The 71800-nt window shown below is 43.1% G+C and overlaps 2 protein-coding genes and 2 long non-coding RNA genes across 11 annotated transcripts in view; 3 read left to right on the top strand and 1 right to left on the bottom strand.

Annotated features, from left to right (window-relative positions):
- SLC46A3 (solute carrier family 46 member 3) overlaps positions 1-5091 on the top strand; it is an 18442-nt gene extending 13351 nt beyond the window's left edge. For 2 of the 3 annotated variants that reach the window (XM_055426322.2, XM_088842701.1), the window contains exons 5-6: positions 1717-1873; positions 3848-5091. In XM_055426322.2, coding sequence (XP_055282297.1) covers positions 1717-1873; positions 3848-3932 — 242 coding nt within the window. In that variant the 3' untranslated portion in view covers positions 3933-5091. The other variant, XM_088842702.1, reaches the window with a different exon arrangement.
- A 10105-nt stretch (positions 5092-15196) lies between these two features.
- On the bottom strand, positions 15197-26079 carry POMP (proteasome maturation protein). The gene is made up of 6 exons (XM_055426323.2): positions 25954-26079; positions 22747-22844; positions 20993-21053; positions 19917-20018; positions 18206-18299; positions 15197-15367 (listed from the first exon to the last, which is right to left on the bottom strand). Exons 1-6 carry the CDS (start codon positions 25954-25956, stop codon positions 15300-15302), a joined length of 426 nt encoding a protein of 141 aa, XP_055282298.1. The 5' UTR covers positions 25957-26079; the 3' UTR covers positions 15197-15299.
- Positions 26063-56163, top strand: LOC129556362 (uncharacterized). 5 transcript variants are annotated; one of them, XR_008685982.2, is made up of 5 exons: positions 26063-26139; positions 32711-32820; positions 38528-38676; positions 39681-39884; positions 40913-56163. It is a non-coding gene; the product is annotated as an uncharacterized LOC129556362 (long non-coding RNA). The 5 variants fall into 5 exon arrangements; XR_008685981.2 differs by having other exon boundaries at positions 26093-26270; XR_008685980.2 differs by having other exon boundaries at positions 26103-26302.
- A 2223-nt stretch (positions 56164-58386) lies between these two features.
- Positions 58387-68029, top strand: LOC129556363 (uncharacterized). Of its 2 annotated transcripts, XR_008685984.2 has the most exons (4): positions 58387-59862; positions 63964-64025; positions 65023-65144; positions 65530-68029. It is a non-coding gene; the product is annotated as an uncharacterized LOC129556363 (long non-coding RNA). The 2 variants fall into 2 exon arrangements; XR_008685983.2 differs by having other exon boundaries at positions 58387-64025.
- The last annotated feature ends 3771 nt before the right edge of the window (positions 68030-71800 follow it).

Below are 71800 nucleotides of genomic sequence, written 5' to 3'. Positions count from 1 at the left end.
GGGCTGCAAAGAGTGGGACACTACTGCAGCAACTTCACACACACGCGCACGCACACGCACACGCACATGCACACACACACACACACACACACACACACACACACACCAGAATGTGTATAATACAGTGAAGATTTAAACAAACAAAAATCAATACACAGTCTGAAAAAGCAAGACCATGGGGAAAACAAGAGGCTAGATACATAAACTATAATCCAGCTGTGAAAGGTGATCCTCAAGCTTGCTTTTTCCTTCTTTATCAGTCCAGTTAAGCACAATCATTTACATAATTAGCGCTGTCACCTTCATGCATTGGAGAGGGAAATGGCAACCCACTCCAGTGTTCTTGCCTGGAGAATCCCAGGGGCGGGGGAGCCTGGTGGGCTGACGTCTGTGGGGTCGCACAGAGTCGGACATGACTGAAGTGACTTAGCAGCAGCAGCAGCAGCATAAGGAAAATGCATTACAGTTTATCATGGAAAAGTAAACTCAGCAAAGTAGGGAACAAACACAGCAGCTTAAAGAAGAAAGAAAGATCTGCAGAAACTGCAGAAACTTATACCACTGAAGCCAGGGGCTGAGAACAGCCATGGTGTTCTCAGTGATGTGAAATTTGACCAAGAGAAAGAAAAGTGCGTCAAGATGCTCAACTGTCTTTTGGAGGTTTAACTCTTCAGTCAACATGGTCTTGGATTCCAGACAGGACTCAAAACTTGTGGAATAAGGACCATTTCGCTGACTGTGAGCTTGAGCTGACCCCAAAGCCATTTTCAGGCTTCTTGAGCAATGCTCCGAGGCCTGCCCTTTCCCATACCCGGGGTGTGGGAAGCAGAGAAGGACAGCAGAGTCCCCTCCAAGGGGAGACAGTTGTAAGCATGTTAAGACAGAAAAGTATGTTGTAGAGAATCACTAAATAACAACCTGTGACATAACCTTCACTAGAGCACAGGGCAGTGATGTAGTTACTGGACGAGTCAAACAGGAAACTGATGTAACTGATATTTTGTTACTCTAGAGGAAGGGATCAAATTCAAATTGCAGAACGTATGATAAGATTCCCAAGGGCTTCCCAGGTGGCGCTAGTGGTAAAGAACCCGCTTGCCAATGCAGGAGACGTAAGATCCCTGGGTTGGGAAGATCCCCTGGAGGAGGGCATGGCAACCCACTCCAGTATTCTTGTGTGGAGAATCCCATGGACAGAGGAGGCTGGAGGGCTAAGGTCCATAGGGTCACAAAGAGTCGGACACGACTGAAGCGACTTAGCACGCAGGCACATGTGATTAGATTATGTCTCTCTGCCTTGCCTGTCACTCTTGCCAGATCTGACCTGACCTGGATGTTGCCCACAGGGAGCCACCCGGCCCCACAGCTGTGTCACAGATTAGCCCAGAGACCAAGAGTGGCAGGGGGAGCCTGGAACCTCCGGGGCAGGTGGTTCTGTGTCTGAGGCTGTGGTCGGGGCAGACACACAGCTGATTCCACACACCTAAGCGGCCGGTGCTTTTTAGCTTTGCCCCGTGGATCCTGGAAGTACTGATTCCAGCTCCTCTCTCATCAGGTCCAAGGAGAACTCTTGACCTCAATTTCTTCACCCACAAAATGGGTGACTGCCTCCTTCATCAGGTAGCGCCCCCATGTTTGCAATTTTCTGTGTTATTTTTGCTTGTTATTTTGTAACAGCCTTTTCTCTCTTTCCCTCCACACCCCGACCCCAAACAGGCACCATGTTTGCTTGTCTTGCTTTCTTAGAAACACTTGGCGGAATCACTGCAGTTTCTACTTTCAACGGAATTTATTCAGCCACTGTTGCTTGGTATAAAGGCTTCGTCTTTCTGCTCTCCACTGTTTTATTACTAATTCCAGCCATCAGTCTATGGTAGGTCTTTATTTTTTTTATCCTTTTATCAAAGGCTAGATGGATTGGACAAATTTCCTGACTTCACCAATAACATAGATCTGTTGAAGTTTTGCCTCAGAATGTATTTTTCTGAAGAACTTTTAGACACGATGACATCTGTCAATGATTTTGGAGACTTAGGAAGAAAGAGATAGTGGCATGGCCTTCTAGGACTAGGAGGAAAAAAGACTGGATTAGATGGAGAAGCTACCCCTTGTCTTTAAATGAACAACTGAGGAAATTAGTGTCTAAGAATATATATCAATATGTATATTCAATATACATATATATACTAAATATATATATTCACATATATATTGTAAGAATATATATATTCCCATATACATATATTCAAACTATGATTTCCTATAGTATATTATCCCCTGAAGGTCAAAGATTGCTCTGAGAAGATATACTTTAATACAGATGCTTGGTAAATGATAAGAGTAGATAGAATGCACCGGATATTACGAATTCTCTTTCCTTTCCCGAGACTGGCTTATTTAATGATTTCCTTTTTAAATGTAAATATCCAAATAAATGCAAAGTACAGAATTCTATTTATGAACAGTACATAGAATAAAATGACCAGAGGCACAGACTCGTGAGAAATAATCTCTGCCTTTCAATGAACAAAAAGTGTAAGCCATCTAGGTGAGTGGTTGTGAAAACGCACGAGCAAGTATACTTAACACATTCTGTGAGGCCCAAGCCTTGGGCCAAGAGCCCTTTAACTGGTCTTTGCTGGGCCTGCCCGTCTCACGCGGCTGAGAACAGGAAAGGGGGGTGTAAGGTGGGGCACAGGGCCTGGGATCTTTGCCCCCCTGAGCGCCGTGGGCTGTGGCCATAAGGGAGGGAGAACAGAGCCTGTCCGCACTCCTTCAAGGGTGGGCAGGCACCTTGTTCCGAGTAGGACCTCGGCACGGCTCTCTCAGTGGAACGCTGACACTCAGATCTGTAGAGGCTGGACGACAGTATTATTTCCCAATCCTCTGTAACTGTGATGAAAAGCTATTCTTACCAGATACCTTTTTAGAAGGAGGCTATTCACCTGTTGAATTGGCAATACTAAAACTCCATGCTGAGCCAGTGAGTACTTGATGAGACCAGCAACCTTGTTTTTTGCTGGGAGGAGTGTTATCCCGCATTATCATTTTTGGAAAGCAATTCATGAACATGTATCAAAAGTTTCCCAAAAAAAGTTCATGGCATTTGAACCAGTGATTCCATTTAGAATCTTACCCTAAGGAAATGATCAGCAATGTCAAAAATGTAATTTATATATAAAAAGTTCATTATGGCAAGATATTTTAATGACCAGAATGGCTGACGATAGAAATTGGTTAAATAAATGATGGTGCATCCATATGGTGAAAAATGACTTTTATAAGAACTGTATTACATGGGAAGCAGAATAATGGCTCATTTAAATTTTATTCTTCATTATATTTAGAAATATTCTGTTGTGGATACATATTACTTTTATCATTGGAAAAATTAGTGCAGAGAGATAAAAGGTTGTTATCCTTTTAATAATGCTTCTAATGTAAATGCAGATGGTCTTCTGAGTTTTATTTTTTAAATCTGTTCAATATTTTTAAAATTAAAATTACCTGCTATTTTAATTATGTCCAGATGTCTTCTGTCCAAGTTTCAGTTATAGGCATTAAACGTGAACTTCACTAATAGTTTATAATATTTTGTGGGGACTACACAGAGTAGACAGTGGGAGATGGACATCTTAGGAATCTGGAAGAGGTAGAACTCATGTAGTTTTTTTTTATTAATATTTCAGAAATCTATGCATAAAATTCTGCTAGATTCAAAATAAGCAGTACCCTCCTTCTTTGCATAATTTATTAAAAAATCATGTAACAAGAGAAAAGATAGAACACAGGTTATTTATGTAGTGCCTTAATCACAGGTTTTTAAATGTCTCATTTGCTTTGGCAGTGTTGTCAAGTACGTCAGCAGGAATTCGGGAAGCTATGTCCTTCTAATACAAGAAGAATCCAGCGAAGACACTTCGGACAGATGATTAATTGTGATTAAAAAAACAATCCGAATACACATATCATACGCTCTGACTTCTGAAGGATCTAAACTAGCTCCACGATCAGGACTTCATGAATAATCAATGCTGCCGGTCCTTTCTTCTGAACTCTCAGAGAAAGAGTCCCTGCTCTAGCTTCTTACAGTACCAAGCACTCTGAGCACTTTATGAAGATCAAGTGACATATTTCCAGTAGACAGAAGAAGAAACCTCAAAACACCTTCCTCTTTGGGATTTACAAAACAAATAGAAACTTACCGGTCTGAGAAATTTGGTACGATCAAAAGCAATAATCTCCCTGATGTACTCTGGTCTGTCACATTGAGACCAAGAAGAATCCTGTTTGCTTCAGTTTCTTCATCTGCACAATGGATTTCTGACCTCTCTCAAAGATTTTGAAGGCATAACTGTTGAAAATTATGATGAGTCAGTCACTGATCGGAAAACTATAGACATTTCAAGCCTTTATAATTCTCCTCTACTTGGGTAATGCTTTGTTTCATCAAGGTGTTAGTGGTGTTAAGGTGTTAGTGGTAGTCAGAGGTTTCAGTAGCCGCAAAATCCTCAAGAGAGAAGCACTTTACTGAATATGTTTACATTTTTCCTAATTTGTTTAATCAATTATCATATTTCCATAACACTGGAAAAAAAGAATACAAATAGTTCCTAAAGAAATGTAAACACAAGTAGACAGCCAATCATGATGCAAATTAATTAGTGCTCCAATATTAGAGCCAATATTAATTCCTTATTTCTGTGAAAAGTAATCCATTTCCTACTGCCTTACACTCGTATCCGGGACCTCCGTGGTGAAAACACCACATGCTTTCCTGCCTCCTGTCTGCACTCAGTGTTCCACTGGGCCTTCCTCCCTCCCTCCCATTGAAACTATCAAGTTTCAGCCAAGGCAAAGCTTCTGCTTCCTCCACGTGGCTTCCAAACTTTTCTTATCGCCCCACCGCCTCCGCTGCTGCCCCCTAGTCCCCGCAGGGCTCCCCCAGCTCTCTGTGTGCACTGCCCTCCAAGTGTCTTCCCTCTTCTTGTAAAATTTGTCCCCCTACTTGCAAAATGAGTCTCTTGAGGACAGGGACAGTTTGATTTCTCATTATATCCTCAATAAAAGTTGAATTCAGTGATCGCAGAATTTTGTTTTCACTTGTAAAAAATCATTTCAAGCTATATATTTAAGGTGGTATGAGATTAACCAATGATATGGCGTAGTCATGAAGCCAGCCTTGCAAAGAAATTGAAAAATGCACTAACCCATATGCATTTTAAATTGGTTTATGGCACTTTCATGGGTCCTTCAATATCTCCCATTTTCCAAGTTTCCGTCTGTAATAACACATATGTCCTGAAGTACACCTAGATGATTTAACTCCTCTGTAATCTCTTCAAAGCAGATAGAGGCTTGTTTACAGCACTGCTTACAGTTTTTCCCCGTAGGATAATCAATGATTGCTTGACCAGCAGATAACACTCATATTTTTTAAATACTAGAAATTCTTATTTCCAAGACTATTCCTTTTAGGTTTAGCTAACATCTTCTGGGCTATTCTCAGATTGATTGATTGATTTTTGTTTTACTTCCTGTTCAGTGCTCTTCCCAAACCAAAATAAAAGCAACAGTACTTTACAAAGTGCTTTCCATATCAACTTATTTCACCCTCTTAATAACCCTGCAAAGTAAATTATACCTCAGTAATATTCAATAATGTTCATGGTGGCTCAGACAGTAAAGAATCCGTCTGCAATGCAGGAGACCCGGGTTCAATACCTGGGTCGGGAAGATCCCCTAGAGAAGGAAATGGCAACCCACTGCAGCATTCTTGCCTGGAGAATCCCATGGACAGAGGAGCCTGGTGGCTACAGTCCATGGGGGGGTCGCAAAGAGTTGGACGTGTCAGACATGACTTAGTGCACACAGGTATGTGTGCGCACACACACACATGCACACTACCTATAAGAAATGATGTTCTTTAGGTTCAGTAGGCTGGTTTGGAGACTTGAATGTGGTGTTTACTTGCTTTAAACTTTCCACTGCAGGCAGGAGCAGCCACCCCACCATCCTAACTAGTTCATATTCTGGTTGCCTAGAACCTTGCTGTAAATTGCACAACATGAATTCACGTGACCAGATGGGGTAGCTATTTCACAACTGCCTGCCAGAGACAGCTGAATTTCCTACTTGGACTCTCTGCCTAATCCCACTCAGTCAGATAATTCATCCCCAATCCCACAGTTCTCTGGAGACGTGTTTCCTATAAGACCAACTGTCTAACGCCGATTACTGAATCATCCAGAGATCCCAACTGCAGGCAACAACTTGTCAACTTGCACTGTTTATTTAAGCACACAGGGATCTACTGAAATGATAGCAGGAGCTCACAGCTCCAATAAAAAGCCTAAACGAGGCTCAGAAAACAACCAAGAACCAGGGGGGCTCCCGAGATAAAGTGACAGCAACACAGCTCCCATCATGCTGCACGAAGGGCGAAGGGCACGGCCCCCACCAGTGGCGAGTGGCCTCACTGTCCCCTCCTGGCCGCTCTGGAGGCCGAGTGCAGGACTGAGGTTTGATCAGGTGACCCGGATCACATGCCTGTCTCCAGGAGGCACCAGGAGCAGAAAGGTGGACCCTTCTAGCATTCCAGAGAGACAACAGGCACCACCTCCCCCAGACAACACAACACAGAGAATTCAGAGTCTCTCAGGAAGTGGCAGTGGATGCCAGACACACAGAATAAGACAGACGAGTCCTACACAGTGTGTGGGAAAATTGAGAGAAATGGCATTTGGGTGCTGACCCTGCCTACGTTTCCTTTGAAGCCAGACCCTGGAGGTGTTCAGTTTTCATGTTATTGAGGGAAGAGAGAGGCTTCGAAAGCCAGTCTTAGTTCCTAAAATGGTAATGTGTTCTGTGTTCAAACCAGCAAACCAAAGCAAATCAAACACTGACTAAACAATATGCACCTTCATCATGATCCCGGCAACAACAAAAATGAATTGGTTTCTGGACAGGGTATTACAAAAACAAAAACTTGTTATTTTGAAAATGGACAAAAATAAAATTAAGAAGAAAGCACATTTTCCCTGTCTTTCCTCTATCAACTCTGTCCTTGGGTAACCAAACGGAAGGTCACAGTAAGTTCCCTTCAAAGGAAGTATCCTGATTGAAAAAAAATGAAGGAATGACAGATTTAGAATTGCCATTTTGCAGGTCCTCACAAATAAGTGGATCTATGCATTCTATCAGTGGCCCCAAACATCACAGAATGAGAGCCTGTTGGGTACGAACGTCAGTGTCTGGCTGTGCCAGGTCTCAGCTGTGGCATGTGGGCTCTCAGTTGCAGCATGCAAGCTTTAGTTCCCTGACCAGGGTTCAAACCCAGGCCCCTTGCTATGGGAGGGTGCAGTCTTCAACAATGGACCACTAGGGAAGTCCAGGCATTAATGTCTTTTTATGGAAGAACATACCACTGATAAGGGGATCTTCCCCAAAATGAGGAACCAGAGTCTGATCAAGTTCACGGACTCAACCAGCAATTCACAGGAAATACAGGCTTGAGAAGGATGTGTAATCTACACCGCAAAGATGTAAACAGTAAAATCTAGACTGTGGGAAACGTGAGAACAACCTGGTTTCTTCAAGAAACAGCAAGAAAAAGAAAAACGGGGAATGGATCCATAAATCATGAAACAGTCGACACAAGAGCCAATCACATGTGTGTAACTTACTTGGATCTGATTCAAACAGAACAGCTTAAAAAAATCATGACAACTTTTTGGACCTTCGAAAATCTGAATACTGACTGATATTTAACTGTAAGGAATTATTGTTAACGTAAGTATGATAATGATAGTATTGTGGTTATGTTTAGCTTTATAGACTGAAATATTTACACCTATAAATTATATCTGGAATTTCTTTCAAAATAATCTTGAGGGGAAAGTGGGTAAAAAATACAGATGAAATAAAATTGGCCGAGGATAAATTCTGGAAGTTAGATGAGGGAAACATGAGATTATGTTGTATTTTTCTATCTACTTTCAGGTGTCTGAAATTTTCCATAATAAAAAATGTAAAAAGAAGAATAATGCAAAGCTTCTAGGGTCTTATTAGTTTCCTGTGTCTTCTATTAAATTTTCATAATACCTCAGTTCAGTTCAGTCGCTCAATCGTGTCCAACTCTTTGCAACCCCATGGACTGCAGCATGCCAGGCTTCCCTGTCCATCACTAACTCCAAGAGCTTGCTCAAATTCATGTCCAGTGAATAGGTGATGCCATCCAACCATCTCATCCTCTGTCGTCCCCTTCTCTTCCCACCTTCAATCTTGCCTAGCATCAGGGTCTTTTTCAAGGAGTCAGTTCTTTGCGTCAGGTGGCCAAAGTACTGGAGCTTCAGCTTCAGCATCAGTACTTCCAATGAATATTCAGGACTGATTTCCTTTAGGATGGACTGGTTTGATCTTGCAGTCCAAGGGACTCTCAAGAGTCTTCTCCAACACCACAGTTCAAAAGCATCAATTCTTCAGCACTCAGCTTTCTTTATAGTCCAACTCTCACATCCATACATGACCACTGGAAAAACCATAGCTTTGACTAGATTGATCTTTGTCAGCAAAACAATGTCTCTGCTTTTTAATATAATGCCTACTTTAAAAAAAACTTTGTTTCTTTGGCTGCCATCAGGTCTCACTTAGTTGTGGCTCTCGGGATCTTCATTGGCTCCTGTAGGATTTCTGGTTGTGGCGCACAAGCTTAGTTAACCAGCAGCATGTGGGACCTTAGTTCCCCGGCCAGGGATCAAACCTGCATCCCCTGCATTGCAAGGCAGATTCTTAACCACTGGACCATCTGGGAAGTCCCTGTAGTGACTCTTTTAAGCCACAGTGCCAAGGGGAGGAAGGCTCTGGCTCCGCTTCTTGTTCTGATCTTGTGACTTTCTCGTGTGATAGGGATTGGGCGAGATGCCGGTGGGATTAAGGGCAGCAGTGTTTCCCTGTGGCTAACAGGGATCCTTTGGTAATAACTTCTATAATAACTATGATTATGATCACTAACGTGTCTCAAGTATATTCAATATTTTGTGAAATAACATTAATTAGTAAAGCTAAAAATTAAATAGAGCACTTTAACACCAATGTAATTTTCTGTTCAAATGGAAAGTCTATGTATTCATTAAAATGATTTGATTTAGGGCGGTAAGAAAAGGAATGACAGAAATGGATTATAAAACTTTAAGTAAGAATCCATGAGTCCATAAGGATACCTTAAAGAGGAGAAGAAATTGGGATGGGGGTGGGGTGGGAAACATGGCTTTGCAAAATTTGTCAACCAATAAATGCAGAAGGAATAATAAGACATCACAATTTTTCAGTTCTTTCCTATCCCCAGTGACCATGTTATAAATGACTGAGACAAAGATTTTTCATGGATACTAAAACCACTGGGTGAAAGATTCTTGAGGGACAGGACATACATGGGGCCTCAAACTATTATTTCACCTATTATTATTATTAATTACAAAAGGAAAACTATACTATTACAATGGAGAGCTCTGGCAGCCACCACTTGTCAACGAATCAATCACAGTTAGTTACACCAATAAGTGGGACAACCTGACCTCATATGGCTCCTTGCATGACACTTAAGTACATACATCACCTTTGCAGACTTCTTGCCAAAAACATTTATCCTGAATCTATCCATGAGGAAATAAAGGCAGTAAGCTGACAACTGGTGAATTTCATGAAGGTTATGCTGGGTGTGCTATTTTTTTTCCTTTTGGCCACAACATGAGGCTTGTGCGTTCTTAGTTCCTCCACCAGGAATTCAGTCTGGGACTGCAGCAGAGAAAACCCCGAGTCCTAATCACTTGACCACTAGGGAATTCCCCTCTATTCATTCTATTTCTCTTTAAGTTTCAAAATTAAAAGTTGGAGAAAAAAATATGGTTTCTGTTTTGCAAGGTTTATATACAACACAGAAAAGAAACAGAAAAACAGCGGTCGAAGTCTTGACTTAAAATCAACCTATCTTTCCAAAAGTAAATAAGCCTAGCCAAAGTGAAAACAATTCCTTCTGGTCCCTCACTGATCTGAAGCCATACCCTCTATATGACTTCTCTTTCATCACAGAGATGAACAATATAGCTTTTTCCTGTCTCCACCAGTTCAAGAAACCAAAAAGAAGCAAAAAGACAAAGTACAGAAGACGAAGCACATCTACTGGCTCCAGAAATAAATTTAAGATCTGGGAGCAAACGAACATTTCAAAATTTGATTTTTCAATATGAAAAAAAAAAAACCTTCTGAAATTCTGTTAACAAACCTAACAGTAAGTGCTAATATTTTAATGATATTTAAGGGCATATACTACAACAAACTAAAAGTACGGGTTTTTCTGAAATTGAAATATTGTTGACTATTACATTATGTTATTTTCAGGTGTATTACATGATTTATTTTCATACGTTATGAAATGATTATCATGGTGTCTTAGTCCCAGTCAGTCCATCTGTAAAAGTTATTACAGTGTTATTGACATATTCCTTATGCTGTACATTACATCCCTGTGGTTTATTTATAACTAGAGGCTTCTACCTCTTAATCCCCTTCACCTCTCTTGCCCAACCCTCCAAACTCCTCCCCTTTGGTGACCACCTGTTTGCTCTCTGTACCTATGAGCCTGTTTCTGCTTTGTTGTGTTTGTCCCTTTGTTTTTTATATTCCACAATAACTGAAACCTTATGTCTTTCTCTGACTTCACTTACCATAATACCTTCTGGGTCAACCTACATTGTCACAAATGGCAAGATTTCCTTCCTTATGTGGCTGAGTAGCATCCCATTGTATATATATATATATATATATATATATATATATACCACATTATCTTTGTGCATTCCTCTGTTGATGGACATTTCAATTGTTTCCACGTCTGGCTACTCTAAATAATGCTGCAATGAGCATAGGAGTTCATATATATTTTCAAATTTGCTTGTTTTTTTCAGAAAAATACCCAGAAGTAGGTTGCTGGATTGTATTTGCTGTTGTTGTTTAGTTGCTAAGTCATGTCTGACTCTTTGAGACCCCATGTTCACCTGTCCACCAGGCTCCTCTGTCCATGGGATTCTCCAGGCAAGAATACTGGAGTGGGTTGCCATTTCCTTCTCCAGGGGATATCCTGACCCAAGGGTCGAATACACATCTCCTGCATTGGCAGGCAGATTCTTTACTGCTGAGCCACCTGGGAAGCCCACTGGATTGTATAGTAGAATGATAACCTTGTCAGGTAGAATATTCTTGGTTATAAGTTTTTTCCTTTCTTCACTTTGAGTATCGTCTCCTTTCTGGCTTGCAAAATTTTTGCTACAAAGTCAGCTGACAGTCTTATGGAAGTTTCCTTGCATGTAATTAGTTGCTTTTCTCTTGCTTTTTTTTTTTTTGCCACTTCAGTTATAACGTGTCTTGCTATGAACCTCTTGTGGTTCATCTTGTTTATTACAACTGACTCTGTGCTTCTTAGACCTGGATGTCTGTTTCTTTCCCAGGTAAGTAAAGTTTTTATCTTTTTTTCCTTCAAATAAGTTCTCTTTTCTCCTGCTACAACTGTAATGCAAATGTTGGCATGTTTGATATTGCCTCAAAGGTCTCGTTAAACTGTCATCAATTTTAAAAAACTGTTCAGTTTTGGTTATTTCCACTGCTCTGCCTTCCAGATCTCTGATCTATTCCTTTGTATCATCTAATCTACTGTTGATTCCTTCTAGAGTATTTTTTGTTACTGTTTTCTTCAGCACTATTTGGTTCTTCTTTATATTTTCTGATGCTTCTCTGAAAATCTCACTTATCAGTTCTCTCTTATCAGTTCTTTTCCCCAGTCTGTATCTTTAAGGTCTTTACCTTGAACTCTTTATCAGGGAGATTGCCTATGTCCACTTCATTTAGTTCTTTTTCTACAGTTATATCTCATTCCTTCACTTGGAACACATGCCTCTGTCTCATTTTGCCCAATTTTGTGTTTATTTCTGTTGGATAAGTCAGCTCCTTTCCTAATCTTAGAGGTGACCCTATGCTGCCGACGTCCTGTGGGCCCAGCATGCTCCCTTCTGGCCACAGAGCTCTGTGCTCCAGGGTGTCCCTATGTGGGCTGCATGCGCCCTTCTCTTGTGGCAAGACTGACTACTGTAGGTGCGCTGGCAGGTGGGGCTGGCCCCTGGCCCACTTGGTTTTGAGGCTGTGCCTTATGCAATGAGTTGTACCCGCTGAAAGGCAGGGTAGGCCTGCCACGTGGTTGGATGTTTGACCCAGGCAGGCGCAGGGTTGCTGCTGGCCCACTGGTAGGTGGGACCAGGCCCCTGACACTAACAGGCTGTGAGAATTCCAAATGGTGCCTTCCAATGCTGCGGTTATCATGACAGAGCAAGTTCTCCAAAGTGCCAGCATCTCCATGCCCAGGGGGAGTCCCAGCTGCCTTCTGCCTCCCTGGATCCAAGATCAGCAAGCAGGCCTGACCCAGAGTCCTTTCAAATTGACATCTACACTGGGTTGTATATACCCTTTAAGAGAAAAGTCTGTTTCCTATAGCTCTCTCTGGCTCTTCTGAACAACCCCACTGGTTTTCAATGCCAGATGTTCTGGGGGCTTGTTTTCCTGGTGTAGGTGCCCAATGCTGTCAAGTCAAATGGGTGCAAACTCCTCACTCCTTGGGAAGGATCTCTATAATTGTGATGTTCCTCCCGTTTCCTCACCAACCTCTGGGTGTGGGTCCTGACTGTACTGTATCTCTGTCCCTCCTACCTGACGCATGCCTCGTGTTTTTACTTGTGGGAAATCTTTTCTGTTCTTCAGGTTGTTTACATAGGTACTTGCTCTGTAAACGGTTGTAATTCTGGCATGTCCATGGGTACATTCAGGGTCTCTGTACTCTGCCATCTTGGTCACCTCCCAAACCAAAGTACAGGTTCTTAATTAAGGATTTATGGTACATGAAGGAACCTGAATTTCATTTTGAAATCATGAGCTAAATAAGTTCAATCAAGTATCACAGTTTTGGTTTTGCTTTATTGGAACAAGTCAAAGCTTTGTTAAACTTGAAGTGAAGTTGCTCAGTCGTGTCCGACTCCTTGCGATTGTTAAAACTTAGATTCACCCAATTGCAGATTCCAGTGTTAGATTATACACTATATTGTCTGTTTCTAAAGTAATCTACTTGTTATTCCAAGGAATAACAAAATGCATGAAAGCACTGGTTATATTTACGTCTACTCGTGAAAGAGGGATTATACCCAGTTCAAAAAGAAACACTGATAAAAGAGCCTGTCATACGTATTTTGTACAAGGATAGGTGTGAAGAGGTGTGTTCACTGGAAGAACCACACTGCAATGTGCCAAACAGTGCTCAACTGTTTGCCAACCCACCGAACACTTTGGGACAGTAAAACCCACAAGTTCCTTTATTCACATATATTTAAAAAAATATAACACAGAACTACATTCTAGTCTCATTAAGTATATCTTTTATTGTGAATTTTATCATTTCAGTGTTAATAAAATTAATTTCAATCAGGCAGCAACCTGTGAAGTAACTCTATTATTAGACTCCTCAAATACTAAACTGATTCCTTAAGAAAAAGCACAGCATCTGAAAAAAAAAAAAAAGCCTAACTGAAGAGCCTGACACCTAAGCAGTTAACTCAGAGGAACCTGCAGTTTACTCTTATGAAGGAACCCAAATTATTCCAACTCCAGGTAAAAACTATGGACTGCAGAGACTAAGAAATAGTAGCAAATATTTCAGCACTGGGGTACACCGGAAGAATTAACTAGTGCTGAGAAATGTCACTAATATAAAGGCAAAAAAAGCAAAAAAGGAAAGCAAGAATATAAATCAGAGAGCTTTTCAAAAGTAAACAGACTTCCTGGGATCCACCCCAGACTTGTCCTACTGGGATTGAGATTCAGACTGATAGAACATTTTCCCCTAAAATTTCCAGATGATTTTACACATACCCAGGGATGAGGATCATTGGCATAAACACAAAGGTTAAAGAGGAAGGGGTGGGAGGCAGGGGGGAGGAAGCAAAAGACCTTCAGAAAACAGGCACTAATCATGTCCATTTCTGTGTTTAAAGCATCAGCTTTACCATTTAGACTGTGTTCATTAATTTCATAGTACCCTCTACTGGTCAGAAAAGGTATCTAAGATTCTACAACTAAGGTACAGAAATCTCCAACTTTGTTAACAATTAGCTGAAAGAGAACACATTTAGAAACAAGTGAACCTTAATTATTTCTATATTTTCTCATAATTTAAGTGTAAAGTGGGGTGGCAAAGACTGTGCTGGCAAACAGTTTTACACTTGATCTCGACAGTCAGGAGCAGTTTTTACTCTATAATATTCAGTAGTATCCCTGGCCTCCAAGCACCAGATGCCAGCTGGAAACCCTTCCCCCAAGTGATAACAACCCAAACTTTCCATAGATGTTGTTCAAAGACCCGCCCCCACCTCCCAGAGCAGAGGGGAACACTGCCTTCAGTCATAATCAGTGACTCACACAATAAAAATGTTCCTGAGAAACAGATAATCTTTAATTTCTATAAACTAGGTTCATAAAAAATACCTTATTAAGAACAAACCACCATAGGGAAGATTTATTTTTAAACAAACTATTATGGAATTTGTTCATGGATAGCATGTGTATGTACATGTATGTTCTATGTTTTTAAATTTAAAGATCTTGTGATACATAAATCTATGCAGTACTATAGTTTAAAACTGACATCTCCTGGTTGTTTAAGTTTTCAGTTTAAAGATAAGACCAAAATAAAAAACCTGAAAGAATCCAAGAATATAGCTATAATTCTAAAATAGCATCAACAAAGCAAGTGCTATTCTTATGAGTATTAATGGAGTATATTGAAACAAGGTAAAATCTGTCTTGTTCTGTCCTTACTTTGAAATGTTGCCACTGAAATCAATTATAGATGTTTATTCTGGAAGATGCTACTATAAAGGTTGCAGACTCAAAACTACTCAAAATTAAATAATTACTAGAAAATAGGCTGATGTGGAACCTGTGCATAGTTTTATAATATTAATTAGTAACATTTTTTTAAAGACCTAGAAAGCTGTTGCTTTCACATAAATAAGTTTTAAAACCAACTCCCTAAGTGCTTCCAATTATCACATAAAGCAATGACCCAAATAATTTCAAATGATCACAGATATTTAGGCAACAATTCTCATGTGTTAGTACCTTTAATGTTGTGTACATCAAATTATAGGAAAAAGACAACTATAAACAAGACGCAGCCCCTCTACGCCCGTGAACAGCACACGGCATTACAGTAAGCCAAGTTTATGTTCAACCATCAAATGTGGTTCTCCCATGAGTTCACTTTGTGATGGGTCTGAAAAGAAACAAAAACAAACATGTTAAAGGTTCTGAAAAAAAGATAAATTCTCTGATTCTACTCACATGAAAATTTAAATTAGACAAAACAAAGTGACAGAAAATATACCACTGGCTGCCTGGGGCCAAGGGTGGAGAAGCTGACTGCAAAACACCAAGGAAACTTTTGGGGGATGATGAAAACGTTTTATATCTTGATTGAGGAGACAGTTCCACAGCTGCATACGTTTACTAAAATTCACAGACTGGACACTGTAAAATGGATACATTCCACTGTATGTCAACTATACCTCAATTCAGTTCATTTTAAAAGAAAATATAGATTGAAAAAGTTCTCATGTTTCAAAGTTCTTAAATTTTCCAGTGGCCTCCAAGTTGAGTCTAGGAACAATCGCTAAGAGATTAAGCAATCCTTAATGTAATTTACAGTTTCATCTATCATTCTGTGCTCTGTTGCAAATACATATATACACAAACCAGAATCCTAGAGTAAAAAACCCTTAGGAATCTTCGTCTGTATTGATGAGTCAGACAAAAGTCTTCCTTTAACTGTGATAATGCACCTAAGAACTTTAAAAATGAATACCATCAGTAAGCTTCCTACCAACAAAGCGTTTTCTTTTTTGCCCTCTACTCCTCCACACAGAACAAGAAACAGAATAGATACTCAATGAATTAAACTGTAAAATCAGTTTGTTAAATAATCATTAAAATAATGATTATCGAGAATAACAAATCGATTTGGATATTTTCTCACTAGACCTCCTGAGACTGGAGATGACTGTGTCATTATCAGTTCAGGAATCCTGACTCTGGCCACTTGTCACACAACATAGTAGCCTCAGCGACAGCTGACGCTGATACTGTTATAATTATTAACAGATGGTTACATATACAAGAGTTTGCTACAATTATTAACAGAGTAGAGGACTATGTATACAATGGGCATCCAAAACCCAAAAGTATGTTTACATAGGAGTACAAAGAACAAAGGTGTCTACTGCAGCAGTTGCTTCGTGTTAATGAGAGAGAGAAAAAGTATGCATCCCTCAACACAGGTATGATGCAGCATACCTCCTATAAGATACACACAGTACGAAACCAACTGTGTTAAAAAGATAAATACTAAGCAATGCCAAATATCTTCTGATTTTATATGAAAAGTCTGGAAGGACATCCACTAACTAAAAGCAGCAGCCAAACAGGGAAGGAAGGAGGGAGATGGGTTGGAGGTAATTAATCATGGAGGACGTGAATCTTGGCTATAATGTTCCCAATTTTTAAACAAAATATCCTCATTTATACAATGCCAACTTTCCTTGAAACTCTGCTTGTCTAAGCCTTTTGATTTAATAAAACACTTGCCCTAGAAGACAGCACACCCTGTACTGGTGAGCAAGGCCCCACCCCATGGAGGGTCCTCCCAGGCAGGAATAGACACCTTGGTCAGTCTTGGTTTCCTCATCTTCAAGAGACAGGAAGGGAGTAAACGGAAGGCCACATTGAGCATTAGGAAAAAGTCTCACATTCTCTTCCCTTCCTTATAATATAGCGTGCAGATTTTTGTTGGCCAAGCACTTTCCTGATGAGCAAGCAAGCAAACCTTCATCATCTCCAACACTTTAGAAAAATGTACAGGTTTTCATCCCAGTTTAATAGTCTTCATATTGCACTTAGATTAACACAGTACTCCCTCACTGTAGACTTTAAAATTCCTTCTGTATCAAAGGTGATGAGGAGAAAGTAGCGAGCCAGAGCTCTCCTCACTCAGCACAAACCAGGCACCTCAGGAGGCCCTGGGGACACAAAAGTGAACAAGATCAAGTCCCCAGCTCTCCTGGGGCCTGTATTTAAGTTGGGAAAACAAATAAGAAACAAGAAAATACCAGAAGAGTGATATGCAAAGAATTAAAGTGAGGTGCCAAGGTGACTGGGAGCACATTAGACTGCGCAGTCAGGGAAGGCCTCTGTGAAGGGGTGGCATTTAAACTGGGACCTGATAAGTGAGGGAAAAGTATTCTAAGCAGAAGGAACAGCTAAGGCAAGGCCTCACCTTACTTGTTTTAAATGAGGTCTAAATGTAAAAGCTTAGGAATCCGAGGTTTCATGCACTCAAAAAGTGCCCTCACAGAAGAGGCTCATGAGACTTCTGCCATGTCCACAGCACCTCCTTACCAAACATCAGCAGCCAAGCAAAACTAGTACAATTTAATCCTGCTTCGTTTTTCTATTTCTCCTGAACTGAAGGGACACAATGAGCACAGGCGATACTGGACAGAACTGTATTTGTTCTCTTTCCTCAGAACCAGAAAAAAACAGGATGCTACATGTTCTTAATTAAAAGTCATTGACCTCAAACATAATACAATCATCCAGAGAAACTTGTTAAAATTTTTTTCTTCTTTCGTATTCGCCATCTACAGAAACACATCTAGGAGGACAAGGAGGGTATTTTTGAAAAAAACTTTTATTTTTTTCTAGATGTTTTTAAAGCTAATCATATCCCACAAATGTTCTGAATACTGCAACAACAATCCTTGTTTAAGCTGTCCTAAGAACATCATGCTGGATTCACACATCAGACTTTATCCTCAGGACATGAAATCAATGACTGTCAATGGTTGACTGAAACGACTATAATCTCAGAACTCCTTAGACATCTTTCACTTTTAAAACCAGTTAAAGAACAGTTATTACCATTAAATTTTATCTTATTTCAGTGAATAAACACAAGAGAATTCACTCAACCATACGCGACATGATGACAAGGACACTGCAGGCTGCGTTCGCTGCTGCTGCCTTGTACATGACTGGGGCTCCAGAGAAAGGCACTTACCATTAAGAATATCTTCAAATCCAACAGTCTCATCATTACCCCGCAAAATATCAAGCGAAAGGTTTGAGCTTGGAAGAAATGGAAGACGCTGAACCTTCAGGAGAAGTATAAAAGAGCAAACTTAGAAACAGTAGAGAGGAAAAACATACATGATCACATTTCAGTGTCTTATTTGCAAAATTCACAAACTAAATAAAATATAAATTTAACTGGGGAGGGGGGAGGAGAGGAATGGTAAGTCCATATTTTAGATCCAATTTTTAATTCTTCATAACCTTATTCAAAATATAGACACTGAAATTGAATGCTTTTACTAATACTTAATAATCCCATCAGGTCCGCACATTATTTGGGAGCTTTGCATCTGTCCAGGAAAACCAAAGCATACCATGTGATGAAACACAAAATTCTCGAGTCTAACATCATGCTTTGTTTCTAAAAAACATGGTACAATCAAATTCCTGAAGAAATTCTGAAGAAATGCACTGAGAGCATTACTTCACTTAATAAACTGATTATTCATTTTGTATGTTGTTCTGTAATGCGCTCATAGCACAAACACAAGTCATGACCCTTTAAAACAGTAATGATAACTAGAGATGAAGATCAAAGTCATCTGTGGGCTTTCAAAAACTACAATGCCATTCTGAACTAATGCTATCTACATTTTCCAATTACTATATACTGCAGACGGGGGTTCCCTTGTGGCTCAGCTGGTAAAGAATCCGCCTGCAATGCAAGAGACCTGGGTTCGATCCCTGGATTGGGAAGATCCCCTGGAGAAGGGAAAGGCTACCCACTCCAGTATTCTGGCTTGGAGGATTCCATGGTCTGTATAGTTCATGGAGTCACAAAGAGTCGGACACGACTGGGCAACTTCCTCTTATACTGCGGACCAGTACCTAAGTACAGTGGAGAAAGCACAGGCTAAAGAGTCAGAGGTTCAAACTCCGCTTCAGCACTCACCAATCCTACGGCCTTGCTGAGTTACCTGACCTGCCTCACCCTGGTTCAATACCTGTGACGCAGGACAGCAGCACCTGCCCCTCACACCTGCAGCACAGTGTGCTATAAAGTATGGCAGTCACTGGCACATACTCAACAAACTTGAATGCAGCCAAACCAAATTTTCCATTTTCTGTTCTTTGTTAGCTACCCAGCAGTCACTGGAATCAATGCAGTGTGATATGACAGAATCTAGAGCATAGATGGATTGGAGAAGGAAATGGCAACCCACTCCAGTGTTCTTGCCTGGAGAATCCCAGGGATGGGGGAGCCTAGAGTTAGACACGACTAAAGCGACTTAGCAGCAGAGTATAGATGGGGGACAGTTCTTCAACACCTGGAAGGACATTTTCTTCCTGAGCAACACGTGTATTCAGTGATATACAACCTGCCCACTAGACACCTCCACTTGGATATTCCTAGAGGCACCACAAATTCAAAGTAACTTCCCAAAAGGAGAGAAATATAAAAGTGAATGCCTGTAAATATCCAGACACTGAGCCTCTAATCGAAGGGGTTTCCTATTTCAAAGCTGCTTTTCTCTATGAAGTAGGAATGGAGGTCATATCCTAACATGGGGAAAGTAGGAGAGGCTGCAGGGAAGAAGAGAAGGTGAGGTTTCTACAGCTTTTACCAGATAGAAGACTCCTCCCAATCAATTCAGCACACACATGGGATGCATGCAGACTGACACCTGGAAACCCACCTGCTGCACTGCCTTGAATTCCATCTGTAGTTTTAGTGGTGCAAAAAGACCCTGGATGTTTCTCAGTGTGGAGAAGTTCATCTTATCTTGGTTGAGCTGGTACTACAAAGACAACACATAATTTTAAATGTGACATTCTGCTTTCAAACCAGTGAGCACTGATATCCATGTGACACACACATACACAGAACCCTTTAGATGGTCTTTAGGATATTTATACATGTCCTACCACCTTTGGGAGTGACCTTTCTCCACTTATTTAACTGACTAATACATGTCTAAAACTATTCAAGTGTCCCCTCTTCTAGAAAGCCTTCCATAGGTTGGCTGCTCCATTTGTGGTCCTCTACAGTGCTTCAGGTAGTCCCAATCCACTGTTTATCTTCCCATTATATTTTCAGCCCCTAAAGGATGGGGATGATGCCATACCCATTTGTGTATGTCCTGTGCCTAGCAGTAACTTGGAGATGAAGGGCTTGAAAAAAAGATTCAAGGCTAGAGGGATGGGCTTGGAGATCAACAGCAAAAATGGCAGGGGAAAAATACAAAAGAAAAAAAAGATCACCAAGTGAGGAAATATTGTAAGAGGAATGGAGAGGTGGATCAAGCTCTGTTCAGTTCAGTTGCTCAGTCGTGTCCGACTCTCCGCGACCCCATGAACCACAGCACGCCAGGCCTCCCTGTCCATCACCAACTCCCAGAGTTCACTCAAACTCATGTCCACAGAGTCGGTGATGCCATCCAGCCATCTCATTCTCCGTCGTCCCCTTCTCCTCCCACCCCCAACCTTTCCCAGCATCAGAGTCTTTTCCAGTGAGTCAACTCGTCGCATGAGGTGGCCAAAGTATTGCAGTTTCAGCTTTAGCATCAGCCACTAGAAATGTCCATAAAAAAGACAAAGAAAAAGGTGTAGAAAGGGAGATTTAGTGAACCAAAGCCTATTCCATGGGATACTGAAAACAAGGCTTCATGTTTTTCATAGTCAAATGCTCAACACCAGAATTGTCTTAATCATATATTACTAACAGCATTTATCTACTAGAGCATAAAAATAAAAACACAGGTAACATACTTACATTTTTTTCTGATAATTCAAGAGGATGACTGGGCAGAAGTTCATTTTTCACACAAGAGAAACTGAAAATAAACATTTAAAAGGGAGGTTACAGATCACTCAATACCTAGAGCTCAAAATTATCTATCAGTGCTGTCATACAATGAAATGGCACAGGAGCTTGAGGGGGATGAACAAACTATTCTGTACGCTGACTGTGGTGGTGACTATGGGAATTAACACAAATATAATTCCCAGAACTACACTAAGAGGGGAAAAAAATCAAGTATTCTATATATTGTTGCACATATATCTATTATAGATCCTGGAGGTGAAGAATTCAATCAACTGGGGAGAACCCTCCAAAAAATGGTGCTAAGTGATGCTCTATATCTGGAAGAAACTTAATAGTATGTGTACTACTACGACTCTGATGATGTGATTCTTTTATTACATAAAATATCTACATCTCTCCTGTTCATACCTAATGCATATTCAATAGTTAATATATTTTTGATAAACACACACTGAAAAACATGTTTGAGATTTACCAACTACCTGCCATACGCCAAGTACTATATTAGGTGATACACAGCTAGAACCGGGCCACGGGTCTCCATCACTCTCTATATAAACATCACCATCTGATTCTCCAAACCAGGATTTAAGAGCTGAAAGAAACCTTAGAAATCCTGCAACATCAGTATTTATCAAATACTGTCTTTGTACAAAGCATTACCCTTAAGTGGAATTTGAAAATGGTCCTGCTCATGGTAATCTTACAATCTGAGAAGAAAAAGGAGCATTTCGTGTATGTGTAGTGGGGGTGGGGGGAACGGACCAAAACCCAAAACCAAATCACCAGGACTCTGTTACTGGCTAGCTTATGAATTTGATTATACTATAAATCAAATTATATCTCCAATTCCGAAGGCAATATACTGCATCTTTCACTACAAAATGGAAAGACAACAATGAGGCATTATGTCTGCTTCCAGAGACCAATATTAGAATGACATTCTGTGACTAATACCTTCTAAGTAAATATAAATTTCAAAACACAGTATGTACACAGTGGGGAGGATATTTGACTAAACAGAAAAAACCATCTGCCAAGAAAAAGGACCAGTACCAGAAAATGAGACATAAACATATAAAAACATAAAGGAAGTCAAGGGAAGGGGTCTAACTGTGCTATAAATAGAAATGAAAAACAAGAGCAGCTAATACTGCTTACTAATGTCACATATTGGTCTAAGTATTTTCCAGGGATTAGCTCATTTATCCTTCAAAATAAGAATATGCTATTACTAGCCTTATTTCACAGGTGAGGACACTGAGACACAGAACAGTTAAGTAATCTGCCCATGGGCACACATCTAGTAAATAGCAGAGTCATGACCAAAACCCAGAGCCCATGCTCTTTACTGCTATGTTGTATCTCCCAAAGAAAAGTGAATTACTCCCAATTTATCTTAGTTAATAAGATGAAGAACAAAGGGCTCTCCAAGTCATCAGAAGCAAAAAGAAGAATACCACCAAATCGTGCTGCCAGGTAATTTCTCCTGGGAGGACACACTTTCTTGGGAACCTGGTACTCTGGTAAGATGCTTCTTCCACTATAGAAACATTCATGCTTCCTCTCTTCCCTTCCTCTAAAGTATACTACTTGCTATTTTATAAATTAAATACATATTTATGGTTTGTCAAAAGATTTAAAGAATATTGTGAAAAATAATGAACATATTATAACAAAGTCACAACTCCCCTACATACCCTTTTCGAAGAAGATCATGACTTTCAAAAGGTCCACTTGCTGACAGCTCAGTAACTGGAATACTGTCCTTTAGCTGAGATCCAAGTCCTCTGGCATTCTAAAACACAAATAAAAAACACTATTATATATTAAAAAAATGTTAACAACTCACACTGAACCTCTATGTAAAAATACAGTTTAAGCATCAGAGAAAAGGTCTCTGCCCTCTAAGAGACTACAGTCTAGGTCATTACTATGAGCCTCAGCATCACGTAGAGGGATGCACAAGGTTCAGTGAACAATCTGGAATTTAGGGCAGGAAGGATTCCTGATAGTGAGTGCTCTCAGACTGAAAGGCATTCCAGGGAAAAAGAACACGGGTAAAGGTATAAAAATATAAATGAACAAGCCACAAGTAGTTTGAGATGATCGGCTAACTACATGTCTGAGTAGGACAGAAAGAAAGGCTGGTGAAAAGAAAAAATGAAAAGGCTTAAATATGCAAAGAAATTAATATTTGGTTCTGAAATTGAGCACCTGATCATGATCAGATTTACTTTCACTGGGAAGATCCTTCCTTTTTTTTTTTTTTGAAGATCCTTCCTTTACGTTGGAATGGTGAGCACAGAACGAAAAAAGTTGAGGACAGAATCCTGGGGAATACCATTCCTTAAGGACAAAGAACAAGGAAAATGGAATTAAGTATGGACAGAAGAGCTAGAAGAGAATGGTCACAGAAGCTAAGGAAAAAATGGAATCTCAGAAAGTGTTTGGTTCCCTTAAGAGGGTGCTACCTGTGAAAAATAAACGCACTTAATCAGGCTGGCCTAAATAAAAAGAAACAAAACGCTAAGATTCACATCATATGTGGTACTTGTGTATTGTCACCATACTCATTTACACTGTAATTTAATCACCAAATATTTATATCTACTATGTGGCAGGGACTCATTCTACTAGATGCTGAAGATACATATCTGGTGTTTAGGGCTTAGTCTAATGTAGAGAGAATGCTGCAGCTAAGTCGCTTCAGTCGTTTCCGATTCTGTGCAACCCCACAGACGGCAGCCGACCAGGCTCCGCTGTCCCTGGGATTCTCCAGGCAAGAACACTGGAATGGGTTGCCATTTCCTTCTCCAGTAGAGAGAATAAACACGCATAATAAAAATGTAACATGTTACAACAGGTAAAACACAAGATGCTGAGTTTAAACCATCTGGTGCTAAATACAACATCCTTGCAATCCTGAAGAAAAATGTCAAAAAAAAAACCAAGCAGTTTGGTATTCAGTCTATACTCTTCTAGGAGAAACTACTCTGGGAAATTAGCTTTTTAAATTGCTGTTTTACTTCAATCCGTGCATTTCACTAGGGTCAGGTACTGTAGTCTGTCCAGGGTTTCTCCAATCTACTACCCAAGTCCAGGCTCTCACTCCTGGATAGCTTTAAGAGCACTCTACTGGGTCTTGTTGCCCGTAGACTCTTCTATTTTCCAGTTCTACACAGCAAAGTCTGCTTGACATGCAATCTCCACCAACAAAGCTGGGAGAAAACCAAAAAACAAACAAAAAAATCTTTCACTGGTTCGTCAATGCCTTGTCTGAAAAACAATGTCCAAGGCCCAAAGCCTGGAACTCAAGAACCTGCACAACAGGTTTCAACTCCTCTGAAGGAAGAGAAGTCACGGTTAACTAGGAAAAGAAGCTGGAATCTAGTGTCTGTCACTAACCTAACAGGTGTCTGTGATGAAGGCACAGAATCTCTCCAGCCCTGCCTACTCATCCCTCCAGGTATCTGAACTTCTTACAGGCCTAGAGCTGTAGGACTGTACCTTCCCAAACGTTATCTCCTACATGTACAGTTCTCCTCCTCCCTGACTGCTTTATTGTAGAGTGACACAAGAAAAGTCTCTTCTAGGCACAAAGAAAAGGGGGATTGTGATCTCTGGGTTCTACCCGTTATCACTTTGCCAATTCCCTTCTGTAAAATATCAGGATCAGTACATGATGTTTCTAAGAAACTAGCAGAGGGGAGCAAATCTATGAAAAGTTAACACTAGTTTTTTCAGAGTGTCTTTAAAATTTTTATTTAGCTGTGCCAGCTCTTAGTTGCACCATGCAAACTCTTAGTTGCAGCATATGGGATCTAGTTCCCTGACCAGGGATGGAAGAACCCCTGCCCTCCACATGGGTAACACTAAGAGTCTTAGCCATTGGACCACCAGGGAAGTCAGCTTCTGAGTGTTTATAAAACCTCTTTTCTATGTTCAGCAGTATTCCCTAACAGAAGTAAGTTGTTAGTTGCTCAGTCATGCCCAACTCTTTGGGACCCCATGGACTGCAGCCCACCAGGCTCCTGTGTCCATGAGATTTTCCAGGTAAGGATACTGGAGTGGGTTGTCATTCCCTTCTCCAGGGGATCTTCCCGACCCGGAGATCGAACCCGGGTCTCCTGCACTGCAGGCAGATTCTTTACTGACTGAGCTACAAGGGAAGCCCATTCACCAACAGAAGCTTTCTGGATTTGGACTGGTATTAAGAGTCACGGGCAATGACGATTCAGGAAATCTCTCCCAAATATCAAACTTTTTTAAGTTAAGAAGAGGAAAAAAAGAGAAGGGGAGGAGGAGGACTCTACTAACAACGCTAACACATGGGGAGTAACAAGTATCTAATTTTACCCCCTCCAACGCCTGGCATGCTACAAACTCCCCAAAATGTTGGCAAAGTAAAAGCAGAGTGAAGGAAAGCCGACCCACAGTTGTGGGTTTGTTATCCAGGCAGTTCCGAGGGTCGGGGGTCGGGTGAGGAATTTGGGGGACGCGACTCCCAAGGGTTCGCCCCTCGGAGGAGGGCTATCGGGCGGTGCCCCCACCCCAAGACCGCCGCAACTTTCGGGTTTGCCCTTGCCAGCTCGGCGCCGACTCCAGGCAGGGACCGAGGTCGGGGTCGGCTGGGGGCCTGGGGGGTGGAAAGAGAGAATAGGAGGTGAGAGAGGAGGAAGCCGAGGCGCGGCTCCCGATACCAGCGCCAAAGCCCGGCCCGGACGGCCACGAGTACCCCTGAACCCCGTGACTCAACAGATCATGGCGGGAGAGGCCGGCTTCCTCCTCCTCCCGCCGCTGCCGCGAGGACGGGCAGGAAGGCGGCGGGCTGCTCCTGCGGCCACCGACCCGAGCCCGCCGGCCACTCGGGTCGCCCGGGGCTGGGGGGGGGGGGTCTCACTCACCATCTTCGACTCGCTCGGCGTACCGACGCTCTCCCCTTGACGGTCAGCCGGCCCCGCCGCTCACTTCCGTTTCCGGGCTCGCCCCCCCCAACATCCGCCGGAAGTGCGTCCGTCCGGGCGGAGGAAGGAAGGAGGGCGCGGGGCGCCGGGAAGGAGCCGCGCGGGGCCGGGGCTCCCACGCTTGAGGTCCCGAGGGACCTGGGGCCAAGGGCGCTGTGAGGGATGTGGGCTGGCGGAGGGCGGGGAGGGCGGCTTGGGCCTCTGCTGTCTCCGTCAGCAACCCCTACCGCCGGGGGAGGGGCAGTGTGCTTTGCCAGGTGCGTCGCCCTGTCTGTACAAAATCTCTGAGGTAAAGGTGACATTTTTTTTCATAAGGATAAGCAAGGCCCAGGTGGGATGAGTGATTAGCCTGCAGCAAACGTGAAACCCTAAGGTTTTCCCAGTTTCTTTTGCTTTTTTTTTTTAATTTAAATCACGTATCGAAGGCGTCCTGTGTTTAGAACCCTGGGCCGAGGCTAAAAATAGAGAAATGAGCCGACTGGTGTGGGTCCTGCGATACAGCAGTAGAGGAGCTCTTGGCGGTGGCCAGGGTGACAGCTAAGTTAAGTATAGTTGAGAGCTCTAATTGGGGCTTCCCTGGTAGCTCAGCTTCTAAAAATTCGCCTGCAATACAGGAGACCCCGGTTCGATTTCTGGGTCGGGAAGATCCGCTGGAGAAGAGATAGGCTACCCACTCCAGTGTTCTTGGGCTTCCCTTGTGGCTCAGCTGGTAAAGAATCCGCCTGCAGTGCAGGACACCTGGGTTGGATCCCGGGTTGGGAAGATCCCCTGAAGGAGGGCATGGTAACCCACTCCAGTATTCTGGTCTGGAGAATTCCATGGACAGAGGAGCCTGGCCGGCTACAGTCCATGTGGTCGCAAAGAGTGGGACAGGACTGAGCTGCTTTCACTTTCACGAGGATTCTTATTACATAGTGACAATTCAAAGTGCTGAAAGTGTAGGTGAAGTGGGTACCGCAATTACCTCAGTTGTACAGGTGCTGAAAGCAAAAGATAAAAGAGTTTAAATAGATATACCGGAAGACACTTAATCCTTTATGGTTACAGTCACACACTATAGTGTGTTGCCTTCCCAATATGATGCTAAAAACAGACTTGGGTTTTGTCACCATGTAGTGGAAATAATTTAAGGAATCCTTGGGCTGACAGCCAAGATGTGAGGGTGAATTAGGGGAGAATTGCTGGCAGATTTGGTGCAAAAGCTCAAGTGGGAGAGAAAGCCTGTGTGGTTAGTTCAGAGTAAGGTAGTGAGTAATGTGAGATGAGGGGCTTCCCATGTGGCTCAGTGGTGAAGAATCCGCCTGCAACACAGGAGACTTGGGTCCGATCCCTGGGTCTGGAAGGTCCCCTGGAGGAGGAAGTGACAACCCACTCCAGTATTCTTGCTTGGAGAACCCTATGGAGAGAGGAGCCTGGTGGGCTACAATCCATGGGGTCGCAAAGAGTCAGACATGACTTAGCTGACTGAACATGTGTGAGATGAGTCTTAGATGGAGGCAGATTTATTATGGAGGCCCTGGTGTGCCAGGTTAAGAATGAAGCTTTATCTTTAAAAAGGCATTGAAGGATTTTAAGGAGGGAGGTGATAAGGTTGTATGTGTTATGCATATCCACTGTTGTGATCCCACAACTTGAATGGCTGTGATAATCCAGATTTCGAGAATTGTGCATTGCTGTTGTGTGTTCCTTCTGGCTCTTCAGAATGTCCCTCTTTATTCAGAGTTTGGAGCTTGAGTGTTTCATTTGCATCTTATTCCTTTCACTCAGTTCTAAGGATAAAATTGAAAACTACATCTCTTTATTTTTTTAATTTAATTTTTATATTGTATTGGTTATAGTTGGTTTACACTGTTGTGTTTCAAGTGTACAGTAAAGTGGTTCAGTTGTACTTATACCCATTCTAAAACTGCATCTTTAAAAAAAAATTTTTTTTAACGTTTATTGATTGCTCACGAGTCAGTCATGAAATATTTGTTGAGCATTGGCTTGGTTCTAGATTCTGGGGCTGAATAGGAGAAAAAGCCATTTCCCTGTACTTGAGCTACTTTTGTTTTCCCAGGGCCATAGACACGTAAACAGATATTAAAATGAAATGTGTAAATGCTTAATAGAGAAAGGAGCTCAATCAGGGAGTGGTTGGGAACAGGGAAAGAGGGCACTTGAGGAGGAAACATGAAAAGACAGGGATTTGCAAGCAGTCACGTTCGAAGACTGTCCCTGTGGCTGGAGTCCTGGGTGAGTAGGTGGAGCAAGATGAGATGAGACCGGAGGGACTGACTGGAACTGAAATGAAAATCCCCTGTACGAAGTGCGGAAGTCTGGGATGTCTTGTAGGAGAGAGGAGATGATGTCGGTCTTGTCATAAACACTTGACACTTAAAAAAGAATTATTTTGGTGGCAACATAAGGGATATATGGAATCAGAATACCATTTAGAGCGTTGCAGTAGTCCAAGACAGAAATTATAAAGATATAAATGAAGGTGGCACAACATATTAGAAAGACTTTGAGAAGCAGCAGTGAAAGATGATGAACTCAAGAAGCAGTAGACTTTTAACAGACAGTCAGAGGAATGGGAGCCTGCCATGGAGACAAAAAAGAAATGGTCAGAGAGGCAGAAGGAAAATCAAATTGCTGTCTTAGAATCTGAAGGGGAAGAAAGTGCTGAGAGGTTGAAAGTGGTTCAAAATAGAGGTTAGAATGTGGTTTTAAAATGGCTTTAAAAAGTCTTGAAGTCTTGAAAATAGGCCTTTGGTGGCCAACGTGAAAGCAGGCAAGGAGAAAAGTCCCCTTATTTTGAGCAGTGAACATACCCATATTTATGTTCTTTTTAAAAAATTTGTTACAGCATTAACTAATACAAGACAGTGTTGGTTGTGCTAAAGTAATTTAAACATATATTAGATTTGATTCTAGAATGGTTTGATATGGTTGCTTAAGCTTTGTGTACATTATAGAGTTTGGAGGCTACAGTAATAATAGTTGACATCTGCTATGTGTCAGGCCCTATTCTTAGTTCTGGACATGCCCCTTCAGCTCATGCTCAATTACTCTGAAGTAGATCGTACTATATAAGAAGTCAAGCTGGTTATATACTGTGTATGAGAAAAAGTACCTCCTTTTACTTTACTTTTTGTTGTTTTCCTTAACTTTTAACCTCTCTGGCAGAAATATTTGTTGAATGTGTGTTATTGAACATAGAAAAAAAACCTCTCATTTGGACTGCAGACCAGTAATAAAACCTGGATGAAAAGCAGGTGAATGAGCACAGCCAGGCAAGAGCAGAGGTTGGTTGTTAGGAGATGTGAAGCACATCGAGTTGAAAAATCCCCATGGCTTTGGCCACATCCTCATCCGTCCAAAAGAAGAGGAAGGGTGGAGTCAAGTAGATGAGTGCATTTCAGAGAAGAGGAGTCAAGTGATGATATTAATGATGGAGCAGTAGCTCTCCATAGCAAGAGGCAGTGGTATTTTCTTGCTCTGTGTGAAACAGGGAAAGTGGAAGAAAGAGCCGACACCACTGGACCAGCTTTTGAGGACAGTGGCATCATTTGTGAGAAAGCTAGGTTTCAGCCAGCGCTAAGATATGCGGATAACTTGGAGCAGAGTAAAAGGTACCAGGAAGTCTTGGTTGCAGCAGACCAGGAAAGTTTGGTTGCATGTTCTCAGGGCCACAGTAGCAGAGGAGTACCTGAGTGGAGATGTCAGTTTCTCTCCTTTCTGCCCTCATGCACTTTACCATAATCTGTGGCACTCATGTTTCCCACAGACTCCTACAATCAGGGGCCATGTCTTACAAATTATCATATCTGCATTGTAGCAAGCACCAACTAATGTTTATTAAATGAAAAGCAGAGGGGAGGAATGGATAAATGGATACTTGTGCCTGAGAGGTAAGACTGACTAATCTGGCTGTTGGTTGGTTGGGAAGTAGGCTGGAAGTAGGTTTGGAGAAGTTTCCAGAAGCACCCTTCTGCGCCTGGAGCCCAACCTGAAAGCTCAGCACTATAAGCCAAGACCCTAAATCCTTGTCTGGTTCCAATTACGCCCCTTCCCTCAGGACTGGACTCAACAAAAACTGCCATCCTACCACAGTCTCTACAATTCCGACATCAGCTGACATCAGGAGCCACAGTGTGTGTGTGTGTATGTGTGTGTTGTGCCCAGTCTTCTCATCACCACCAGCTGCAAATTCTGGCTGGGCCTGCTTACCCTTTGTCTCTCCCAGCCTCTCTAGACACTTCTCAACCAGGTGGATTCTTTTGAACTTTGAAATCAGAATGGGGGGATTTGGAGAGGGTCTGGTTCAAGGCTTGGTGCCGTGGCGATGTTTTCCCTCAGCATTTAAGGTAGAAGAGTGAGCTCTTCATTGTTTGAGAGAGAAAGGAGGGAAGGCAATTCATGGAAAAATTTAATAAAACATATTCTCTTCAAGGTAGGTAAAACTTCAGTCGCTCAGTCGTGTCCGACTCTTTGGGACCCCATGGACCGCAGCACGCCAGGCCTCCCTGTCCATCACCAACTCCCGAAGTTTACTCAAACTCTTGTCCATTGAGTTGGTGATGCCATCATGACTACTGGCAAAACTATACCTTTGACTAGACGGACCTTTATTGGCAAAGTAATGTGTCTGCTTTTTACTATGCTATCTAGGTTGGTCATAACTTTCCTTCCAAGGAGTAAGCGTCTTTTAATTTCATGGCTGCAGTCATCATCTGCAGTGATTTTGGAGCCCCCCAAAATAAAGTCTGTCACTGTTTCCATTGTTTCCCAACCTGTTTGCCATGAAGTGATGACCAGATGCTATGATCTTAGTTTTCTGAATGTTGAGTTTTAAGCCAGCTTTTTCACTCTCTTTCACTTTCATCAAGAGACTCTAGTTCCTCTTCACTTTCTGCCATAAGGGTGGTGTCATCTGCATATCTGAGGTTATTGATATTTCTCCTGGCAATCTTGATTCCAGCTTTGCTTCATCTAGCCCAGTGTTTCTGATGATGTACTCTACATATAAGTTAAATAGGCAGAGTGACAGTATACAGCCTTGTACTACTTTCCCGATTTGGAACCAGTCTGTTGTTCCATGTCCAGTTCTAACTCTTGCTTCCTGACCCGCATATACATTTCTCAGGAGGCAGGTCAGGTGGTCTGGTATTCCCATCTCTTTCAGAATTTTCCAGAGTTCGTTGTGGTCCATACAGTCAAAGTCTTTGGCATAGTCAATAAAGCAGAAGTAGAGGTTTTTCTGGAACTCTCGCTTTTTCGATGATCCAGTGGATGTTAGCAATTTGATCTCTGTTTCCTCTGCCTTTTCTAAATCCAGCTTGAACATCTGGAAGTTCACAGTTCACATACTGTTGAAGCCTGGCTTGGAGAATTTTGAGCATTACTTTGCTAGTGTCTGAGATGAGTGCAATTGTGCGGTAGTTTGAGCATTCTTTGGCATTGCCTTTCTTAGGGATTGGAATGAAAAGTGACTTTTTCCAGTCCTGTGGCCACTGCTGAGTTTTCCAAATTTGCTGGCATATTGAGTGCAGCACTTTGACAGCATCATCTTTCAGGATTTGAAATAGCTCAACTGGAATTCCATCACCTTCACTAGCTTTGTATATCGTGATGCTTCCTAAGGCCCACTTTACCTCTCATTTTAGGATGTCTGGCTCTAGGTGAGTGATCACACCGTCGTGATTATCTGGGTCGTGAAGATCTTTTTTGTATAGTTCTGTGTATTCTCGCCACCTCTTCTTAATATCTTCTGCTTCTGTTAGGTCCATGCCATTTCTGTCCTTTATTGTGCCCATCTTTGCATGAAATGTTCCCTTGGTAAACATTAGGTGTTTTCCTTGGTGAACATCTAAGGTAAACTTAGAACTGTTGTATTAAGTATAAATTTCAGAAATTACTCCCCTGCGATTGTCAAGGGTGGTACATATTTCAACTAAGAAGAAAGTTACCGTGTTTTAGAGGACCAGAAAATAACCTCCAGATTATAAAGAGTACCTCCAACTCCTCTTTAAACTGTCTGAATTCTCAAAGTGTTGGGAAAGGTTCCGTGTGCTTAATTTAAGATAAATCCTATTTACACATCTTTCTTTGCAAGTCCCTTTATAAGTGTTAAGAGATGAAGGAATATGTAACATCAAATTTATTTGACAGACCCTTCTCTTTAACCCTTAGAGACGGGTATTTCATATTTCTTCTGAAATATTTTGCTATGATTTCACTTAGAGCTACTTTTAAAGAGTGTCCTCTGCTTATGAAAAGCTGGTTTTTGATAATACTAGAGTGGACTCTTTGGAATCCAGGTATTTTCTTTTACGTCTGCATTACAACAGGCACAACTGAGGTTAGCATTCCATTTTCCTTGCTTTCACAGCCCTGTCTCAGGTATGTGTGGTTTGTTTGTTTGTTTTTGGCTGTGTTGTGAGGCATGTGGGATCTTAGCTCCCTGACCAGGGATCAAACCTGTGCCCCCTACATCAGAGGCACAAAGTCCCAACCACTGGACCACCAAGGAAGTTCCCCTTTACTTTTTGAATTTTTACCTTGGGTGTATGTGTGCTCAGTCACTCGGTCGTGTCTGACTCTGCGACCCCGTGGATTGTAGCCCACCAGCCTCCTCTGTCCGAGTGGGTTGCCATGCCCTCCTCCAGGGGATCTTCCCGACCCAGGAACTGAACCCGTGTTTCTTGCATTGCAGGCAGATTCTTTACCTCTGAGTCATCTGGGAAGCCCTGGGTCTGTATTTTGGAAACAGTTTATATTTTCAGAATGGAGAGTCTATTCATTTGCCTGTGGAACATACAGCTGGTAGGTTATGTGCAAAAAATTTTAAATTTTAGACCCGTTTCCTTTACCCTTCATTTGCCAGTCTACATGTAGGAGCATAGAATCATTTTAATAGTAACTGAAAATTTTAATTCAGAAGATATATCTGCTAACAAACATTGTGCAGTGCCTTACAAAGCCTGATATATTATGCCTGTGTGCCTAATGTTTTCTGTTTAGATTCTGCTTTTGGATAGTAGTGTCAGTGTTCCCCTCCACTGTCATGAATAACTGAGAGGGGAAGTTTTAATATTTTTGAAAGCTGGAAAATTTATTCCCTGAGGACAAAAATTTGAGAGAAAATTTGCGTATATTCAAAGCATACTAGAAGATTATCTCAGAAGCAGTTTATATTTATCTTATTTGGAATCTAAAAGCTGATTTAGAATCTAAAAGCTGAAAAAGACAGCCTAAGTCACTCTATATGATTGGTTTATTTGACTCTCTTTCCTTCTAGAAGCAATGCATGCTCATTGTAGAAAATTAGAAAACAATATAAGGCGAAAAGGAATGGAGAACAGAGTTAACCACTGTGAACACATTGGCTCTGAGACATTCCCTTGTAAGACAGAATATGTTTATCGTTGTAAAGAAAATAGAGTGACTCCATTTTCTACGTGAGCTGGGAAGTTTCCTCTTGGCTTTTTTCATGACCTTGTTATTATTTAATAAAATATGTCATTCTGAAGCCTTAGAAAACACCCTTCCTTTACTTCTTCAAGAATGGGGAATTACACGTAGGCTCTTTACTCAATATTTTTCATTCTGTCAGTGTGGTTGGATGCCAAGTGGCTGTTCTGAGTAATTTTTGAAGGTACATTTTTTTGGTACTTTGCCAGGGAAATCATAACTCTTAAAATGCGCCGTAGACCTAACCATACAATTGGATTTATGGATAGGTATTATGTTCCATGTTTTGTTGTTTTCTCACTGTTTTAGTCTCTGGGATTGATGCCAAAGGCTATTCAGCCTCACTCCATTTATTAGAGTGTACAACTAAGTTTACACAATGGAGTTTAGAGGGGGAAAAAAAGACCTTGTTTGTTTATCATTCTCCTTAAGATGCCTTTATGTCAGTGAGAAAGGAAAGTATTATTTCTCAAATACCACAGTGAAATCTCATGAGAAGTAGAGTATCATAGTTAACAAATAATTACCCATTGCCTGAGCCATAAGAAGAACTCGTTGCCTTATTCCAGACCATCTTCTCTGCTACTGTCAAAGACGTTTTGTGCCCTAAAATTCAAATCTGTGACTTCCCTCCTCAAAGCACTTCACTTGCTTCTCATTCCTGGCCTCTAGGATTAATTCCAGACTCTGTCCAATGGCAAACAGGCCTTCTGTGATCTGACTGCTAACCTCATTCTTAAATCCTTTACTTCAGTCATATTAAATTACTTGGAATTCTCTGAAAATGTCATTGCTTTCATGCCCCTGCACTTTTATTCTTGCTCTCCCCTCTTTCTGGCATGCTCTGTTTCACCATCTCAGGTCAGCATCACCTCCTCTGTGAAGTCTTGCCTGACTTGCTCCACCGCCCCATTCTCCCCGCTTCAGGCAGAGGAGATCCTTCGTGCCCCATAACATACTCATACTTGTTTCACTGCAGCTGGAGCACATTGTTGCACTTGTTTGCACATGTGCCTTTCCTTAGCTTTTTCAGCTTTTTCGTCTGTAAATCTCGTTCACCGTCTTTGGGAGCTTTCACCTTACTTTAGGAACACTGTCGTAGTCTTCCAGCGTGTATTCCATCTCTGCCATCTTACGTTATGAATTCTGTTAACTCTTACTTTTTCTATATATTTTTTAATCTCCTTGAATTTTTCTTAGATTAAGCTTCATTTTTTAATTTTTTCCTCTTAACTCCATTTCTTCCCTTTTAGTTCAGCACTTATTACCTTTTTTAGTATTTTGTGGGATGTCCTAGAATTTTAATGTACATAGAGTGTATGTGTAATTTAGTAAGGTGTATGACTCATCAAATGTGTAATTTAATGTCTTCAGTTAGTCAGTGTTTTACCCTCTTGAACAAAGTACAGACCTTTGAATGCCTTATTCCTATTACCTCCTTCCTACTTCAGTTCAGTTCAGTTCAGTTCAGTTCAGTCGCTCAGTCGTGTCCGACTCTCCGCGACCCCATGAATCACAGCACGCCAGGCCTCCCTGTCCATCACCAACTCCCGGAGTACACTCAAACTCATGTCCACAGAGTCGGTGATGCCATCCAGCCATCTCATTCTCCGTCGTCCCCTTCTCCTCCCGCCCCCAACCTTTCCCAGCATCAGAGTCTTTTCCAGTGAGTCAACTCGTCGCATGAGGTGGCCAAAGTATTGGAGTTTCAGCTTTAGCATCAGTCCCTCCAATGAACATCCAGGATTGATCTCCTTTAGAATGGACTGGTTGGATCTCCTTGCAGTATAAGGGACTCTCAAGAGTCTTCTCCAACACCACAGTTCAAAAGCATCGATTCTTCGGCGATCAGCTTTCTTCACAGTCCAACTCTCACATCCATACATGACCACGGGAAAAACCATTGCCTTGACTAGACGGACCTTGGTCGGCAAAGTAATGTCTCTGCTTTTTAATATACTATCAAGGTTGGTCATAACTTTCCTGCCAAGGAGCAAGCGTCTTTTAATTTCATGGCTGCAATCAGCATCTGCAGTGATTTTGGAGCCCAAAAAAACAAAGTCTGACACTGTTTCCATTGTTTTTCCATCTATTTCCCATGAAGTGATGGGACCAGATGCCATGATCTTTGTTTTCTGAATGTTGAGCTTCAAGCCAACCTTTTCACTCTCCTCTTTCACTTTCATCAAGAGGCTTTTGAGTTCCTCTTCACTTTCTGCCATAAGGGTAGTGTCATCTGCATATCTAAGGTTATTGATATTTCTCCCAGCAATCTTGATTCCAGCTTGTGCTTCTTCCAGCCCAGCGTTCCTCATGATGTACTCTGCATATAAGTTAAATAAGCAAGGTGACAATATACAACCTTGACGTACACCTTTTCCTATTTGGAACCAGTCTGTTGTTCCATGACCGGTTCTAACTGTTGCTTCCTGACCTGCATACAGGTTTCTCAAGAGGCAGGTCAGGTGGTCTGGGATTCCCATCTCTTTCAGAATGTTCCACAGTTTATTGTGATCCACACATGGGCTGGGGGGTTGTCGGAGCTGGAAGACACCTCGTCCTCGTTGGCATAACTCGTGCTCACCTCGTCGGAAGCGAACTCGCCCACGTGCGGGGAACTACCGTCCGACTTGGCCCCACCGTCCAGGGACGCCATGAGGTCTGGCTGGTCCCCCAGGAGCAGCTCGGCCCCCTTCCCCCACGACGGCGACCTGAGCGCTTTCTCGTGAGGCGTAGGCGCCCCGCGCGCCTCTCCCGAGTTGGCCCCGACGGCTGCGCCCGGCGCCTGCTGTTGCCCTGGGCTCACACCAGGCGTGCCCCCGCTGTCCGGCGCCGCCGCCGCCGAGTATTTGTCGAAGAAGGTCCCGGGGCTCACGTGACCACTGTCCCTTTTTCTGCGCCCCCGTCCCCTGCCGCCGCCCCCGGGGACCGGCTTGCCATCGTTCCCCGACGTCGATTCCAGGGTGTAGTTGGGGGAGAGGCTAGTGCCGTCCCCCTGGGCGGGCGGATTGGGCGGCCCAGAGGCTTTAGAGCCGCTGCTACTGGTCCCCGACGGGCCTCCGGGCCCTGGAGCCCCAGGAGCAGTCCCTCCTGGGAAGTAATCCGAGCCCGGGTTGCCGGCTACGGCCGCGCCGTCGGTTTCGTTCTGGCTCAGTTTCCTCTTGCCCTCGGGAGGGTTCTTCTTGTTGAAGGTCACGTTGAGGTTGGGGGCCCCGAGGCTGGCGATCATGTTCTGGCAGGCGGTGGAGAGCGCAGCCAGGCAACTCTGGCCGAACAGGTTGTCCTTGGAGCTGGGCTTGTTGAAGGAGCCCAGTGAGAGCGCGCCCAGCTTACTGGCCGAGGTGCGCTGGCTGGGCTGGAAGTCAGGCTGCGGCGGGTATGCGATGCCGTTTTTTTTCTACTAGCATTTTGATTCTATATTATTTCCAAACCCTATAATTAAGGCATCATTGTTATTTGACGGGGTGATTTTATAGCTTTATCCATGTATCATCATTTTCTTCACTGTTTGGGATCTCTCACCTTCTTTCTGCTGTGAGTTTTCTTCATCCTAAAGTATATCCTGTAGAAGTTTCTCTGAGTGATAGTTAACACTCATTTTGTAGTCTGTCGGAAAATGTTTTTATTCCGCCATCATTCTTGAAAGCTAGTTTGTTGGTTATAGAAAATTCGGTTGTCACTTTCTCTCTGCATTTTGAAGGTACTATTCCAGTGCTTTCTGAAATCCATGTTGCTTTTTATAAATGTGCCCAAAGTCTGTTTTTCCTCTGTGAATAATCTATTTCTCCCTCTGACTGCTTTTAGGATTTTTTTCTTTGTCTTTTGACTACAAAGTACCTTGGTATGAATGTACCTTTTTGTGTATCATGCCTTGGATTTGTTGGGCATATTTCTGTGATAAAACGGAAGTTGTTGTTGTTCAGTCACTAAGTCATGTCCAGCTCTTTGCAGCCTCATGGACTGCAGCATGCAGGGCTTCCCTGACCTTCACTGTCTCCTGCAGTTTGCTCAAACACGGACGACACTCTTAAAAAATAGTCACATTTACCCTGACCTGTCCTTCCCTCAGCCACCACCTCATTTGAACACAGTTATGAGATCCGGACCTGTGAGAATCATCTTGAAATCATGAGATTACAAACAAAAGAATGGAAAAGTAGAAGAGAAAGAATCTAAGTCCTTAATAACCTCACTGAGCACTGAATTGCCTACTTCTAGGCTTCATGCTTGGAGAAGGGAGTGGCAACCCACTACAGTATTGTTGCCTGGGAAATCCCACAGACAGAAGAGCCTGGCAGGCTACAGTCCATGGGGTTGACTTGGTCACTAAATCACCACCACCACCAGGCTTCGTGTATAGGAAGAAAATAATTCCCTTTTTGCTTAATGTATATTCTTTAGTCAGGTACTCAGTTGCATCTAAAATTAATCAAAATGTGATCCTTTATTTCTCTGTGAAGTGCCACAAGCATTGTAACAGAGTAAGTGCTCAGTAACATTTCAAACAACTAGTGGTCATTTCGAAACATGTATGTGAAGAAATCTATTTATCTTTGAAAATATTGATAAATTTGATTTAAGAATTTTCTTTTTAATCAAAAACCTGTAGCTGACCTACAGATCAATCTTTAAAAAGACAAACTAATATCAAATACCTACTAAAAGTACCAAACAGTGTTTATTCTACTATGCCATAGCTTGTCAGACTTAACTGGACAAGTACCACAAGGGAAGCCTGGCATGCTGCCATTCGTAAGATTGCAGAGAGGCACACAACTGAGCGACTGAACTGAACTGAACTCTGGTTCCTAAGTTAATTCTTAGGAACCAGAAATGCAGTCAAAGACATCTGAAACATACATGCTTCTTGAGTCATTATGTTTGAAATATATCATTCATTCTTAGGAAGGAGGAGGCAAAAGAAATGAAAATCAAGGTTAATTAGAAAATCTGGCCTGAAGGAGTTGCAAGTGTAAGCAGGAAAGAAGAGGAAGGAGAGAATGAGATAGAGAATGATAGATCAAAACAGCTGATTTTCTTTCTTCTGTCTTCCAACCAGCTCAGCTGTCTTTTAAAAAGAAGACATGTCTTAAGAAGGAGCAATCTGCAAGCCAGCCAGAAGCAGAGACGCCATTGATGGACCTGTGGAAAGCGCTCCTGTTCATCCACTGCTAAATGCATTCTAAGAATGCCAACTGCATTATTCAGGTGTGGCTTTCTGGGACAGAACATGATCTTGTGCTGCAGGAGGACACACAGAGCCTACAGTCTGGGGAAGCTCTGAAAGTGTGTGTTTAACCTCTCTTCCCTATCACATAGACATTTTCATACAGCTCCTAAAGAGCTGGGCTACTGTACTACAAAGGGCTTCCCTGGTGGCTCAGTGATAAAGATCTGCCTGCCAGTGCAGGAGATGCAGGTTCAATCCCTGGTCTGGGAAGATCTTCTGGAGAAGGAAATGGCAATCCACTCCAGTATTCTTGTCTGGGAATTTCCATGGACAGAGGAGCCTGGTGAGCTATCTTTGTAGTCCATGGGGTTGCAAAGAGTCAGACACAACTTGGTGACTAAATAACAACTTCATTGCAAAAACTCACATATGCTTGAAAAGCTTGTTTCTTTAGTTGATTACTCCCATGTTTTCATCTCATTCATTGTAGGGAATCCCATTTCAGGTTCTATGTAGGAAGAATCGTTTCAGTGCTCAGGGCAGTTACCCTGAGCAGTAGAACTGGGGTAGACTGAGTAGACTCAGTCATATTTGTATCATAAGATAGGGAGATGCAGGAAGCTGCAGTCTGGCCTGGGTTTGAGAGCTGGTTCTCCAGTTGACAAGAGTCCCTCCCGTCCTCACTACAAATGTGTGAATGCCAGAATTCCCCAGTCTACCCACCCCATTCCCCCGATTGACATAGCCCAGGCTCCTTAATGGGTCAGAATGTCACACACATTTTTAAACAGTCAAAATGGTCATATCTTAAAATAGGAGAAAGAGAAGCCTCGAATGCTTCCCAAGCAACCATTTCTGTCCCTCAGAGGGTTGCAACCTGACCTACCAGGGAGGAGAGTGGCTGCTACTGGGGCATTTGGATTTCCCCTTGTATTTCTACTATATCCCAGTCATTAAAATGGGGGCTCTCCACAGAGTGAAAGGTTATTTTACACAGGAAGCACATTCAGTATTAGTACAACAAATGTTTTCCTTTCTCCAGCCATGGAAGAACTCCACTTGGAGGGAGTCGTGATAAATCAGAACATCAGCCCTTTCCGCTCGGACACCAATAAGTCCTGCACTTCAAAATTGCTGACCTAAAAAGGATGCTCAAGAAAGAGCAAGTTTTTTTTTCCTTGTAAAGAAAGCAACACCAGAAGCAGTGTGACTTCCTTGTTCACTTAGATGCATGCAAAAAAGAAAAGTGAGTCACTCTTGAGTTTCTAACTTTAGTTTATAGAAACAAAGCACTGAATCATGTAACTTGTCAGGGAAGACCTAGATATAGTTTTCTCTAGATAATGTTCATATTGAAAGAGTCTGAAATCCTATTTTTGTGGTAGAGTTACGGGATTGGGGCTACAGGTGTCTACTCATCAGTAATTTTGCAGTTCAGGATGTGACTATAAAAAACATTCCAGTAGAGAGATGACAGGGCCCACAGAGCCATCTAACTTCATTGAGCCAGCCATACTCAGGCTAGGACTTCTCTGAATCCAAAATTGAAAAGGAGCTGTGAGATCAACATTAGGAAAAGCACTGTAGACTCAGTCCATATATTCATGTTCGTCATGCTGTAGATGAAATGAAGGGTTTAGAAAATCACTTATTCAGTCATTTGGAAACTTAAATAAAAGCCTTTATTTGATAGGATCCAAGCTCAAGTCTTTTTGCAAACCAAAACAACTCTCTTGGGAAACCTGACATAACAATTAGCCTACCCCAAATAATGAGTCTTACTTCCTCCCTTTTAAAAGTACTAGCCCCCTGCCCTGTCTTCAGTACTTTTAAAACTTGCTTTTATTATCTCTCATACATACGATCTACCTTTCCAGTTCTGATGGGTTTGTAGTTATTAGGTGTCAACCAACAATCAAGCAATTATTAGTAACAATACCATGAAGTAATTTTTAAAACTGTAACAACCGCACTTCCTCACTTCACCATTCTGCCATTCTCCCGCCCATTAAACTAAGCAAAACAAAGTAATTTGCTGATCCAGTGCATTCCTAAACCATGATTTGGGGAGTATCTGATGTTTGGAATATTTGCATTATAGCTCTCCCAACCGTGAGAGGATTTGTTTTCTGTAAGATTTCCTGGAGTCCTGGGATAGTTATTGCACACTGCAATTAAGTTCAGTCCCGTGTAGGGTTCTGAAGAATGATTGAACCAACAACAACAGACAAGCCCTCTGCAGCATAAATATTCTGTCCTGTCTGCATTTGTCAGGGTCACTGTCTTTGCTTCAGGACCTTCTTCCTTCCACCCTCACAGCATGAGCCTGTGGACTGCCTGCTGAGGAACATCCTACTGAGAAGAACTTCCAGATCATTCTGTGAGATGGTAGCAGAAAGGAACCAAGGTGAAAAGAGAGGGGTGGTGTGGGGAACTTCCCTGGCGATCCAGTGGTTAAGACCCTTCTTCCACTGCAGTAGGTGTGGGTTTGATCCCTGGTTGACTGAATGGCTTGGCCAAAAAGCAAAAATAAAAAAAAAAGATGGTGTGAGATTCCCTCAACCTTCTGGTAATTGATTTGGCTTCTGGTAATTGATTTAGGGTCTTGGATACATATCCTTCCTTAAAACAATTCCCACATAATGCCAGACCCTGTGTTGAGACCTCTGCTGCTGCTGCTAAGTCGCTTCAGTCGTGTCCGACTCTGTGCGACCCCATAGACAGCAGCCCACCAGGCTCTCCCATCCCTGGGATTCTCCAGGCAAGAACACTGGAGTGGGTTGCCATTCCCTTCTCCAATGCATGAAAGTGAAAACTGAAAGTGAAGTTGCTCAGTCATGTGCAACTCTTAGCGACCCCATGAACTGCAGTCTACCAAGCTCCTCCATCCATGGGATTCTCCAGGCAAGAGTACTGGAGTGGGGTGCCATTGCCCTCTCCGTTGAGACTTCTACCTGTGTTCAAACCTTTCAAATTAGACATTATTAATAATTGCCATCTTGCAAATGAGCGAATTAAGACTTAGAAACCTTCACTGCACTGACTGTCATACATCAGTGACAGAATCAGTTTGTCAGGTTCTAGAGCTCAGGTCAGCATTTTGCTATACTTCCTGGGTAGAAAATTCAGCCACAATGCCCTTTAAAAACCCCCAGAAATCACAATCTAGCCACATGCAAAATAAGTATTGGTTGAAAGTTTTCATAAAATGTAGCGAAGATTTTGAAGCTGTTTGGAGGGGACACATAGGAGACAAATGAAAACAACCATCATTTCTCTTTGAGTGGTGTTTATGCAGCATTTAATAGTGCTCACCTGATAGCTGACTGGGAACAACCAGATATTGCACCATCTAAGGTTGCTTTGGCTGATTACCGTGGCCTCATAGAAGGAGGGACTACCATTACACAAACCCACCTCTTACAGGCCACCACCAAGTGAACTGAGAATGTATTTCCATCTCATCCTGTTCTCACATGTCAGTCCACAAATGACTTAGCTAGTATCACTGACTTAAAACCCAAATCTGAAGGTCCTTAGAGGAAAAAAAGACATTCATGCTCTAAAGCCCATTTCTTCCCTCCTTTATTGAAGCTAGCATTAAAATCAGCAATATAAGAGGTGCATTGCACTCGGAAGCACTGCACTCCTCAGTGCCGCAATGATGACATATGGGCGCGCGCACAGAGACACACACACACACACATATGAAAGCTCAAAAGATGGTCTTTCCCCAAAACTTCTAAATAAGATTGAAAGACATGCCCCCCCAAATGCCATTCGCTTGATTCATGTACTGTCTTCAATCAAATCTCAGCATTCCATTCTAAACATGAAGAATATATTTTTAGTATCAATAAGTAAAGTTCCCAGCTCTCAATGTGAGGGGTGGGAAGCCTTAATCTTGGTGGGGGTTGGGCACTGGAGACCTAGCCTCCTTCAAATAGCCACCGAATCCCTTAAAGTGAAAGTACTGGTTACTTAAGCAAATAAAACAAACAGCAATCCTTTGATCTTTAGGAAGCTCTTTCTTGTTAAGGTAACATTCTGTCTGACTTTTATGTTTCAGCATTCATTGTATATTTAATTATTTTTAAAAGTTTTGTTTTAAATGATTACACTTTTTTCATAAGATAAACACAGGCATGCTTTGTTAAAGATTAAAAATAAATCTCACACAAAACTGCAAAGTTGGCAAAGATAATACCACATGGGGTCGGTATGTTCCAAAACACGATTCTCACGGGGCCCCTCTGAACACACTGAATTAGAATTTTTGTTCTGAAAACTTTCAGGAAGCCCCTGACTCTAACCCACCCTTTCCTGAAACTGGTGAAAGTATGAAAAAAAAAATTACCACTCAAGTGAAAAAAGAAGAGTCTCAACACTTTAGGGAGGCATATTTTGTCTTTCTTTTAACTTGTTACTGTGTTCAAAAATACCTTGTGATAGCTTTCAGACAGGGAACACACTGGGATAGCAATATTAAAAGAAGGATGTTTTCATCCTTCAATGGGTGCGTTATCAAATGACTGCTTTTAATTCAACTTGAGAGTAATTACTAGATCTTACTACACTGGAAACATCACTCATCCCTAGTTGAGTTTGATTGTAACCTCTTATAAATAAGGGTTCCCTTTTGGAAATATCAAAATAGAGACAGGTTTTCCTTGCTGCCTCATTTTTCAGGCTTACTCCCCGGAATCTTTGACTGTTCACTTCCTCTTCCATTTTATTCTTTCTTTTTATTCCAATACATCTCTTCCTGCGATTGGGAGAGTCGAATCCATCATGGATTCCAGACAAGGACATCTGAGATGCTAATGCAGTTCTCGGGGCAGACGGTAGGTGGTGTTGAAAAGCCGTGCCTCAGCCAGCCATCCTTGCTGGAAATCACATCAGAAGTGTGAGCAGTCTGATGTAATGTGACAGGAGAGAGACGGGAGCCAGAAATTGTGGGTGTCTACTCCTCCCTCAGACACCCATGCTTATGACTAGGATCCCTCTTACTTATTTTCAAATGGAAAACTATTCTACCCCAGTTGAAAAAATTCAATATTCAGATGCAGTGAACACTTTGCAAAAGGTTTTTTTACTTTCTCAATGCAAAAGATGTTCCAGCTTCTAACATGCCATTGCTGTTTGCTAAAACTAAACAAAGATGTACACATGTGAATTCAATAACGTGATTAAAAAGTTTCGAATTACTTTATAAATCTATCCTAGCCTCAGATTCCTGGAAGGAAATATTTTCCATAGAGAATAACGAATATAAAGGTTTTCTAGGGTTTCTCTAAGAGAAAGTTAGGAAGAGCATTGCCCAGAGATGTCAAGTGCAGCTAGAACTGTGGAACTCAGCTCGGAGTGGAATGCGATAAGCCATCGGAAAGGAATGTGATCTGGGTTTGCTGGAATGAAGTGGGGTTTATTATTCTTTCCCAGGACCAAAAATTGACAATTGGTTGGCCTAGATGAAATTGTTGCTATTTGGACAGGCTTGTGGGAATTAGGAGAAAGACTTAGAAAGCTAGAAGTTCAAGCACGTTATTGTTCTGGCATTGGGCCACTGCAGTCTGTGAAAAATAGAACGAAAAGCAAATTAATTGAGGGTTAAATCTTCATAAAAACTAAAATTATATAATCTTGGAATTAGAGATCATGTGTTCTAACCTCTCTCCAAATACAAGTATCCCCAGAAGAACATCTTTGAAAGACGACCTTCAAGACATTTTCTGGGTCACTTTGAAGAAAGAGTTCTAATGGCTTTTCAGAATATCCCACTCCATTCCCGAACCCCTGATTTTAGCACTTCTTGAACCATGGTGAGGAGCCTGGAACACTCAAACATATTCTTGGAGGGCTACAAGTTCTAAACGAGATGTGCAAAATTTTGTCTTTTCATTTGGACAACAACTGAAAGAGAATATGTAAACATGCTACAGTGACCATTTTTTCTACTTAGTAAACTTTCTGTTTATGATCAGTTTTAGGTTTACAGGGAAATTGAGTGAAAAGTATAGACATACCCACTGACTCCTCCACCTCCAGTTTCCATATGACTAATATCTTACATTAGTGTAGCATGTTTGTTGAGCCAACGTCAGGCATTATTATTAAAGTCCATACTTTGTACTAGGGTTTGTTCTTTGTGTTGTACATTCTAGAGGTTTTATTTTTTAATTTATTTTATGGAGGTATAGTTGATTTACAGTGTGTTAATTTCTGCTCTACAGTGATATGATTCAGTTACACATATATACACATTTTTTTCATATTCTTTTCCGTTAGGTTTATCATAGGATATTGACTGTAGTTCCCTGTGCTATACAGTAGGACCTTGTTGTTTATCTATTCTACATATAATAGTTTGCATCTGCTAATCCCAGACTCCCAATCCATCCCTCCCTGAAGCCTAGGGTGTTTGACAAATGCAAGGATCCCTTTTTACCTGAGGACCACCAAAGATATTTTCAGTGGTACTTTTGTTTATGTGTCATGAGACTAATTCAACTTTGTTTGGAACTCGTAAGTAAAAAACAGACCTGGACTGAACAGGCAACAAGTGTTGTTAATTTTAGTGAAGAAAAGTGACAGCTTGCCTCACTAATGGAGGTTTGTCTGTGGTTCAGAAAAAGAAGTAGGTTTTGTTTGAGTCATCACAAATTGTGCAGTGGCCTACACCTCCAAGATAAAAACCATCATTGGTACCATATTCATGTCCCGAAGGGTGATTTTGTTTCAGCAAACAACATCAATATTATTGACATTGTAATTTTTTGCATTTAACTTATACATTTGTAAATGTAGTTCATTAATTTAATTTGTAAATTTGTTTAACTGTAAGTATAAGGACTTAAACCTAGTTGTATGCCCATAATTAAGAAATGCTATAGAGAAAATAGCTTTCTTGGTAGCTCAACTGGTAAAGAATCCACCTGCAACGCAGGAGACGCTGCTTCAATTCCTGGGTCGGGAAGATTCACTGGAGAAAGGATAGGCTACCCATTCCAATATTCTTGGACTTCCCTGTGGCTCAGCTGGTAAAGAATCTGCCTGCAATGTGGGAGACCTGGGTTCGATCCCTGGATTGGGAAGATCCCCTGGAGAAGGGAAAGGCTACCCACTCCAGTGTTCTGGCCTGGGTCACAGAGTCGGACACAACTGAATGACTTTCACTTTCATAGAGAAAATACTTTCAAATGCTATAACTATTAAGAGGTTAATATAAAAAATATATGAATACCTCATCCAGCTCAATATCAAAAAAACAACCCAATTAAAAAGCAAGCAGAAGACCTATATAAATGTTTTTCCAAAGAAGACATACAGATGGCCAACAGCCACATGAAAAAATGCTCAATATCTCTAGTCACCAGGGAAATGCAAATCAAAACCACGATGAGATACCACCTCACACCTGTCAGAGTAGCTGTCATCAAAAAGACCACAAATAAACATTGGCAAGGATGTAGAGAAACAGGAACATTTATATACTGTTGGTGCAGCCACTATGGAAGATAGTAAGGGGGTTCCTCAAAAAAATAAAAATAGAACTACTGTATGATCCAGTGATTTCATTCCTGTGTATATACCTAAAGAAAATGAAAACACATAATTTGAAAAGATAGATGCTCCCCAGTGTTTATAGCAGCCAAGATACGGAAGCAACCTAAGTTTCCATCAGCAGATGAATGAAGAAGATGTGGTATGTTTGTATCTACAATGGAATGTTACTTAACCATTTAAAAAGAGAATGAAATTCTTCCATTTGCAACAACGTGAATGGACCTAGAGAGCATAATGTTTAGTGAAACAAGTCAGGGAAAGGCGAGTACTCTATGTTATCACTTATACATGGAAACTAAGAAGTAAATGTATATACCCAAACAGAAATAGACTCACAGATAGAGTGAACTAGTGCTTACTAATGGGGAAAGAGAAGGGGAAGAACGGGCAAGATAGGGGTATGAGATTAGGAGATACAAACTACTACATATAAAGTAGATAAACAAGAATACATTGTACAGCACAGAGAATTATTTTAGTTCTGCCAGCAGTCTAACCCACAAGCACAGCCCCTTCTTTTGTAATAACTAAATGGAGTATAATCTATAAAAATATCAAATCAGTATGTTGTACATCAACATTGTAAATCAGCTACACTTCAATAAAAAAGAAGAGAGACATTATAGAAAAATATTTGTAAACCCTGGGGATTTGAACAATGTTCTTTTCTGTATGAGGGTCTATACATGACTCAGTTTAAGAAGCTCTGCTCTAAGCATGCACTGTTTTTTCCCTCTGTGGTACACAGGACTGCCTCCCTGTGGTTTGCACACACTGCTCCTGGTTCTGCCCTTGGAAATCTAATCCTTTTCTACACAAACAGCCCTCTGAGTATTCAGATGTAACAATTTCCCAATTTAAAGTTTTCTCTTTTATATTTCAAGAGGCAGAGAACAGATTAATATAGACTGAGTATATGTCTAATCCCTGGGGGTCAATTTATACCTCCACCACCCTCCCACTGATTGTACGGGGAGTGAGGCTAAAGACTTGCTTTCCTCATTTACCAGTCCTCTCAAGAGTGAAGGCAAGGTCAGCCAGGACTGATTTGTTCTTCATGAATTCATGATGACTCTTAGGGCTTCTTCCTGAACTTATTCTCTGAATGCTTTTGGCTGTGTCCTGGGCAGATTAAGCTGAAGGGTTACAGTTTCTGTAATACAGCCTTCTCCAATTTGAACTCCAAGACAATGTTTTCCTATAACCAGTGTTCCGGCCACTCTTATCAAAGAGAACCAAGGATGGTTCTTCAAATAAAACCTCAAGTCATATCCTCCAGTACCATGGCTTGATGACCTGGACCTAGGATGAAGAATGAGCTGTGCTCGCTGGAGAGCCTCATGTTGCTGACAACCGACAGTTAAAGATACTGCCTGAGTCTTTGATGCTTCAGCCAAAGTTGCTCCTTTTGGAGGTCGGGGTCAAAGTATCTGGGACCTAAAGACCCTGTGGACTTGGGAATGGTGTCAGCCAGCTGCTAAGATGGAAAATAAGGACTCTTTGAAAAAGAGCCCATCCTTTTTGCATGAAGGATTGTGGTGTGTCATGGACCAACAAGTGAGAGTCAACAGAAAACCTGAAGAGAAAGTACAAGTCAGTGACCTCAGGATCTGAGAGCAGGTTGGGGTGAGGTTTGAGGAAGTTTCTCCAAGTAGGAAGTTGAGGAACAAGCATAGAGAAGAGTGTCCTGAAGCACCACTGATACGGTGCCCGGTGTCTGTGTGTCTCTGTGTGTGTGCACACATGCACATGTGCACTTGCACCTGTGAGACAGAGGGAAGAACTAGAGAAGGCAGTTCTGCCAGCAGTCTAACCCACACAACCTAACCTTAATAGGGTGGGGAAAAGGGGATTAAGCATTCCTCCCTTTCAGGAACGTGACTTTGATATTCATAATCAGTTGTGAGGCCCCTCCGAGAAACTACGAATTTTGATCCTTCAAAGCTGGGAGGTGACTCCTGTGGGACTTCTCAGTGGTGAGGAAGGTGGTGTGGGAAACTAGTGTCTCCATAGAACAGCCTTTGCTAATTCAGGTACATATTTGGATGGGCTCCTGGTTACCTAAAGACAAACCTGGATATTCCTCATATGACAAAGAAGCATTGATCTTGGAAATGAGCCGGGGTTACCAGTCATGTGATCCTGGGAAATTCACTTGGCTTCTCTGGGGCACAGTTTCCTCCTTGGTAAATGGGATGATAATAGTATGCTTAGCCCCAGGGTGGTTGTGAGAATTACATGTTGAAATATACATGAAGTACTTAAAGAGGGGCATGTGGAAAATGTTACATCTTGGCTTCTCTGGGGCACAGTTTCCTCCTTGGTAAAAGGGATGATAATAGTATGCTTAGCCCCAGGGTGGTTGTGAGAATTACATGTTGAAATATACATGAAGTACTTAAAGAGGGGCATGTGGAAAATGTTACATCATGTGTGATTTAATTTTTTTTAAGTTGGCCTTTTCCTAATTTCCCTCATGACTCGGATGGTAGAGAGTATGCCTGCAACGCGGGAGACATGGGTTCAATCCCTGGGTTGGGAAGATCCGCTGGAGAAGGGAATGACAACCGTCTCCAGTATTCTTGCCTGGGAGGTCCCATGGACAGAGGATTCTGGCAGACTACAGTCCATGGGGTTGCAAAGGGTTGGACATGGCTGAATGACCATCACTTTCCTAACTTCAGAGGAAGCTGGGGAAGTGAGTATGTGGCTGAGAAGAAAGGAATTACTAGAGGTGGCTCCAGCCAATCAGGACTTTCCCCTCGGGTTGTGTCAGGACTGCTTACCTCAAGAAAAGGGCCTCTCCACCTGGTATCTCCAGAAAATCAGAATAGTGCTAGTACAGAAGAAGGGGGAGGGTGGTGATGACTATAGGAGAAGCTTCAGACGTTATTTGCCACACACCTTGGCTTTCAGGTGAGACACTGAGATACGTGTGGCTGCCCCAAGATGGCTCATCCACTTGGGGGCCAACCACAGCCCTCAAGGTCTCTCGTTTCAGTGTTACTTGCTGGTACCAAATGATTTAATAGCTTGTGTTTCCCAACTATCACAGCCCCAGTACAATGTGTTCATATATGAAATTTATAGACCTTAGACATCTTGAAGAACAAAGTACAGCTATCACCAGAACACCAACAATTAAAGAGTCACTCTAAATAACAGTACATCCGATTTAGAGCATGGGCTCCTTGGTCGTGATTCTCTCAGCTGTCTTCATCTGAGGAGTTCTACTTGGCTTGTTTGACCAGAGAACTTCTAGTTTCTTTAAGAACACATATTTCCCCCTGGTACACAGCTTCAGCTTTGAGAGCTTGGACAGAAATAAGTTAGCTATTTGTTGCCAACTCACTTGTTCCGTTTTTCTTTTCTTTCTTCCTTTTTTGTTCTTTTGCTGCACTGCACATGGGATCTTAGTTCCCTGACTAGGGATGGAACTCATGCCCTCTTACACTGGAAAAAGCATCTTAACTACTGGACTGCCAGAGACCCCCAGGGAAGTCCCTCACCTGTTCTATTTTGAAGTAATGTAAATATCCTCTATCAGAGGAATAGATTATGATTCCATTATGAAATGTTATGTGGAAACTAATCTTATAAGGGTATAAGACTGTAGCAACAAGGAAGTCTAGTGTCGTAATGAATGTCAAGTGAACAGAGCCATAGAGGAGACACTGGGTCCACCCATGTCTTCTAGGGTTTTCAGTTGTTCTAACCAATTTTCAGCCTGGTGGCTGGAATTGAATTGGGGAGCTCTTCCCCAAGCACCCCCAATTATGGACATACACACAGTTGAAAAATTACCTCCTCTTTTCCACCCCGCACCAGTCCTTAAGCAGTGGCCACGGGCAGTCGATGTATAATTGCCCTACCTCCAGTACCCCTTTGAGCTGCATGCTTAGCACTGTGTTCCCAAATTTCCTTGGGGATTAGCTTCTATCGCTTGATAAGTGTGCTCTTTATTGGCTTCTCTCCTTCACTGTATGGATTCCGCATGCCCCCAGTGGTATTGTCTGCACTCCTCAAATAAACTACCTTTGCATGACTACTTTGTCTCAAGATCTGCAGCACAGGGAACTATAGACACATCCCTGTTTGTCCCTATAGACAACGTGTGCACACACAGGCCAGGAGGAAAGGGAAAAACAATGGCAGGAGTTTGACTGAGGATGGTGAGAGTATGTTCAATTTTTTTCCCTTCTGTTTCTAAACTTTATGTCCAGTTGTTACATGAGTGTAAACATTTTTTGTTTCATATTTTTAAACAATAGTAAGGACATCTGTGTCCCTCAAATTCCCATGCCCAGAAAGGTTGCAAACAGACATGAGAAATAGCTGTTAAGGAAATGGGTTGCCCATAGCATGGTCTGTTGTGAGGAATGCGTGGGTGATAGCACAGGGGCCAGTGAGGTTTCTGAAGCCAGAGCATGACATTTTAGAAACTAGACCTCAGTCTGGTCCACAGGTAACATCTCCACCAAGTCAAGGTTTACCTTGTTTACTGCCCAAAGTACAGCAGCGTCTATTTTTTTTCAAAGAGCAAACTGGATAAATGCAAATATATTGCATTCATTCCTTTTTTTCCCCCCTAAATTCCAAATAACTAAGCATTCTCTTTGGAAAGTTTCTTCACCGGTAAGCAAAATCATTTCTGTTTTAAAATTGTGGTCTGCAGTTTATATGACCAACTTTTATTTTACTGAGCTGTCTTCCATGTAAAACCTATTTTTAACCTGAAGAGGTGCCTCTAGATACATAACAGCAGGCTGTAGAAGTGAACATTTTACTTTATTTTCCTACCATTTTCTTCTTTAAAACTTCTGATGGGGAAAAAAAAAAAAAAAAACATACAGGCATGTGCAATTGATTCTATCGTAAAGGGAATTTAGGCCCCAAACCAAGAGCTAAAGGGATTGTAAGGTATAAAGCCAAACTATTTGGACATGTCATCTCTGAGATAAATATTGTACCCAACAATTTTTTTTGAAATGGGGAGGAGTGGATAACTGCTGGATTCAAGAGGGTAAGTGATTTTATTTGAAAGGCTAATTAAGTCAACGTACAAGTTTTTCTTCTCCTATAGACAAAGTGAGGGTGGGGTAAAATGAGGAAGGAAAATGTGCCCTTTACCTCCTGTTATCTCTTTCTCGTGAGAAAGCCTATAGAAGTTGTAGAACATGCTTTAGAGCTAAAGATCTAGGTTCAGATACTGGTTCAGCCACTTACTGGCTGGGAGGTCTTTGGTGAGTTCTTTAACTTCTCTGTGCCTCCATTTCTTCCTCTGTAAAATCAACATCATACCCGAGAGAAACACCCCTTCATAATAGCAAGGAAAAGAAAGGCAACAGAAATGCCAGTCAACGGAAGTATGTGTAGAAAAAAATCACACAGCCAGGAAAATGAATGAAGCTCAGCCACTTGTGAAAGCATGGATGAAGCTAAGGAATGTGATGCTTGGTGAACAAAAGCCTGCCACCTTTTGCATCAAGTCCAGATCTAAGGAAAGCCGAGCAATCAAGCATTTGAGCGTACAATGGAAAAAAAACAAGGAAATGCAAAACTCAGGATACTGGGGTTGTGTGTGGGGCAGGCAAGAGAATGGATTGGGAGGAGTACAGAGAGGGACGCAAGTTACTGTTCATGTTTTGGTTCTTGGGTTGGGCGTTAAGTTCATTGGCAAGTTTATTTTGTTATTTAAAATATGAATAAATGAATAAAAGATGAGCAGAAAAGGGCCAAGCCTGGAACAACAATGTGTCCTGAACCAATTAACCCAGTTACAATGAACCCAATTCTAGTACATTTGAAATGGCAACAAAAAGAAAAATAGACAAAGTAGTATCTACTTTATGGAGTTGTGATAAGAATTAAATGAGAAAATGCATGCCACATACTTAACATAACTGCCTAGAAAAAGAGTACATTTTTAATAGATGATATCTCATATTGCTATTTTGCAAAACCAGAGTTTTTAGATGATTTTAGACTTTGGAAATGTCTCATATACTTGGAATGTGTTCATTTCAACCGAACAAGATGAATTCTAAGACTGTTCCTGTTTTCAGCTCAGTTCCATGTATATGACAGATGAATAGAACAGATCCTCGGAGCCAGCCATTCATTTTCCAAGGCCTACAATGTGCCAGGTATTGTGTTGGGTCCTGGAGATGGTGGGGAGTGTCACACAGCTAGTCTTGGCCATCTTGGAGAACATGGTGCTGAAGGAGCAAACATTTAGTCAGGTGGTTACAGAGGTGATTAGAGCCAGAGGGCGAGGAGCACGCTGTGACCCTGCACTGCTGACCCTCAGCACAGTGCCACGCAGGGCCTGGGCACAAGCTGGCCCAGCTGTGAAGCACCCACAGCCCAGCTTCACCTCACCAGGTTCAGGGTCATCATGAATAAACATGTTAGCCTGAGCCAAGTGTTTAGAAGAGTGCCCGGTGCACAGTAAGTATCCAGTGCTCATTTATTTATTTATTATAAATAAAACAGAGCAAGGGTATGTACTGAGGGGTTCAGCTGCCACTTCCATCTTTACCCACCACACACAAAGACCTTTTTACCTGTGAAAGGGGTTGTCTTACCCATTCAGGCTGCTATCACAACTACCATTGGCTGGATGGCTTATAAACAATAGACATTTCTTTCTCCCAGTGCTAGAGGCCGAGAAGTCCGAGATCAAGGCTCCATCTGATTCAGTGTCTGGTGAGAGTCCACTTCCTGGTTCATAGCTGGCACCTTCTTGCTGTGTCCTCACATGGTGGAAGGCAAGAGGGCTCTCCAGGGTCTCTTTTATAAGGGCATGAATCTTGTTTAGGAGGGGTCCCTCCTCATGACCCACATGCGTGCATGCTAAGTCACTTCAGTTGTGTCCTACTTTTTGCAATCCTATGGATCATAGCCCATGAGGCTCCTCTGTCCATGGGGATTCTCCAGGCAAGAAAATTGGAGTAGGTTACCATACCCTCAAGACCTAATCACCTCCCAAAGGCCCCACCTCCTCATACCATCACCTGGGGATTAGGTTTCAACATCTGGAGGTGGGGGTTGGGTCACAAATGGTCAGTCTCTGTCAGGGTCCATCATGCCTTCCTCCTATGATCCTTAGGTCATTATTAGCACTGTCACCTTTGACTCTCTCTTGAACAAAATCACCAGAGAACTTAACTCTCCTTGCATTCCATGCGAGGAAGTGGTGCCGGCTACCCTCCCCTGTGTAAGTGTCATGACCTGGGGGTTTGTGAGCAGGAAGGACTACAGGCCTCCAACTTGGCTGCCCGTCCTCAGCTTCCTGCCTCAGTCCATTGCACCACCGACCTCAGGCCCTTTCCTAGTTCCCTGGGCTGGACAGCTCAAGATTTTACTTATGGCTCTTTACTTGGACATACTTGCATTAACCCTGAATATTCACTGGAAGGACTGATGGTGAAGCTGAAACTCCAATCCTTTGGCCACCTCACTCGAAGAGCTGACTCATTAGAAAAGACCTTGATGCTGGGAAAGATTGAGGGCAGGAGGAGAAGGGGGAGACAGAGGATGAGATGGTTGGATGGCATCACTGACTCGATGGACATGAGTCTGAGCCAACTTCGGGAGATGGTGAAGGACAGGCAAATCTGGTGTGCTGCAGTCCATGGGGTCACAGAGTCACAGACTGAGAACGACTGAGCGACAACTTGGACATAAGCACAGGCAGACGGTCTCCTCAAAGCCCAAGCCCCAGGCATCTCTATCACCTGCCTGTCTCCTCCACAACCCCCACCACTAAGAGCTAGCCAGGAACAATTTGACGGGTTAAACTAAGTTCACAGACTTGAAAATGCTTGTCTTATAGTGTAAAAACAGCAATAGCTTGGGTTGTAAATGACAGGTATGATTAACAGAATAATTTTCAGTTTATTCCACCCAATGACATTGAAGGAGATATTTAGCTACAATCACTGAGACACTTTTCATTCAACAAGTACTTCTGAAACATCAGGCATGCTTGTCTAGACACCATAGAAAGAGGTATCCACTTTCACTTATCACTTGGAATAAATATACTCATAATGAGCTTATGAGATTACTCATATTAATAATATGCTTTTGAATACATTTCTCTGCTTCCGTGCTTCACCTGGTTGATTCTGTGGGGGAAACGTAGTATCGCATGCAACAATGAATTTTCAGTCACTGCAGAATGATGATATGTGATTCCGTCGTTCGACACCAGCATCTTCTACTCTTAGCTCAGAAGCTGAGGGGTATTGGGGAGAGGTCTGTATTCACAAAAAGGTAAGAAGAAGTTGCATTCACTTCTCCATAACTGTGAAGAAGTGCTAGGTGATTATGGGAATGGGTATGATTTGGGGAGGGAAACACCCGTCCTGTGAAAGGTAAAGCAAATGTTGTTTGAATGAGGACTGCCTGAAGTTTAACCCTTTAGCTCCGTGGATGCCCGGCCAGGGCCTTTCCACTTGTGCACCTAGCAGGATGGAAGCTCCTGGTGCCCAATTTCTGACCCCAAGTCACCCCGACCTGGGGTCTGGCAAGGACCTGCCTACCCCCTCAGCCCCTCTGCCCCACCTAGATTTTTATGTTAAATAGTTTCTTTTGGCTCTGCATATCCTGATATCGGCGTGATATTGGGAATTAGTTCAGTTCAGTTCAGTTCAGTCGCTCAGTCGTGTCCGACTCTCCGCGACCCCATGAATTACAGCACGCCAGGCCTCCCTGTCCGTCACCAACTCCCGGAGTAAGCCAGTGCTGTCATATTCACTCAGTTTGCCTGTTCTTGTAACCCTCAGTGTGGCATCTCCTACTTTCAGGGGAGAGAAGCGCTGGGCACCCGTGACCAGTGATGGAAAGCCTGGCAGGGGAGAGGGCAGGGGAGTGGGCGCCAGTGCTGGGCCCCCTCCTGCTGGCCACATTCCTGTTCCTGCTCGGGTCTGGGTCAATGTCACTGAAGTGACAGGCCCCACTAGGTCACCTCCAAAGCCCCTGCCCTCCCAGAGGGCCTAATAGACAAGCCGCCTGTTTGTACAGGCTGCTTATGGGCACGTCATTGTACAGAGAGGGTTCCACAGCCTGCCAGCGAAACCTGCTCAGCAATTCAACCCTGTTTCCTCCTGATGGTGAAGGCTGGCTCCAGCTAATTTTATGTCTGTGACAGGGTGGGGAACAAGAGCACCTTGCATCTGTTCCGTGGTGTCTTTGGCCTCCGATGAGCGGGGACTCGCCCCCAGTCCAGAGTGTGGCCCTCGGCCCCAGGCGTCAGTGAGGCTCCCACCAGACTGTGGTGTCCTTCCTATGGCTTCCCTTTCCTTGGGGTCTCTGTGCATCCAGCCTGGGGGATGGGTGTAGCTGAGGGGGCAGTCTCCCTCAGCATCCTGCTCTAGCTGAGTGCCCGAGGAGCCCTCCCTCACTCTTCGGCACCAAACCTGAACAGAGACAACCCCTAAACTTCTCAGGGATCACCATCAGAGCTTGTTTTGTTAGAAGATTCTACCCTCTTCTCAGGCACTCATCAGCCTCTGGACCCTGGCTCCACTGCCTCTGAGTCTCGTCCTTCCCATCCCTGACCCCACTGGACTCATCCTGGCTGGAAAAGCAGTGTGATGTTACCTTGCCTCTCCTCAGCCCTGATTTATTTATGGCATAGTTTATTTATGGTATAATACATGCTGTGAGGGCGACGGAGTCACTTGGGAGTCTGAAGAGCCAGCCTAGTTCATGCTCAAGGGAACTTAGGTAAAAAGAAAGAGAAATCCATATATAGTTTATTAAAATATTTATAAAGATGCAGGTTGATTATATCAAAACCTGAGAAAGGTCAGAAATGATAAGATAATGGGGTGGAGTGAATCTGGGTCACAAATTGCAACCTAATGAGAGGGAGGGAAAAGAAGGCAGGGTTGATGCTTGGACAAGAGAGGTGGCTCAGGATCACTGTGGCTTAGGTGCCTGTCCACAGGCTGGAGGTGAAGGTGAGGTGAATGGATTGGGGTGGGGGTGGGGGCAGAGGCAGAAAATGTTTATGAACCGAACAAAGCTGACCAGGGAGGGTTGGGTGAAGATGGTGGACGAGCTGCTGAGGGGAAGATCTGAGCAGGCCTGTGTTGAGTTTGACTTGATTAGATGATAGTGGAGAAGACCAGGGATCAGTTCAGTTCAGTTCAGTTCAGTCGCTCAGTCGTGTCCGACTCTCCGCGACCCCATGAATCACAGCACGCCAGGCCTCCCTGTCCATCACCAACTCCCGGAGTACACTCAAACTCATGTCCACAGAGTCGGTGATGCCATCCAGCCATCTCATTCTCCGTCGTCCCCTTCTCCTCCCGCCCCCAACCTTTCCCAGCATCAGAGTCTTTTCCAGGGATAGGTGGTTCAAAACCAGTCTTGAGGGTGGGGTGGGGGAGGGGAGGGGAGGGGAGGGCGGGAGTGTGCTGGGGGCGGATATAAAGACCCAAGGTGCAGGTGCAGAGCTATCAGGGCCTAGAGGAGGGGTCTGGATGGGCTTCAGGGGAAGGGAAAGGTTCAGGCTCTGCAGAGGAAGAAGCTGCTGTCCTTGGCGAGTGATGAAAACCAGAGAGGCGGCAGAAATGACCAAAGCCAGAAGCTTGCAGAAGCAGGAGGACACTGGCACAGCCCACAAGGATGACGATGGAGAAGTTGGGCAACAGGACAGGCTGCGTGAGGAAGGGTGGGGACTCTGAGGTCTCACGGCTATTTATATTCCGTTGAAGATGTCCTGGAGACATTGGTACATGACTTACAGGAGAGCAGAGGCCAGGGCATGTGCTGAGTTTGGAGGGTGGTGGGAGGCAGTTGTGGGCAGTGCGGGGTGATGGGAGGAGTAGGGGGCTGGGCCCTGTGTGATGAGAAGGATGGGGTGCTTTCCCAAGAAGTACGTAAGTCACTTCCTAGGGGTCTGTCAGCCCTTCCGCCACTCTGTCTCTGAGGTTGCAATGCTGAGAACAGAGCCCGGACACCACTAGTTCACTTTTCTTGCATTTAATGTATAATGTGAAAGTTATAATTTTCTTAAAGCACTGACAAAGGAACATGGCTTATACACAAGAAAGAGGCATGGATTCAGAGTCTCCCAAACTCATTAAAATCCTAGCTCTGTAAAGAAAATGTGGTCATGAAGCCTTAAGAAGGAAGGAAATTTTGACACATGCTACAACATGGATGGATCTTGAGGACATTATTCCAGTGAAAGTATCCAGTCACAAAATGAAAAATACTGGGTGTGATTCCACTCATAGGAGGTATCCAGAATAGTCAAAGACTTTCTGGGTGGCTCAGTGGTAAAGAACTCAGCTGCTAACACAGGAGGCATGGGCTCGATCCCTGGGTTGGGAAGATGGCAACCCACTCCAGTATTCTTGCTCAGAGAATCCCATGGGCAGAGGCTACTAGTGGAGCCTGCTGGACTGCAGTCTGTGGAGTCACAGAACGTTGGCCACGATTGAGCGAATGACCGTAGCCTGAGTGACTTATCACCAAGTTTATTTCTCAAGTCTGAGATCCGGGTGCCAGCATAGTTGAGGACCCTTTTCCAGGTTTTAGACTGCCAACTTCCTGTGGTATCTTCACAAAACAGAAAGAGGGCTACTCTTTGCAGCTGCTGCTGCTGCTGCTAAGTCACTTCAGTCGTGTCTGACTCTGTGCGACCCCATAGAGGGAAGCCCACCAGGCTCCCCCGTCCCTGGGATTCTCCAGGCAAGAACACTGGAGTGGGTTGCCATTTCCTTCTCCAATGTGTGAAAGTGAAAGTGAAGTCGCTCAGTCGTGTCCGACCCTTAGCGACCCCACGGACTGCAGCCTACCAGGCTCCTCCATCCATGGGATTTTCTAGGCAAGAGTACTGGAGTGGCTCGCCATTGCCTTCTCCGACTCTTTGCAGCTACGGGGTCACAAAAGAGAGACAACTGAGCAACTAAATAAGAAGAATAGTCAAACTCATAGAAAGTAGATTCGTGGTTGCCAGGGGCTGCAAGGAAGGGAAATGGGGCAAGAATACTGAAGTGGGTTGCCGAAACTGATCTAGAGTTTCAGTTTTTCAAGATGAAAAAATTACAGAGATTTTTTTGCACAGTCTGTGAATAGAGTTAACGCTACTAGACTACCTTACAAAGAGTTTAGATGGCAAGTTTTATGTTATGTGTTTTTACCACCAAAAAAAAGAAAAATCCTAGATAAATCTCCCAATGGCTGTGTGACCTTGACCTCATACAAACCAGCAAATTTCTTAGTCTGTTTCCTCAGCTGTAAGATGGGCATAGAGCACCCACCTTGAAAAGATAATCTGAGGATTAAATGAAAGCATGCATGTGATGCTCCTAACATAGTACCTAGCACGTGAAAAGCTGTTTTTTGTCACTAAGTCTTGTCCTACTGTTTTGTGACCCCATGGACTGTAGCCTGTCAGGTTCCTCTGTCCATGGGATATTCCAGGCAAGAATACTGGAGTGGGTTGCCATTTCCTCCTCCAGGGGATCTTCCCAACCCAGGGATCAAACCTGAGTGACCACATTGAAATCAAATTAAGTTGGTTCCCCTATTATCAAAACCTGGATGGTTTTCAAGACCAATTTGCCTTTTGCAGCATATTGTAGTGCAGCCCCCACAGAATTGAGGATGAAATAGTTAATTAGGAAACCTCCTGAACTGCGGCACCTAGAGATTTGTGATGGACTACACACAAAATATCCCAGCATCCCTATGCTTGATCAGAGGAAGGTCCCGAGTAAAGAGGTCATCCTTCCCATTCAAACAAGCTGGACATAATCTCTTCTGACACCAACTGGGCAGAATTCCTATGCCACTGGCCAGAACAATGAGTTTGCACATTTTCTGGTAGAGAACCCATCTGCAAAGCAGCAGTAAAAGAGTAGCAGTTATTTGGGTGTGCCCACAGCAGAGAACATACCTCCTTAGGAATATTATGACTGAATGTTTACTGTTTAATTGAAATCTGAGCAAATCCCATGCAGAGACCTAAGGCCAATGTGGAATATGCTTAGGAGAATAACCAGAATTTAAAAACCCAAGATGCAGAGGACTTCAGACGGGACCAGAATTTTCTGTGAGCTGCTCCTGGCTAAGGGTTTTTCTTACCCTTTGGGGGAAGGATTTGGGAGTTTATGCCAAAACTTCTTTCTGTATCACATATAGTTTGTTGCCTAAAATTGTAAGTTAGTTGGAAGTACCTGGATCGGTCTCATTTCCTAATGTGGCTTCAAGCTTTCTCCATACTTTTGTTATCTTCATGAAGTCGTGGGTCACAGACTGCTGTCAGCTATTATTACAACAAGATACCTGGACAGGGTGGACCCCTTCTGACTCTTGCAGTTAAAATGCTGGTGCCCGGAGTTTCCAGGTAAGCAGCAATGTTGTCTGGGTGTGCAGCCTGTAACAATAGCTCACCACACCCAGAAAGACAATATGACCAAATATTAAACGATCCTACTCAGGCACTGTGTCACGTAGGACACGCATCTTAAGATGTCAGGGCCCTCAAGAGGGTCAGTCAGATTGACTTCCTATTGCTCTCAACTTTCTCAGGCTGTTTTTTTTTTAAAGGTGTTCCATGGTCTGTCCCCGCCTTGACTGACAACATGGTGGAGGGTATGGAGCAAGGGGCTTTGGCATCCAGTCACAGTGAGGTGAGGTTCCATCTCTGCCTCCTTTCCTGACTGTGTAGGCTGATCCTATTACAGTACTTAATTTTTTGCAGCCTCGGAATTCTTCCTCCATAGGGTAGAATTTTCTAGAAACTACCTCAAGTCAACGGGGAAAATTGAGATGGTGTAGCTGAAGGATGCCTGTGGGGTGCTTCCTGGTCCATAGGAGCTGCCGCCCTCTCATTTCCCCTGATTCTAACCCTGGCTTCATTCTCTCTAATCCAGGGCGCTTGCCCTGAGGCCTGGAGCCTTTTCTCTGATGAGCCATTTTTCTGTCTTTACACACCCTTTGCCTTTACCAGTTATTTCTCTCTCTTTACCAGAAGGCTGACTGGACCCTTCATTTCGGGGTCATCCTTGGTGATCTCCAAGTATGTGTCTGGCTTGCCAGCATCTCCGCATTCTCTAATCAGGCTCCTGTTGGGACTTAGTTCTTTTTCATCACACTTCCCAGGGTTTTGTTTTCTGTTCCCACCCTGCATGTGTGTGTGTGTGTGTGTGAGAGAGAGAGAGAGAGAGCGCGAGAGCACGTGTGTGTTCTCTCTTATGTACCAGTACCACTTCCCAGCCCACGCTCCACATCCCATTTGTCGTCAGAGGCCCAGCAGGACAGGTCGGCCCCTACGTGCGCTCCAGCCTGCCTCTCCTCCCACCTCTACATCCTGCTTGGAACTTTCTCCTGAGTAGCCGCTGCTCATTAACTCGGCCTGAACCCCGGTCTCACAGCTACGTGTCCAAATGAAAGGGCTGCAGAGACCACGAGGATCTCCCTGCTTCCTGTGGAGAGAAGATCAATCTTTCCTTTCCCTTCAACTTATAGTCAACTTCCTCCAGGAAGTGGGTGCTCTGTATTTTACACCATGTCAGAGGTACCAGTTAAATCCTGGAGTTCTTATCTGAGAATTGAATGGAGGGTTTCAACAAGTGCTCCAAAGCGGGTTCTTCTCCCTTGGTCCTGTTCATATAACTTCGTCTGGCTCACAAACATCCTGTTTGTTTAAAGTGCGTCTCTGTGATCTGCTGTTTCCCCCTCATCGATACTATTGAGGACGAAGCAACCTACAGAGTTTATTTGTTCTGTCTTATGCTAAAAACAAGAACATGGAACTATTGGTGACCAGGCCCGCCCTGACATTTGGAAACCACACCACGGGCTCTTGGTCCCCCACCGTGAGTCCTGGTAGAATCTCAGGGGTAGCTGTGAGGGTCTGATAAAGCCCAGGGCCTGGCACCCTGCAGCTTTTAAAGAGTGAGCTGAGGCAAACTGCTGCGAGGAGACTCGGGAGAGCAGCTTGTTTATCTCCACTTTCTCCACGGACTCTCTCGACACAGATGGTTGCTGTTTTGTTTTAACAAATTTTGATTTTTTTTCTGCCCCCTCATGGTTAAAGGAGAAAACAAGCTTTTAAAATGATCTAATCTTTGGTATTACTTGATGGGAGATCACCAACCCCCCAGGGTGTGAGTCGGAGGAGGGCTGGTGTTAGGATAGGAGATTCAGAATTCAGAACCTTCGAAGAAGCTGTGTGGACACCTGTTGAATAATGAGTCGGACCTTGGTTCCCCATCCACAAAAAATGGGAGTTACTGTGTGTGGGCTGCCAGGTTTTTAAACAAGGAAGAAATTTAAACATATTTTCAGTGCAAAGAACTGCACAGATTTTTGTCGATTAATTTTTTTTATTGGAGTCTAATTGATTTACAATGTTGTGTTAGTTTCTGCTGTATGGCAAAGCGATGCATAGATTTTTATGATGATTATAGGTAATATAATGTAGGTATAATACACTCGTATTCATTTTGTGTGAATCCCCCCCAAAAGCCTCCAAGGCAGGACTTGGGACTCCTAGTTGACAGTGACGAGGACAAAGTTTGAGGGAACCCTCGACTGGACTTGAGTCCCAACTGCTGGTGAAGGTTGCTTCAGTATTAACTTTTGTAGATTATACATCACAAATAGAACCCATGCTCATCATAAAAACATCCGAACAACAGAAATATTTAAAGTATGGAAAGCAAAAAGTGATGGGCCTGACTCCCCAGAAGGGGGTGAGCAGGGATTCCCCGGTCAGGGAACTAAGTTCCCACAGCCGCATGGTGAGGCCAAAAAAATAAAATGGGTACCACACAGTTTAACTTTTAGAACACTTAAGGAAGGTTAGAGGTGATATACATAAAATGCCAGGCGAATGCTGAGGAAGGAGAATCATTTCTCTATTAGTTATTTCTAATAACTTAAGTCTATTAGTTATTTCTAATAGACTTTTAAATTTCTAGGGTATTTTTCTTTCTTCAACTACCAGAATACTATTTTTCTCCTGATTTGAGCAAGATTGGCTGTACTTCACAGAGATACTCTCCAAGATGCTTTATTTTAATAAATTCTCAGTGGGGTTCATTCCTGTTTGCTTTTTTTAAAGTCAGTGGTTTTCATGTTAGAATTATTTGGGAAGCTTGGAAAAACCTCAAATCATGCCACACCACAGAGCATCAGAATCTCTATGGGCAAGACCTAAACCTCTGTATTTTTCTAAAGATCCTCAGGTGACCTCAATACTCAAGCTGAGCAAAGGATCATCACTTTCTGTGATGCTGTAGGTGCTGTCAATAAATAAACAGACCAGAGCAGCTTAGGTTTCATTTGCTCAACGTGTTTGTGTTAAAGAGTTTATTACCTTTCCTCTTTCAATGGAGTGTAATTAATATTTAAATACACATGCAGAGGGAATGCCAGATAAAATTAAATCAATTTTGTTGTTGTTGTTCAGTCGCTCAGTCGTGTCTGACTCTTTGCGACCCCATGGACTGCAGCACATCAGGCATCCCAGCCCATCACTATCTCCCAGAATTTGCTCACACTCATGTCCATTGAGTGGGTGATGCTGTCTAATCATCTCATCCTCAGTTACCCTCTTCTCTTTTGTCTTCAATCTTTCTCAGCATTAGGGCCTTTTCCAATGAGTCAGCCTTTGGCATCAGGTGGCGAAATCATGAAGGATAGATATTTTTATTATAAGACCACTTTAAAGAATATTTATTTTTTAAATATTATTTTAGTTATTTATTTGGCCATGCCTCAAAGTATGTATCCAAGCAGGGCTCGAACCTGTGCATTGGAGGTGTGACGTCTTAACCACTGGACTACCAGGGAAGTTCCTTAAAGGATATTTATAAAGTAGGAAAAAGCAAGCAGGCAAGCAATTCACAAATAATCTCACCACCTTTATATTATCTATAAATCTCTCCTGATGTGCTAGCAATTTTGCATTTAGTTTTTCTGTAAATAGATTTATAGTATGTAATTATCCTATCAGATGTTAAAATTCTTTTTCATTAGCGACCAATTAGGGAATGATTATATTATAGAGAAATTTGGCTTTGGGCTCTGAGCTCTGAAGGGGCAAATTCGATGCCGTCTCACCTTGGTCACAGTGGGGAGTCTACATTCCCTGAAGCCTTTTTGTCACTTTGATTTCACCTCCTTTTTCAGAATGGAATAACGCCATGGAAATATGCAGGTGATAACAAGGATGGGCTGGAACCGGGAAGAGAGGAAAGACATGGCTTCCACATGTTACTGTGAAGTCAGGTTTTGTAATTTGTTCTTCACAGTGAAAACCGCACTTGTTAAGAAGCTCTTCACAGAACCTGTGGGAAAAGCACTAACACTGGGTGGCAGTGGCTGCCAGCAGGGGGGAATCATGTAACTGGGGGAGAGGATTCACCCTGTGCCCTTCCAGACCATATTCACTGATTTCTTCCCCAAAAGAGCAAATACAGAGTTTAAAACAATCTCCTCTTTTTTTTTTTTTTCTGGAATATGATTTTTTTTTTCAAATTGAAGTATAGTTGACTTACAATGTTGTGTTAGTTTCAGCAAAGAAATTCAGTTGTACATACACAAACAGTCTATTTTTGACTGATAACTACTTTCTATTGTCCCTTTCTGGGACAGGTGCTGTGTTGGGTGTGTTTATGTTTTCTCATTTTCTGGATTCACGTTTGCTTTGTCATAGTAGTTGTTCCAAATTGTACACAGATCTGGCTTGACCTTTGGAAGCTGATTGATAAACCTGCCCACAGGTATTCCGAGGAACCCAAGGACAAAGAACAGACAAGTCACTGGACGTGGGGCCACAAGGCAGGTATTGAAGGGAATGGGCTGTGGGCGGGAAATACTTAGACAGGGTGGGGCAAGAGAGAAGAGATTCCCAGGAAAAAAGGGAGATTTCCAAGTTGTGTATGTGGCAGGAGGACCTTTGTGGAGTGTGGGGGAGGAGACAGGTGCAGCCTGAGAGGGGTGCTCAACCAGAGCGATCCCACTGCGCATGAGGAGTCTGTTTATATTGGGCTCCAGTCTGACAACCCCAGGAAGGCTCCCCCTGCCCTCTCTTCATCATAAAGGAGAACCCGTGGGGACTGGAAGATAAGTTTTGGACAGTGTCAGCTGTGGTAGGCCCAAAGAAGGTGTTCGCTGCCTGATTGCCTTGATTCAACTCCAGGAGAGGGGAGCCCTCTACATTTGTTTGTGGGGAGGCCCTGCCCTGCCCAATCTGTAAGAGGGTGCATTTACACCAGTTGTCCTAAGTGAACTGAAGGCAAAAGGAGCTGAGAGATGACATTGAAGAGTAGGCTGGCATTTGCAGCGCCATGGATGGACCTAGAGATGATCGTATTAAGTGAAGTAAGTCAGAGAAAGACAAGCATTGTATGATATCACTTCTATGTGCAAACAAATACAGTACCAATGAAGTTATCTGCGAAGCAGAAGCAGACTCACAAACGTAAGAGAACAGACTCATGGTTGCCAAGGGGAATGGATTGGGAGTCTGGGGTTAGCAGATGCAAGCTAACATGTATAGAATGGATAAACAACAGGGTTCTACTGAACAGCACAAGGAACTATACTCAATAATATATAGATAGTAATAATATAATAATAATACGCCTGTAATAAACCGTAATGGAAAAGAAAAAAACTGTGGGCTGGGACATTTTTGACATCCCCAAACGGATGGAAGGGGAGGCTCTTGGTACTTCTTGAAAGGAGAAGTGGCCAGTGATTCAATGCAAAGGAGGAGAGATTTTAGAATAAGATGGATGTCTGCCCAAATAACTCACCAATGACAATTCTCTGGTCAGATCCTCTCTGAAGCATTTCTAGGTAACTGTTTCCGGTGCCAGGAAGGAACACAAGAAGCAGGACCACAACCATCTCCACGGCCCCTTCAGGCATCCCTTGCCACACACCTGGTGATTGTTGAGTAAGTCAGACACTCACGGAGTTCATGCCATTCTGCAGGCAGGTATCCTGTCTGGGTTCTCATTTTATTTCCTTCAGATTTTATTACAATTTGCGGTGATTTTCTTTCTTTCTTTTTTTTGTTGTTGTTTGTTTGTTTTTTGGTTTGTCTTTCCTTTGTTCACCCCACTGGACAGTAAGTTCTGTGAGGGTTAATCAGCTCTGCACCTAGACAGTGCCTAGTACAGAGCAGGTAGCTCATAACTATTTGCTGAATTAAAATAATGAGTTGCAGAATATTCAGGAATAAATGCATACATGAAATTTATAAACATAGTGCAACAAAAGATTAAAGTACTAACTATTCTATTTTCTATTTTCATCTGTTTCACTCTGTGCCAACCTAGGGGCTTCCCTGGTGGCTCAGATGGTAAAGAATTTGCCTGCAATGCGGGAGACCCGGGTTCGATACCTGGGTCGGGAAGATCCCCTGGAGAAGAAAATAGCAACCCACTCCAGTATTCTTGCTTGGAAAATCCCATAGACAGTGGAGCCTGGCAGACTACTGAACGACTTCACTTCTTCAACCTAGGCTGTGACTTCTTTTTACTTTTTTTTGGCCTGTGGTTTTTCCTCTAATCCTAGCACTTGGGAAGCCACTTGGGTCACTGCCTGATTATCATTTACCTACTTCAGCCACCAAGAGAGAGTGAGATGGCAGGGGGACATCGGCACTAGAAAGCCTGCCCCGCGAGCTAGTCCCTCTGGCCTCATCTTGTCCCTTTATGACATGTTCCAAGTGCCCTGAAGCCCCTCCCATGCACTGGCACATGCCCTGAAGGTATTGAACAAATTCACACCTTGGAATAGCTTGCCCATTTGTCTAGTTTTATCATCAGGTCCTGAATGAGATAGACAGCGAGGAAGCCGCTGAGCCTTTGGACAAGGGCAGGCCCGGGTGATGGAGGAACTGAGTGAATACACAGGAACAGCACAGGGCTGAGGGGCCGAGAATAAACCCAAGGGCCCTGGTGCCTGATGCTCCAGGGATCAAGGCTTAACATGGCAGAGAGCTCTGGAAGTGGCTTATAAGTGCATCGTGTTATTAAAGTCACTTTCATACCAGATGAATCCAGTGTCCTCTACTCATTAGTAGTATCTGGCACGGCACTGAATATTTTGTGCGCATTCACCAGGCATCACTGGTAGGGAGACTGGATGACATGTTCCCTCCATTTCACAGATGTACAAACTGATGTTCAGTGCGGTCAAGTAGCTGGCTCAAGGTTACATAACTAATGGCAGAGACAAGCTGTGAACCCAGGCGGTAGGGTTCTGAAGTCTTCGCCCCTAATACTATAAAGGCTCCTCCTCCTGGTCCGTCATGGCGAAAGCTCAGTGTAGGCACAGACTGAAACTCTGACCTTAATTCCATGTATTTTCAAATCAGATGACAGCAATGGCCCCTTGTTTTTCTTCTGGCTTGGGATCAATGCAGAAATGAGTGTTTAAGGACCAACTCGAGTGGGAGGAAAGTCTTTGACAAGGAATTCATGTCCCATGAGGCTCCAAAGTGACTGAGGGCGGTGCGCCTCACTTGAAGGGGGGCTGGGGATGAAAGGATGTCGTGTCTAATGAGGGAGCGTCTGGAATTTTTCATGAAAAATGGCAGCACAGCCCTGGAAAAACCATGTCATTCTCTATCTCTCCAAGACACAGATGGGATGCGTGGTACTCCCCTGGGACAAGCTCTGACAGGAATTCTGGTGGCAGGAAGGACAGCAGCGCCCACCACAGGGATCAAGAGAGGCCTCCAAAAACAACAGGTAGTGATTCATCCGCTTGCAACGTGAAGGACACTTGGGGATGTTTTGGCTGTTGATGCCTGGCCTCACCATCCAGGATCTCCGCGGAAACTCATGGGATTGCTGTGTGTGGCCTCTCACGCTACTACAGCCCTCTTCCGAGGGCCCATGGAACTTGTTATGATGACCCCTCAAGCCCTGTGAAGGGTGACAGGTACCCCGAGAAGACCCTTAAAAGGAGCACCATAGACTTTCCCATCTCTCTCCCCTCTCCTCTTAGATTCTCCAAAGAAGAAATCAGAGACTGAAGGCAGGAAGTGGCCCTTATCCTGTGATCTCACAGCATCCCACTTGGAGCTCAGTGCCCCAAAGGGAGACCTCTTCTCTGAAGTGATAAGATGAGATGCTTTCTGTAAGATCTGAGAGGCTGTTGGGGCTTAGGGCAGTCTTGTCAGCAGGACACTGGCTGCTTGATCAGGGGCTTAAATCATAATCTCCAGGAGACTCCTGTGGCTAAAACTCTCAAGAACTGACATGAGGACCAAACAATTGAGGAATTCATGCCCCAGATCGGAGGGAAATGAGCGGATGCCTGGAAGATTCTGGGGCCAGTTCACTTACAGCGTCATGAAAGACTTTGACACCAGATTAGATATCCTTCCTGCCCTGTAAGTTATGTTCTGGGTTTTCTGTGAGAACACAGACATCTTTATCAGGAAAGAAGGATGCAGGAGCACCAGTCCCTCAGAGAAAAGAGAGCCCAGGAAAACACATCAGGATTAAAACAGCAGAACAAGCATCATTGTGAAAACAGGACTAGAGGAGGTTAATTTCATCTGGGCAAGGCGCTTAATAGGCACATTGGGAGGGCATGCTAGGGGGTTGTTCAGTCTCTCAATTGTGTCCAACTCTTTGCGATCCCATGGACTGCAGCACGCCAGGCTCCCCTGCCTTTCACTATCTCCTGGAGCTTGCTCAAACTCATGTCCATTGAGTCAATGATAACATCTAACCATCTCATCCTCTGTCACCCCCTTCTCCTCCTGCCCTCGATCTTTCCCAGCATCAGGGTCTTTTCCAGTGAGTCAACTCTTTGAATCAGGTAGCCAAAGTATTGGAGCTTCAGCTTCAGCATCAGTCCTTCCAATGAGTATTCAGGGTTGATTTCCTTTAGGATGGACTGGTTTGATCTCCTTGCTGTTCAAGGGACTCTAAAGAGTCTTTTCCAGCACCACAGTTCAAAAGTATTCTCGGTGGAGGAGACAGCATTTCTAAAAACCCTACAATGAGATACTACCTCACACCCCATAGGATGCCTGTTGTCAAAAAGTAGCTGGTGGGGATGTGGAGAAATTGGAACCCTTGTACACTGTTAGGGGGAACGTAAAATGGTGCAGCTGCTATGGAAAACAGTATGGAGGTTCCTCAAAAAAAAAAAAACTAGAACTACCATGTGATACAACAGTACCACTTCTGAGTATATACCTGAAAGAATTAAAAGGAGGAACCAAATGGATATTTGTACATCTTGTTAATAGTAGTTTTATTCATAATAGTTGAAAGGTGGAAACAACCTAAGCACCCACTGATGGATGAATGGATAAACCAATGTGATCTAGTCATACAATAAAATTTCATTCATTTCCCCCAAAGGAAGGAAATCCTCACATATTCCTACGACATGAATAAATCTTGAGGACATTATGCTAAGTGAAAAAGCCAGTCACATAAGGACAGATTCTGTATGATTTGACTTACATGAATGAGAGACTGGTAAGATTCATAGACACAGAAAGTAGGATAGTGGTTGTCAGAGGCTTGGGGGGCAAGAATTGAGTTTTTGTCTCATGAACACAGTTTCAGTTTCACAGATAAAAAATAGTTTGTGGTAGACAGTGGTGGCAGTTGCACAACCCCAGTCCATTCTAAAGGAGATCAATCCTGGGTGTTCATTGGAAGGACTGATGCTAAAGTTGAAACTGCAATACTTTGGCCACCTCATGTGAAGAGTTGACTCACTGGAAAAGAGTCTGATGCTAGGAGGGATTTGGGGCGGGAGGAGAAGGGTACGACAGAGAATGAGATGGCTGGATGGCATCACCGACTCTATGGACATGAGTTTGAGTGAACTCCGGGAGTTGGTGATGGACAGGGAGACCTGGCGTGCTGTGATTCATGGGGTCGCAGAGAGTTGGACACGACTGAGCGCCTGAACTGAACTGAGTGCCACTGAACCATGTGCTTAAAAACCGTTACAATAAGTTTTATGTTATGTGTATTTCACCACCAAAAAAAAGGCCCCAAAACTAAAAAAACAAGAGGTAGAGTGAATTTTAAAGGAAAGATGAGTCTGTGAGCAGACGCCTTAGGAGACGGATCAGCAGATAAAAGCAAGCCAGGTCTGAGCCAGACTAAACCAAATGTCTTGCTTCATGTTATGTGACAAGGAGAAGGGAGAAGATGGGAAGAAGAAATTCAAAACAAGTGATCTATGGGGAGAAATAGCTATGTCTTGAAAATTACACAATAAGTATCATGGTCGTGTTTAGCATAAATAAATTTTATGCTCTTTTGCTGTAAAATATGGTATTTGGAACTCTCCCAAAGTCATTCCTGTTATGAAGTTGGAGAGAAACAGAAAGATTCCAAGTTAGAAAGTTCCCGTAAAGGCTGTGCCCCTTACCCATCACCCAGGCATCAGGTGGGCATCCCAAGAAGCACGTGTAAATTAGAGGAGGGCTGAGTAAAGGGACCCTTTACAAAGATGTGGGCAGGCAATCACAAAGGATGTGATAGTATTCTAAAGCAGCGGTCCCCAGTCTTTTTTGGCACCAGGGACTGGTCTCTTGGAAGACAATTTTTCCACAGACCGAGGTGGTGGGGGATGGTTTCGGGATAATTCAAGTACGTTACATTTATTGTGCACTTTATTATTATTACACCAGCTGCACCTCAGATCATCAGGCATTCATTGCCAGAGGTTGGGGACCCCTGTTCCAGAGCAGCAGGAGGAATTGTTATCATCTCTAGACCTGTAGGGTCAGGGGAGTGCATAGTTACTGGATCAAGAAGGAGTGAGTCGCATGGCTCTGAGGCTGCCCCTTGAGGAACAGTGACCTTTGGAGCACGGATGAAGCCAGCCCTAGACAGTCCCACCAAGAGGGAACCTGAGGGGAAAAATTACCCTTAACTCATTCCTCCTCATGCCTGGGACCTCGAGCCAAGGTTTCCCCTAGGCCAAGCCCAGCTGGAAGCCAGAGGTTAAGGATCCCGTCCGAGGTGACTCTAACCTTATGGAATGTCAGCATCCCCTGGAAGGCTTGGCAAAACACAGATGGCTGGACCCTACCCCAAAGCTTCTGGTCCCCAAAGTCGTAGGTCTAAGGTGGGAGCTGAGATTCTGCATGTTTAATAAGTTCTCAGGTGAAACCGAGGATGTTCATCTAGGGACCACGTTGCCGGTGAGTCCACACGAGGGGACCTCCCACAACAACGGGAGGAAAACAGGTGGATCTGAGAAGACAAACAGTGTGTTGAACGTAAAGGTGTTGCCGGACGTCGTGTTAGGTCTGCCAGCTTTGAGGCCTCCATTTTCTCTCCCATGAAGCGAGCAAGGTCTGTGGCGTCCCTTCCAGCGCATTCTGTGACGCCCACCTCGGACACCGGGCTGCAGAATCCAATGCCCTGTTCTCTGGGTGACCACAGAGGCTTCGTTACAGGTGAAGCGGTTCCTCTCGCTGTGGACTATCCAGCGGTGGCAAGCGGCTTGCTGAGGGTGGGGTGAGTTGTCTGGGGGAGTCTTACATATGTTTTCTCATTGTTTTTCCTGTTGGATGTGACACTGTTTGGGAAAGGACATAAACATTTTAACTTTTCCACATTATTTCCTTGTAGATGAGTTGTTTACTCCATCAGATAAACTATCTTCCAAAGTCAGGAGGCCCCATTTGATTTGTGTGAAATCAAGCATCATGGCAATCGTTTTAAATATATCAGGAGAATGCACTGAGTGAGCAAAAGTCCATTCGGTTTATACTGATTTTGCTTTTGAAATCACTGTTGGCTGTTCTGCTTGCAAAATACCTTTTTCAGGAGCTCATTTGTTAAAACCAGAAGACACCGATTGTCCCCCTGGTCATTGGTGGTCCTGCATGCGTGAGACATGTATGTACTCCGAAGGTTTATGCGTCTCCTTGAGGGTGTTTGAGTCCAGGATGTTTGCAATCAGGCAGATGATAGACAGGCATGGCTGGAAGGGGCTGGAACATTCCCATCTGTCCCTCATTCCCCCTTTTGTCTTCATTTGATTTTTCAAAAGACATTTCTTAAATTCTCATGCAATAGCTGGTTAAAAATAGACTGCTTCTCAGCAGTTAAAAACTGCCACGTCCAGGAATCTTCAAACAGCTTTTGAACAATCATTTTACTCTCTCTTCAGGGTATCTCTGACCCAGAAGTTTAAGTCATTCTGAAATTACCGATTCACGTATCGATTCACTTATTTGCGTGTGGCTAAGAACTCAATCAGCTTGTAAGTCCTGGGGGAAGATGGCAGTTGGGAAACTTGTGTCCCAATTCTGACAATTTGAAGTTTCAGGTTTCTTCAGGGTAGATTTTTCACTGGGAACTTTCAGAGACATGACCCAGGTCTGTCTCTACTGACCCGTCTCATTCATTTAACAAACTGTATTGAGCACCTGCAGGGTCTGGAAGGCTGGGCTGTTTGGGCTCTTCGTGAAACAGACATAGATGTGTGTAAGGTACTAATATAAGGTGAGGAGTTCTCTCACTGGACTCGAAGGTTCCTGAAGACAGGGACTGAGTTGCTCATTTTATGATTATATCCCCAGTTGCCTAGCACATACTGAGTGCT

This window comes from Moschus berezovskii, chromosome 13 (assembly GCF_049115385.1).
Source record: "Moschus berezovskii isolate FMDL1 chromosome 13, NW_MosBer_1.0, whole genome shotgun sequence".
NCBI lineage: Eukaryota > Metazoa > Chordata > Mammalia > Artiodactyla > Moschidae > Moschus > Moschus berezovskii.
This window is presented reverse-complemented; position numbering and strand designations above follow the sequence as displayed.

Excerpts from the sequence above, each read along its gene's own strand:
- POMP (XM_055426323.2), bottom strand. Across the intron at positions 21,054-22,746 it reads CATGATCTTCTTCGAAAAGG|TTTCTCTTGTGTGAAAAATG; the intron begins GTATGTAGGGGA and ends GTTTATTTTCAG. Across the intron at positions 15,368-18,205 it reads ATTTGAAGATATTCTTAATG|ACCCATCACAAAGTGAACTC; the intron begins GTAAGTGCCTTT and ends GTTTCTTTTCAG.